At 47.6% G+C, this 72089-nt stretch overlaps 1 protein-coding gene across 1 annotated transcript; it reads left to right on the top strand.

Annotated features, from left to right (window-relative positions):
- Positions 1 to 24997: 24997 nt before the first annotated feature.
- LOC127319578 (uncharacterized) lies at positions 24998 to 56101 on the top strand. Its single transcript, XM_051349556.2, has 8 exons — positions 24998 to 25421; positions 26342 to 26503; positions 26597 to 26689; positions 26768 to 26883; positions 32822 to 32920; positions 33000 to 33305; positions 33401 to 33565; positions 55615 to 56101. Exons 1-8 carry the CDS (start codon positions 25032 to 25034, stop codon positions 55883 to 55885), a joined length of 1602 nt encoding a protein of 533 aa, XP_051205516.1. The 5' UTR covers positions 24998 to 25031; the 3' UTR covers positions 55886 to 56101.
- Positions 56102 to 72089: the final 15988 nt, after the last annotated feature.

Consider the following 72089-nt stretch of genomic DNA (forward strand, 5'->3'; position numbering starts at 1 on the left):
ACAAGTGAAGGGCTTGGGTCGTGGGTGCATAAGAGAGGGTCTTCTCCACTTTCTTCATCATACTCTTCCTCATTAGCAACGGCGGCTTGCACTAGGGCTTCATATTCGCCCTCACTTAGCATCTCTATGTCACCATTCTCCATAGTGATCATAACCTTGGTGTTCTTGCATTCAAAGGATTTGTGGCCTTGAGTGCCACACTTGAAGCAAGTGACATTGGAGGGTCCCGTAGAGGCCTTGGAGGAGGCGGTGGAGGACACCGTTTGCTTCATGCGACTTTGTATAGAAGGTTGCTTGGAAGGTGTAGAGGATGCGGTTGGCTTGACACTTGTTGTGGGAGTTGATGTAGCAAGTTTGGAGGCGAAGTATTGCTTGGACTTCGAGTACTTGATGTCCTCATTCACTTGACGCTCGGCCTTGGAAGCTTGGTGAACCAACTCAACCATGTTGGAGTATTGTTGGAACTCCACAATCCTCTTGATGGGGTAGTTGAGGCCATTGAAGAACCTAGCGATGGTTTGGTTCTCGGACTCTTGGATGTTTGCTCGCATCATGGTTAACTCCATTTCCTTGAAGAACTCCTCAACGGTCTTGGTGCCTTGCTTCAACTTTTGTAGCTTGTTGAAGAGATCGGTCTTGTAGTGTGTAGGGACAAAGCGAGCTTGCATCTCCTCCTTCATGTCTTCCCAAGTATCAATTGGAGGATCACCCTTTTCTTCCCTAAGAGTGACAACTTGTTCCCACCAAGTGTTGGCATAATCTTCAAACTCGAGGGAGGCCATGGCTACTTTCTTGGCACCTGAGTAGTTGTGGATGCGGAAGATCTTGTCAACCTTGAGTGCCCATGAGAGGTAGGCCTCGGCGTCGTCTTCACCCTTGAACTTGGGCATGTTGAACTTGAGTTTCCCATACATGTTCTCTTCATCTTCCAAGTTTCGGCGGCGAGGACGGATGCCTTCATCCCTTGCGGCTTGAGGTGGTAGAGGAGGTCTCCCACGGCCAACCATAGCATTGGGTTGGCGGTTGAGGTGAACACTAGCTTCACTTGGCTCACGTTGATGAAGTTGTTGCGGATCTTGACGAGGTTGTTGACGTTGTCCAATGTTGGCCCTCTCATCTTGGTCATGTTGTGGTTGTCCTTGGCCCCTTTGGTCATGACGAGGATGGTTCCGGAGGTCACGCCTTGGTGGATCATGATGACCTTGGTCTTGAGCATCCACATGGGCTTGACGATGAGGTGCCGGGTCCATGTTGTGGAGGACGTTGTCTTGGGGTTGGTCGTCATGCCCATGGTGGGCATGGCGAGCCGCTTGATGACGATCTTGGTGAAGAGCTTGGTCTTGTTGAGGACGCTCATGAGGACGAGCATGGCGATGGAACTCTCCGCGCCTTGAGTTTGAGCGAGAATCATCATGACGAGCGTGCGGTCGACGAGAGCGATGATGATCTCCATGCCTTGAGTCGGAGCTTGAGGACGAATGGTGATCATGGGAGTAGTCATCATGTGAGGAGGTCGATGATGATGAGGAAGTAGAGCGATGTCGATGTCGGCGTCCCAAGTTGTTGATGGCGCGCTCGAGGCTATCCATGCGCCGCTCCATGTTTGCATCATTGGCTGTCACTTGGTCATGCAAGTTGTCCGTAGCTTCGCGAAGAAGAATCATATCTTGGTTCACTTGGCCGAAGTTGTGAGCCACTTCTTCATATTGCTCGTCGATGCGTGTCTCGAACAAGTTGAGTTGGTCCTTGAACTCTTGGCGTTGCACCCATAGGTTGTGTTGGGTGGCCAACCTTTCGGAGGGGTGTAGGACCTCATCCTCTTTTTCTTGGTCTCCGTGCCTATCCATGATCACAAGACAAGAACTATGTTGTGGATGTTAGTGGAAGGAGACTACCTCGCACTCTTACCGTGGTAAGATAGTATTGAGGCAATCAACCAAGCCGAAAGTAAGACCAATTGTATCGGGACACACACAAAGGCACAGGCAAAAGCTAGCAAATATGGTGTTAGGAGTGGATGGTGGAAAGCCAAAAGACGAAATCCAAAATCGAGTATGTTGTTAAGAGTGGGTAAGGTCCAAAAATCAAGTGTCAAAGTGGAGATCACTATAAACACGGAAAAAATGTGGAACTCACACACGGGATGAGCGGGGTTAGTGCAACCAAGGAACGAGCGGAAAAAGGAAAAACCCCAAAGCAAGGGTGCTCAATGTCACACTTTGCACTTTGCTTTTTTTTTTACTAGCACACTATGCTCTTACTCTTTTGCGTGCCACTCACGAGCTCCACTTATGAGCTTTACTCACACAACGCACACCCTCACAGTCGGGACCTCGTGCGATGTTTCGCAACACTCGAAAAGCTTCGCTCGTGGGATAGATCGCAAAAAGAAGAGGGCTACAAGGGTTACTGCAAGTTATACCTGCGATGGTGGAGATGATGGTGGTGGTGGTGGTCGGCGGTGGTGTTAGTCGATGTCGAAGACGGAGCCCGATCGGCTGGTCCGGTTTGGCCGGAGCTGTCGCCGGCGTGTCGATACTGGCGGCAGTCGGACCGGTCTCTTGGCCGGCTGTCCGGTCGGGCGGCCGGTTGGCCGGGTGCTGCGCCGGATGGTCCGGTCTGGGGGCCGGTTGACCGGGTTCGAAACCGGGTTGCACGATTTGGAGCTTTCTCTCTCCTGTTCTTCCCCAAACCAAAACCAAATCGACCAAAACGAAGGGAAACGATGGAATTGGAGGCTCAAAGTTGGGGAAATAGTAGATCAAGCACAACAACACCAGATCCACGGAGCAAAACCACTCAAAACTCAACCAAATCACAGATCCGTCCAAAGGCAATTTGGGGCTATTTTTTGGAAAATTTTCTAGAAACGAAATCGGGTGGGTGGAGGGTCAAAATCGCGGTAACCAAAAGCTGTTGATACCATATGATGTGGTCTAAGACCCCGATTGTGGCCCGATCTCGCGAATGACCCAAGAATCAAAGGGGGAAAGAGGGGGAGAGGCGGAAGAACACGAAGAACACGAAGAACGCACGAAGATCCACGCACACCAACCCGATTGAATCGATGCTTACCCTCACGGCTCGATGGACCGTGCCAATAGAATCCGCCCGGAAGAGACTCGAGGTAGAATTCCGAGAGGAGAGACCGGTGGGGAGGACGAATCAAGGAGTGGGAGAGAGAGTGGATACACTAGAATCTCTCACTACCAAATTCATACATCCACAAGGGTGGCCTTGATTACAGAGGGATGATACCCAAGGGAGACTAAGCTCAAAGTTAGGTTTGAGTTCTAAACAAGTCTGAAAAGTAAAGGAGGGGTTCCAGCTACTTATATAGGGCCACACAGCCAGCAAGGGCGAACAGGTACGCGAATGGATAAGTTAAGGCAGTTTGGTGGGGTCTTCCCGTTGGATCCGGTTGTGCGTCCGGTCAGACCGGGCCAGTGACCGGGCTGTCCGGCCAGGGGTCCGGTTTGACCGGGCCTGTGACCGGGCTGCCCGGTCATGGGTCCGGTCGACCGGTCGCCAACCGGGAATCTGCGAAGAATCCGGTCCTGGGTCCGGTCGTCGTCCGGTACGAGGGAGCTGGCCCGGTTGCGCCCGGTGGACCGGGCCTGTGGCCGGGGCGTCCGGTCGTGGGTCCGGTCTGACCGGGTCCTGGACCGGCCAGCGTCCGTCTCTTCCTTGGAGCTCTTCGGGCGACGTCGGCTTCGGCTTCATGATCATCCTCAGGTTCCACTGCTCCTCTCCTTCCCTTGACCATGGCGTCTCATCCTCTCCGGGGTCTTGATGCTCCACGTACCTAATCACACAAAGTGTTTCGGCATGAGGTAGCATTCCATCCAATGGTGTACCGAGGTCGAGGGTAGTGATGGCGTGTAACTCACACGTTCGTTGGGAACCCCAAGAGGAAGGTATGATGCGCACAGTAGCAAGTTTTCCCTCAGAAAGAAACCAAGGTTTAATCGAACCAGTAGGAGCCAAGAAGCACGTTGAAGGTTGATGGTGGCGAAATGTGATGCGGCGCAACAACAGGGATTCCGGCGCCAACATGGAACCTGCACAACACAACCCAAGTACTTTGTCCCAACGAAACAGTGAGGTTGTCAATCTCACCGGCTTGCTGTAACAAAGGATTAAGCGTATCGAGTGGAAGATGTTTGCAAAGAAAACAGTAAAACACAATTGCAGTAGATTGTATGCTATGTAAAGAATAGGACCGGGGTCCACAGTTCACTAGAGGTGTCTCTCCCATAAGATAAAAGCATGTTGGGTGAACAAATTACAGTCGGGCAATTGACAAATAGAGAAAGGCATAACAATGCATATACATGATATGATAAATATAGTGAGATTTAATTGGGCACTACGACAAAGTACATAGACCGCCATCCAACTGCATCTATGCCTAAAAAGTCCACCTTCAGGTTATCATCCGAACCCCATTCAGTATTAAGTTGCTAAGCAACAGACAATTGCATTAAGTATGGTGCGTAATGTAATCGACAACTACATCCTTAGACATAGAATCAATGTTTTATCCCTAGTGGCAACAGCACATCACAACCTTAGAACTTTACATCCTTTGTTCCAGGTGTCAATGAAGGCATGAACCCACTATCGAGCATAAATACTCCCTCTTGGAGTTAAGAGTAAAAACTTGGCCAGAGCCTCTACTAATAACGGAGAGCATGCAAGATCATAAACAACACATAAACAATAGATTGATAATCACCATAATCATAGTATTCTCTATCCATCGGATCCCGACAAACACAACATATAGTATTACAGATAGATGATCTTGATCATGTTAGGCAGCTCACAAGATCCAACAATGAAGCACAACAAGGAGAAGACGACCATCTAGCTACTGCTATGGACCCATGGTCCAGGGGTGAACTACTCACTCATCACTCCGGAGGCGACCATGGCGGTGTAGAGTCCTCCGGGAGATGAATCCCCTCTCCGGCAGGGTGCCGGAGGCGATCTCCTGAATCCCCCGAGATGGGATTCGCGGTGGCGGCGTCTCTGGAAGGTTTTCCGTATCGTGGCTCTCGGTACTGGGGGTTTCGCGACGGGGGCTTTAAGTAGGCGGAAGGGCAGGTCAAGAGGCGGCGCGAGGGGCCCACACCACAGGCCGGCGCGGCCAGGGCCTGGGCCGCGCCGCCCTATGGTTTGGCCACCTCGTGGCCCCACTTCCTTCCCTCTTCGGTCTTCTGGAAGCTCCGTGCAAAAATAGGACCACAGGCGAAGATTTCGTCCAATTCGAGAATATTTCCTTACTAGGATTTACGAAACCAAAACAGCAACTTGACAACTGGCTCTTCGGCATCTTGTTAATAGGTTAGTTCCAGAAAATGCATAAATATGACATATAATGTGCATAAAACATGTAGGTATCATCAATAAAGTAGCATGGAACATAAGAAATTATCGATACGTCGGAGACGTATCAGCATCCCCAAGCTTAGTTCTGCTCGTCCCGAGCAGGTAAAACGATAACAAAGATAATTTCTGAAGTGACATGCCATCATAATCTTGATCATACTATTTGTAAACATATGTAATGAATGCAGCGATCAAAACAAAGGTAATGACATGAGTAAACAAGTGAATCATATGACAAAGACTTTTCATGAATATTACTTCAAGACAAGCATCAATAAGTCTTGCATAAGAGTTAACTCATAAAGCAATAAATCAAAGTAAAGGTGTTGAAGCAACACATAGGAAGATTAAGTTTCAGCGGTTGCTTTCAACTTATAACATGTATATCTCATGGATATTGTCAACATAAAGTAATATAACAAGTGCAATATGCAAGTATGTAGGAATCAATGCACAGTTCACACAAGTGTTTGCTTCTTAAGGTGGAAGGAGATAGGTAAACTGACTCAACAATAAAAGTAAAAGAATGGTCCTTCAAGAGGAAAGCATCGATTGCTGTATTTGTGCTAGAGCTTTTATTTTGAAAACATGAAACAATTTTGTCAACGGTAGTAATAAAGCATATGAGTTATGTAAATTATATCTTACAAGTTGCAAGCCTCATGCATAGTATACTAATAGTGTCCGCACCTCGTCCTACTTAGCTTGGACTACCGGATCTTTGCATGCCATGTTTCAACCAAGTGTCACAAAGGGGTACCTCCATGCCGCTTTGTACAAAGGTCTAAGGAGAATGCTCGCATTTTGGATTTCTCGCTTTTGATTATTCTCAACTTAGACATCCATACCGGGACAACATGGACAACAGATAATGGACTCCTCTTAAATGCATAAGCATGTAGCAATGATTATTATTCTCATATGAGATTGAGGATATATGTCCAAAACTGAAACTTCAACCATGATTCATGGCTTTAGTTAGCGGCCCAATGTTCTTCTCTAACAATTTTGCATGCTCCAACCACTAAAATGATAGATCCTTCAGACAAGACGGACATGCATAGCAACTCACATGATATTCAACAATAGTTGATGGCGTTCCCCAGAAGCATGGTTATCGCACAACAAGCAACTTAATAAAAGATAAAGTGCATAAGTACATATTCAATACTACGATAGTTTTTAAGGCTATTTTGTCCCATGAGCTATATATTGCAAAGGTGGATGATGGAATTTTAAAGGTAGCACTCAAGCAATTTACTTTGGAATGGCGGAGAAATACCATGTAGTAGGTAGGTATGGTGGACACAAATGGCATAGTAGTTGGCTCAAGGATTTTGGATGCATGAGAAGTATTCCCTCTCGATACAAGGTTTAGGCTAGCAAGGTTATTTGAAGCAAACTCAAGGATGAACAGGTGCAGCAAAACTCACATAAAAGACATATTGTAAACATTATAAGACTCTACACCGTCTTCCTTGTTGTTCAAAACTCAATACTAGATATTATCTAGACCTTAGAGAGACCAAATATGCAAATCAAATTTTAGCAAGCTCTATGTATTTCTTCATTAATGGGTGCAAAGCATATGATGCAAGAGCTTAAACATGAGCACAACAATTGCCAAGTATCACATTATCCAAGACATTTTAGAATTACTACATGTAGCATTTTCCAATTCCAACCATATAACAATTTAACGAAGAAGAAACTTCGCCTTGAACATTATGAGTAAAGCCTAAGGACATATGTGTCCATATGCAACAGCGGAGCGTGTCTCTCTCCCACAAAGTGAATGCTAGGATCCATTTTATTCAAACAGAAACAAAAACGAAAACAAACCGACGCTCCAAGTAAAGAACACAAGATGTGATTGAATAAAAATATAGTTTCAGGGGAGGAACCTGATGATGTTGTCGATGAAGAAGGGGATGCCTTGGGCATCCCCAAGCTTAGACGCTTGAGTCTTCTTAAAATATGCAGGGGTGAACCACGGGGGCATCCCCAAGCTTAGAGCTTTCACTCCTCTTGATCATAGCATATCATACTCCTCTCTTGACCCTTGAAAACTTCCTTCACACCAAACTTCAAGCAAACTCATTAGAGGGTTAGTGCACAATTAATAATTCACATGTTCAGAGGTGGCACAATCATTCTTTACACTTCTGGACATTGCATAAAGCTACTGGACATTAATAGATCAAAGAAATAAATCCAACATAGCAAAAGAGGCAATGCGAAATAAAAGGCAGAATCTGTCAAAAACAGAACAGTCCGTAAAGACGAATTTAAAGCTGGCACCAGACTTGCTCAAATGGAAAAACTCAAAACTAATGAAAGTTGCGTACATATCTGAGGATCACGCTCGTAAATTGGCAGATTTTTTAGAATTTTCTACAGAGAACTGTGCCCAGATTCGTGACAGACAGCAATGCTGTTTCTGCGCAGCGATCCCAAATATAACATCAACTTTGACATAGAAACTTTACTTGGCACAAAAACATGATAAGGAGAGGTTGCTACAGTAGTAAACAACTTCCAAGACTCAAGAAAACAAAAAATTGCTGTAGTAAAAACATGGGTTGTCTCCCATAAGCGCTTTTCTTTAACGCCTTTCAGCTAGGCGCAGAAAGTGCAAATGAAGTATTATCAAGAGACGGTGTGTCAACCTTACCTTGGGCTTTATCCTTACCTTTCTTATTGTTTTTCTTTCCCTTTGGTTTAGGAAATATATGATTTCCCCCTGGTATAGAGGTGAATTTCAGAGTGCCTTCTCCCACATCAATGACTGCTCCCAATAGTTTCAGCAAGGATCTTCCGAGTATGATTTTTCCTGTTTCAATAACAAGATAATCAATGGATATTGTTCTTCCAAGAATGGTTGTATGCACACCTGCAGCTATTCCCTTAGGAATTATAATAGAGTTATCAATGAGAGTTATTTCTTCTCCTCCTTCATCGACTCCCCAAAGTTTCAAAGATTTATAAATGCTTTCAGGCATAAGGCAAAATTCATACATGATATCACAGTAGGCATGAAGAGTTCGATCACCGATAACAATTTTAACAGCAGGATCCCATAATGAAGGTTTAGAATTCTCTAAGACTTGTTCAAGACGATTACGAACACAGTGATAATTGTTATTCAAGCGAGATGTACTTATCTCGAGATTGTTCAATCTATTATAAATGCTAATAAGGGCTGAATCAAAGTTATTAGCTGAATCATGTGATGCAACCAATTTCTTTATGGCATTAAAAGCTTGATCCCCATTACAATGAAGGAAATCTCCTCCTACTAAATTGTCCAAAGCATATCTATAGCGAACCATAAGACCAAAATAAAAATTACTAAGGAGCAAACTTAGAGTCATTTGAGGTTCAGTTTTACGATAAGAAGTAAAAATTCTAGACCAAGCATCCTTAAAACTCTCCTCATCCCCTTGTTTAAAAGTAAAAACTAATTCCTCAGGTGAAGAAGTAACAGGTTCAGAGCTAGACATGGTAACAAAAGTAAAAAAAAAATTTGTATTTTTAATAGAGTGCGAGACAATAAATAAAGCAAAACTAGCAACTAATTTTTTTTGTATTTTGATTTAGTGCAGCAAACAAAGTAGTAAATAAAATAAAGCAAGACAAAAACAAAGTAAAGAGATTGAGAAGTGGAGACTCCCCTTGCAGCGTGTCTTGATCTCCCCGGCAACGGCGCCAGAAAAAGAGCTTGATGGCGTGTAACTCACACGTTCGTTGGGAACCCCAAGAGGAAGGTATGATGCGCACAGTAGCAAGTTTTCCCTCAGAAAGAAACCAAGGTTTAATCAAACCAGTAGGAGCCAAGAAGCACGTTGAAGGTTGATGGTGGCGAAATGTGATGCGGCGCAACAACAGGGATTCCGGCGCCAACGTGGAACCTGCACAACACAACCCAAGTACTTTGTCCCAACGAAACAGTGAGGTTGTCAATCTCACCGGCTTGCTGTAACAAAGGATTAAGCGTATCGAGTGGAAGATGTTTGCAAAGAAAACAGTAAAACACAATTGCAGTAGATTGTATGCTATGTAAAGAATAGGACCGGGGTCCACAGTTCACTAGAGGTGTCTCTCCCATAAGATAAAAGCATGTTGGGTGAACAAATTACAGTCGGGCAATTGACAAATAGAGAAAGGCATAACAATGCATATACATGATATGATAAATATAGTGAGATTTAATTGGGCATTACGACAAAGTACATAGACCGCCATCCAACTGCATCTATGCCTAAAAAGTCCACCTTCAGGTTATCATCCGAACCCCATTCAGTATTAAGTTGCTAAGCAACAGACAATTGCATTAAGTATGGTGCGTAATGTAATCGACAACTACATCCTTAGACATAGAATCAATGTTTTATCCCTAGTGGCAACAACACATCACAACCTTAGAACTTTCATCACACTGTCCTGTGTCAATGAAGGCATGAACCCACTATCGAGCATAAATACTCCCTCTTGGAGTTAAGAGTAAAAACTTGGCCAGAGCCTCTACTAATAACGGAGAGCATGCAAGATCATAAACAACACATAAACAATAGATTGATAATCACCATAATCATAGTATTCTCTATCCATCGGATCCCGACAAACACAACATATAGTATTACAGATAGATGATCTTGATCATGTTAGGCAGCTCACAAGATCCAACAATGAAGCACAACAAGGAGAAGACGACCATCTAGCTACTGCTATGGACCCATGGTCCAGGGGTGAACTACTCACTCATCACTCCGGAGGCGACCATGGCGGTGTAGAGTCCTCCGGGAGATGAATCCCCTCTCCGGCAGGGTGCCGGAGGCGATCTCCTGAATCCCCCGAGATGGGATTCGCGGCGGCGGCGTCTCTGGAAGGTTTTCCGTATCGTGGCTCTCGGTACTGGGGTTTTCGCGACGGGGGCTTTAAGTAGGCGGAAGGGCAGGTCAAGAGGCGGCGCGAGGGGCCCACACCACAGGCCGGCGCGGCCAGGGCCTGGGCCGCGCCGCCCTCTGGTTTGGCCACCTCGTGGCCCCACTTCCTTCCCTCTTCGGTCTTCTGGAAGCTCCGTGCAAAAATAGGACCCTGGGCGAAGATTTCGTCCAATTCCGAGAATATTTCCTTACTAGGATTTCTGAAACCAAAAACAGCAGAAACAAGAATCGGCTCTTCGGCATCTTGTTAATAGGTTAGTTCCAGAAAATGCATAAATATGACATATAATGTGCATAAAACATGTAGGTATCATCAATAAAGTAGCATGGAACATAAGAAATTATCGATACGTCGGAGACGTATCAGGTAGTGAGGAGCGAGTTCACCTTGTCATGTATTGCTTTAGCTCGAGCCCGTGTCATTGGTCCACTTGGGGGACTTGTTGGCCTTGATGTAGTGTCGTTGGCGAGCGGGGCTACATCACTCTCAATTGCGCGTTTCGTGAGCTCATGCTCCGTAGCGGTGGAAGTGGTCGTCCGTGTACCTACACATGAAAGAAACAAGACAAAAAGCGTGTGTGCATGGTAGATGAATACATCATCCATCATGATGTTCCATGTCTTGTGCACATCACCATTAGTGTCAAGCAAGATAGTATGAAATGTATGGTGATAGTGCATATGGCATGAAGGTGCATTCGTGGCATGTGGTAACGCATGATCATCAAAATTTGAAAAGGCTATGGGGGCCTTCTCATGAACAATAAAATAAGCATTCTTGCAAGAAAGAGCAATTGTTCACAATCTTGGATGCAAGGATCATGGAATGGTGTAAACATTTTGGGCAAAGCATGTGAAAACTAATGTCATCATTGTTGTCGACAACCCTATGAAAAGAGCAAGTGTTCATCAAGGGTATCACAACACAAGCATGATCATAAGCATTATCATTGCAAGCAATCGGAGCAAATATGAAACTCTCATAGCATGGCATGTTCATGGTATCACAATCAATCAACTCCACATGATCAACAATGTTAGCAAGCAAAGCATCACATGGGAATATGAAAGAATTAAGTGACGTAGCAAATGTATCATCAAGATCATGCATGCGCTCATAAGTCATCATGTCCACTAGTGGGATCATGGCATCATCAACACCTATATTGTTACCTTTGTAGGCCGACTCATGTGAAGTAGGTGTTGTGGAAGTAGGAGGATCCATGTGGTCGACATGTCCATCTTGGAGCAAGCATGGTGAGATATCATCATCTTCATGCACCATGTACATCTTCTCCATGAATGGGAACTCATCCTCCGTGGAACCTAGTGCAACATAAGAAGACACAAACGAGGGAGAGGTTAATGTGTTAGCAAATGCGATGTCCTCCATGGACCTATCATCTACCTCTCGCAACTCACTTTGTGTATCACTCATGTCCTCCAAATGGAAGCACTCAAACTCACATATGGGGTGGAAGTCACTCAACTCACTATCACTCTCGCTCAAGTGGGCTAAGTGGCTCTCATGCTCACATGGGATTGGTACCAACTCATCAATCAAGCATATAGGAGTAGGTTCGACTTTCTCATCTCCATGCGCCTCCTTGGTTGAAGGGAACTTCCCATGCTCAACCATCTCAACTCCATGCGCCTCCATAGGTGAAGGGAGAATCCCATGCTCACCATGCTCAACTCCATCGCCTCCTAAGTCGTCCTCAAGTGGTGGCATCTTGGAGACTTGTGCATTGAGCTCATCGAAGTAGAGCTTCTTGGCGCTTGGCGTTGTGCATTGCCATGCCACGTGACCCTTGGCCTTGCACACCTCACATAGGAGATTGGGACATTCCCGTGGAAGGTGGCCTTGTTGCTTGCATTTGTAGCATCGGAGTCCATAGGCATATGACGAGGTAGGGGCCATTGTGGTGGTGGCGCAAGAGGTAGAAGTCGCCTTATGAGGAAGGTCTTCACGTCGAGGCTCTCGTCTTCTTGCCTCAGCACCATGTTTTGAGTGGTGTCGTCGAAGATCATGTGTGGAAGGATGTCGATGTAGACCATGAGGTGGTGGTGGTCGACGACGATCATGAGATGGTGTGAGTCGATGACGGTCCTTGCCTTGCCTAGGTGATGGCTCATGTTGGGGGCGCTCTTGATGCTCCATATGATGTCCGTGATGTCGATGATCTTGTGCATAGGCACTCTCATGATGGCGCCTTGTGGAGCTCGGAGAAGTGTGTCGATGCCGAATATGTTGGGGACGCTCTTGATGATCCACATGATGATGCCATCGTGGAGGTCCTCGATCTTCATATGTAGCTCCATTGGCCAAGTAGGGGTATGTGGGAGCATCGGCGGTATGCATGGTGGGGTCGATGTCGTCCTCGTCGTGGTGCTCCACCATGTCGTCCATGCTTGTTGAGCAAGTGTCGATGTAGAGCTCGTCGATGTCGTCCATGTTGGCGATGCTCGCGGAGCCATAGTCGGTGTAGAGCTCCTCGATGTCGGTCATGTTGGCGATGCTTGCGGAGCCATAGTCCGTGTAGAGCTCCACATGTTCCTCCACATCCGCGGTGCTTGAAGAGGTATCCTCCTCGAAGTGCTCCGTGTACTCCTCTGTATCTTCTTCGTCGCTATACATGTTAGCAAGACGGTATCTATATGGTGTATGTTAGTGGAAGAACACTACCTCGCAATCTTACCGTGGTATGACAAGATTGGGGTGATCCAACAAACCGAGAGTTAGAACAATTGTATCGGGCACTCACACAAAGACACACGCAAAAGCTAGCCAATATGGTGTTAGGTGAGTATGGTGGAAAGCCAAAAGATGAAATCCGAAATCAAGTTTGTTGTTAAGGGTGGGTGAAATCCAAAAATTCAAATGTCAAAGCGATGATCACTATAAACACGGAAAAGATATGGAACTCGCACACGGGATAAGCGGGGTTAGTGCGACCAAGGAATGAGCGGAAAAGTGTAAAGCAAGGTTGCTCGGTGTCACACTAACACAAGGAGAGGCAAAGCTTTGGTTGCAACATGAGAGACAACAAGATTCACACGCGGCCTCTCTTCTCTTTTCTCTCTTTTGCTTAAAAGCTTTTTCCTCTTTTTGTATTTGGTGGCACTTACACTCTTTTGTGTATTTGTATGTATGATGGCACTCGCACACTTTTGCTCTATGGTGCACTTGCACTCTTTTTGTGTTTTGGCGGCTTTTTCTCGCACTATGTTAGCGTTAGCTCGCTTTTGCTATCTTGCCACACGAGTTTTGCTTAGAAGCTTGACTCCACACTACACACACACCTCACAATCGGGGCCACGTGCAATGTCTCGCAACACTCGATAAGCAATGCTCGATAGGATAGATCGCAAAAGAAGAGGGGTTACAAGGGTAATGCAAGTTATACCTAAGATGTTAGGCGGTGATGAACACACAACTTGCAATGATGGCGGTCATGTCAAGAGTACGGTTGCAAGTCCGGGGTGCCGAGGATGTCGCGCTTGCTTCGGAGCTGCAGGTTAGTTTCACAAACAAGGCACTCAAACCGGAACAAGCAAACACAAGTTAGCGGAAGAAAAGGGTCAAAGTAGCTTGGCGGCGGTGGCGGTGGTATGCCGGTGGTGGGTGGTGTCGATGCTCATGCGGATGCGGTGGTGGTGGTGGTGCCGCGGTGGTGTTTACCGGTGGTCTGCGGTGGTGACGGAGCTTGCCGGCGGATGAGAGGGGTGGTGGTGGTCGGCGGTGGTGGTGGAAGTGGTGGCGCCCGGTCTGGCGCCCGGTCTGACCGGCTCCTGGACCGGCCTGCCCGGTTGGCGGCCGGTTGACCGGATTCTGGGCCGGCCTGCCCGGTCTGCCGCCCGGTCGACCGGATTTCTCAACCGGCCTGTCGTGTTCTTGAGCCAAATCGTCCAAATCGACCCAAATCAAAGGAAAACGATGGGATTGGGGGCTGGAAAGTGGGGGAAATAGTAGATCAAGCACCTCAACACCAAATCCATGGACCAAAACCACTCAAAACGCAACCAAATCGCAGATCCATCCAAAGGCAATTTAGGGCTATTTTTTGGGGAATTTTTTGGAAAAATTTTAGAGACAAAATTGGGTGGGTGGGGGGTCAAATTCGCGGAAACCAAAGGCTGCTGATACCATATGATGTGGTCTAAGACCCCGTGTGTGGCCCGATCTCGCGAATGACCCAAGAATCAAGGGGGAAAGAGAGGGAGAGGCGGAAGAACACGAAGAACGCGAAGAACACAACGCACACCAACCCGATACAATCGATACTTACCCGTGTGGCTCGATGGACCACGCCAATAGAATCACCACGGGAGAGACTCAAGGTAGAATCCCGGAGTGAGAGATCGGTGTTGGGGACGGAGGTAGGTGAGGGAGAGAGAGTGGGCTACACTAGAATCTCACTCACATAGATCCAATCATCCAACATGGGGTGCCTTGATACAAAGGGGATGAAACCCTAGGGAGACAAAGCTCAAAGTCATGTTTAAGCCTAAATCTTGTCTAACCAGCTATGGGGGCGAGCTGGGGTCTTATATAGGCATACAAGGCAACATAGGTCGAAAAGGCACAAGTTGGTGGGCCAAACCCGACGGATCCGGTCATGGGGCCGGTCTGACCGGGCCTGGGACCGGCGGGTCCGGTCGTGGGGCCGGTCGACCGGTCGCCAACCGGAAATGTCGCAGATCTCCGTCCGGTTGGCTTCCGGTACGACGCCCGGTTGTCGACTAGGTGCGCCGATCGTGGCCCGGTCGGCGACCGGCCTCTGCGCCCGGCTTTGTCCGGTCTGTGGCCCGGTCTGACCGGCCTCTGGGCTGGCCGGCCTGTTCCTCCCTCCTCTTCTTCCTCTTCCTTCTCCTCTTCTTCCCTTCTTCTTCTTCCTTCTTCCAAGCACCATGGGGGTTCCTTCTCTCTTGGTCCTTGTCGACGTCGGGACCTATAGACATCAAGATGATAGGCATTAGGTAGCATACCATTCAAGTTGGTGTTGAGATCGACCATAGAGAGGAAGGAGTTCACCTTGACATATATGGCGGGGTTTCGTGTTGTTGGTCCACTTGGGGGACTCCTTGGCCATGGTGTAGCGTCGATGATAGGCGGGGCTACATCAGATCCTTTCTTTGTCCCTCGACTCCCCCTTATATAGAGGACGGAGCCGAGGGTTTCGTAATACACAAATTACAGAGTCCGGGAGGGTTTCGTACCCAACCCGTAAGATTACAAATCTCTATCTTTCCTAATACAAACTATCTTTCCTTAACACTAAATGGGCTTCCAAGTCTTCTTATTCTTCGAGTCCTGGGCCTTTAGTAAACCCCGGGTACTATCTTTAGCAGGCCCATTGGGGATGCCTATGTCAGTTAGTATTGCCTTTTGGTTTAACTAATGCACCTAGTACTTTCATGAGACTGATGAACGAAGTTTTACGTGCTTTTATTGGACGTTTTGTGGTGGTATACTTTGATGATATTCTGATTTATAGCAAATCTTTGGAGGAACATTTGGATCATTTACGTGTTGTTTTTAATGCTTTACGTGATGCACGTTTGTATGGTAATCTTGAGAAGTGCACCTTTTGCACCAATCGAGTTGCGTTTCTTGGCTATGTTTTTACTGCGCAGGGAATTGAAGTTGATCCAGCCAAGATTGAGGCAATTGAGAGTTGGCCGCAGCCAAAGACGGTCACACAAGTGAGGAGTTTTCTTGGTCTCGCTGGTTTCTATAGGCGCTTTGTGAAAGATTTTGGATCCATTGCTGCGCCGCTGAATGAGCTTACAAAGAAGGATGTGCCCTTTGTGTGGGGCGATGCACAACAAGACGCCTTCATGATACTGAAAGATAAGTTAACACATGCTCCATTACTCCAACTTCCTGATTTCAATAAGACTTTTGAGGTTGAATGTGATGCTAGTGGAATTGGTTTGGGAGGAGTGTTATTACAAGAGGGCAAACCTGTTGCATATTTTAGTGAGAAATTGAGTGGGCCTAGTCTGAACTATTCTACTTATGATAAAGAATTATATGCGATGGTTCGGACATTAGAAACTTGGCAACATTATTTATGGCCTAACGAATTTGTTATACATTCTGATCATGAATCTTTGAAGCATATTCGTAGTCAAGCTAAGTTGAATCGCCGCCATGCAAAGTGGATTGAGTTTATTGAGTCTTTTCCTTATGTTATCAAACACAAAAAGGGTAAAGATAATGTTATTGCTGATGTTTTGTCGCGCCGTTATACTATGCTATCTCAACTTGACTTCAAGATTTTTGGATTAGAAACCATAAAGGAACAATACTTGCATGATGCTGCAAAACAACAATTTATGTAACGCGCGATCCATATAGTATGCTCTTAGTAAAATCAGAAGATAAAAAAGAGAAAGAAGTCTATATAACGCCTATATAACCCCCACAAGTTTCATGAAACGGACGCAACACCCCCTCAAGTTTAAAATCGGATATATAACCCCCACAAGTTTACAAAACCAGGCAAAACACCCCCTTGTCCAATTCTAAGTGGCTTCTATGAATGGTATTGTCTACGTGGCAGCAGAGTGGCAGCAGAGTAGTCAGTGAAAACCGCCCAACGATCACAGTAGAAGAGAAATCGCTCTACCTCATCGCCACCTCCAACTACCGCCCCAGAATCCCCGCCCCAACGCTATCCCCGACCTGGCCCGCTCCATAGCCTTTGCCGCCGCGGGAGGCACTCTTCCGGCGGCCTCGACGCATACGCACCATGGTCGTCGTCTTCCTGGGTGCGGTCCCTTCGCCGAGATCGATCTCGTCTAGCGCCGCCGCCTCCCTCCTGGAGCGGCGCGTTGCCGTTGTTGCAGGCCATCCGCCACCACCAAAGGGTCCCCCTGAGCCGCCGGATGTCAAGGCCGACCATGCTTCGCGTGTCCCCTACGGCGGCCTTCGAGGGGTTGGAGCCTGGAGCACTCACACTAATGACCATGTGCGCCGCCTCCGTTCTGATTTGTTGTCGGGCAACAATTCCGCGTCCCCAATATCTCCAACCCCACATTCTTCTCCGGCTCCGCTGGAGTTCATGGTCTTTAGGCAATCAAAGAGAATCAGAATGTTAGGGCAGACATGTCTCTTTGCATCAACAGCTACAGATGTTCTCCAAGCAGGATGAGTCCGGGCAGGAAGCAGGATGAGTCCGGGCAGGGCGCAGGACGTCGGGCCCGTAGCCTCATATCTCAGCTTCTACAGGTCCATGAGGTTGTCCACGATGTCACCGCCAACCACTGTTGCGCCCTTTATTTCTCCGGGGAAGCTGTCATCGTATTTCTCACCCACGACGTCCTCGCAGCCGATCTTCCCATCGCATGTATTTCGCACCCAAGGCGTCCTCGCGGCTCCGTCCTCGCTCGCCTTCACACCTGGTGGTGGACGGCCTGCCGAATGCAGAAGCGGCAACACCAGGAGAGGGGCTGGAGTGGCACCAGGCGGGCGCTAGACCAGGCAAAGGATGAAGAAATTTAGTCTTACTCTTTCCAAGTATGACGTGGCAATTTTCCGGTGTTTCTTTGAGTACAACACAGCCATGTCCACAATACCAGATGAAGATACCGATTAAAATTGGACGAGGGGCAGGTTTTTCCAAACTTGAGGGGGTTATGTATCCGGTATTAAACTTGAGGACGTTTCTACACGGTGCGCGGTTACTGGTTTGCTTTACACGATGCCCCACCCTGATTAGGAAACAAAAACTTTGGACCACCAGTGACATGCCATATTAGGAAACAACGTGGGCCCCATGTGCAAGGATCCCGCTCTGTCCTACACCCACCCTGTATTATTTTATTCCTCTCCATGTCTATTATTTTATTCCTCTTCATGTCTTTTTTTCCCTCTCCGTCTCCAATAGCTGCGACATGTATTCGTTCTCACAACAGCAACCTACTTTGCCGGGACTTCCAGAGAAGGGATCCCAAGGCGGCTCAAAAAACCCATCTAGGGTTCCGTCCCCTCGCCGACGACGCTGCTGGTCCGCTCCGCCTCCGGTGGCCTTAGGGCCTTGGAGGTGTGGCGCACCACGGCCTCTCGTCGGCGGGAGGGTTTTCGTTCTTTGTTAGGTTATTTTCAGTGTCTTCTTCGGGATGGTGAGGCGGCGGCTCGATCTTGATGTCAGAATAAGGTCCTCCCCGCTCTATCCTCGCTCTGGTGGTGCGTCTAGCATCGGCAGAGGGCTGCTGGTACGAACGCGCCATTGTTCCCACCGTACTACGCACTGGCGCAGCTGGTCATGGTCTTTGACGTTGGAGGCGAGTATCAGGTCGGCCACCGGCGTCGAGGTCGTTGTGGTCCAGGCCATACGGAGAACGCGTGGCCGGGCGAGCTGCATCTTGCAGCGGCCAGCGTCGAGGTCTCCGCACGGCCAGGAAGCGAGCAGCGGCCGCGCCCAGGTCGTCGCGCAGCCGGGACGCGAGCTGCATCTCGCAGCCGCCGGCACCGAGGGCGTCGCGCGGCCAGGACGCGAGCAGCTACCGGCGCCGAGGTCGTCGCACGGCTGGGACGCGAGCAGCCGACGATCCCGAGGTCGTCGCGCGGCCTGGACGGGAGCTGGATCTCGCAGTCGCCGGCGTCGAGTTCTTCGAGATCCAGGCCATCTGGAGAACCGGTGCTGCTCGTTCAGCCCTCCCCCGCAGGACACAGCAGCACCAACTGATACGGGGCGACCTTCGGTCTTCACCGCATCATGTGCTTCATCGCCAAGACGGCACGCAAAGGTGAATCTTATCCTTTACGCGTGCCTCGAATCACCTATTTGGGACGATATACTACTTCATACTCCGTCACATCTCGATGATAGGAACTCGACGACAAGTACGGAGGGAAGGGAGGATGCCATGGAGACCCGAGGACGCAAGGCCGATATCACGGAGGCATGGAAGAGAAGACGGAAGAAGGAGATGCGTCTAGGAAGGCCGGCACTACCGCCACGGAATGGCCAGCACTGCCACCCTGCTCGACGCCGGAGGAAGACGACACTGTCGCCATGCCTACGCCGACACCGCCGTCCCCACTACGAAGCTCATAATATAAACCATCCCACTATGCTCTTTGTATGCCTAAACTACCCCTCCTTAGTGGCTCCCTATATATAGGCTCCCACCTCCCCCTTCATTAGGTAAGACATAACTTGAGTGAGAACTTGGCTTATGCCTCCACCATCCCTTTGGGATTAGGGAAACCCCCTCCTCTCTTAGACACAAATCTATGAGTTGTATCAAGGCACTCCTTATATGATTTATCTTTCGCACTTGTGATTCTACCGCGGTCTCTCACTCGTGTGACTCCATAGATCGTATATCGGTCTTTCTCTCGGGGATTCTACCTAGGGTCTCTCCTTGAGGGATTCTATCGGGATAGTGGTTCGGGCTATCGGGAGTAAACCGAATTGTATCGGGTTGTGTTGCGTGCGTTCGCGTGTGTTCATCGTGTTCTTCGCCGTGTTCTTCCTCTCCCCCGCCTTTCCCTCGGTCAATTCGTGAGATCGGGCAACACACGTGGCCTTAGGCCTCATCATATGGTACCAGAGCAAAGGTTGCCACGAATTTGACCCTCCAATTTCACCAATTTCGTCCAAAAAATTTCCCAAAAAAATTTGCCCCAAAAAATAGCTCGAATTTGGATCTCTGGATTTGTTGAGTTTTTTGTGGTTTTGGTCCACAGATCTGTTGTCCCTTGTGGTGATCTACGGGTTCCTCAATTTTCTCAGCCCAATTCCATCTATTTCGCGTCGAATTTGAGTTTTTCTGTGCTGGTTTTGAACGAGTTCATCGTGAAGAACAGCTCTCCTCCTGCGGTCAACGCATCCTTGCCTAGCTCCCACCCGCGCCCTGGCCACGCGCCCGTTCCGCGCCGTCGGCTGCTCCTCAAGCACAGCTGCGTAGCTCGCCACCAGCACGCCCACGCCACCTTGCTGCTCCCGCGCGCACAGCATCTCAGCCGTCTGGTCCATCTCGCGTGCCTTTGCTTGCCCCAGCCGAGCCACCACAGCTCTCGCTCGACCCCAGCACCTCACCACAGTCGCTCGCCCGCCCACGCGCAACGCCAATCCCACCAAGCCGCCAACCATCTCATCGCGTGCCGGCCCGCCCGCCTAGCCCCTGGCACCTGCCTTCCTTCGATTGCCGGCCAACTGCACAACATCGCTGCTCTCGGGCACCAGCCACAGGCCACATCCCCACCAAAGCTGCTCGCGCTGCGCATCTCCACCTGGCTCCCGCCCTGGACTCGACCACGCCCCGGCAAACTGCTCGGCAGAGCCCACCACCGCCGCGCCCATCGCCCCACGCGCTGCAGCAGCCCGCGCTCATCCTGCTTTGCCCGCACAGCATCTGGCCCCGCGCACCCAGGGACTCCATTTCATCTACTGCCTTGGCCGCACTAGCAAGGATTTCCTCCATTCACCCTCGATTCAGCGCAAAAATTTTCTTTGACCGGAACTACCGGCCGTATCTCACCGGTACTACCGGCTAGCTCCGAGCGGTACTACCGGGCTCACTACCGCTAATTCACGTTTGGCTTACAGTATACCCTTCTTTATTTAGCGGTACCTCTTCCGGTACCATCACCGGTACTACCGGTCTGTACAGTTTTGATAGCATATCCGATCCAAATTTCACACACCTTTGGCACCTCTTTTTGCTCTAAATCTTGACAACTTTTCAGAGCCCGTTTGACTCCAAATTTTCACAATAAACTTGAAGTACTCCACATAGCCCACCTCTAATTTTTGACGATTTTTGGACTCCAACTTTTGACCGTTCGTTTTGACCTAACTTTTCGGGCATTGAATTAATTTGCTCGGTTTCCGTTTTGGAGTTCAAGGATTGTCTACCAAGCTTCCGTGTCTACATCAACACTGCGGCGACACCTTCGGCACCTCGGATTCCGGCGCAACTTCGACACCGCCATCGTCGACACCATCGCAAGTTCGTGTGCTTGACACCGCCTAACCTTTCACTAGGTATAACTTGCCCCCTTACCCCTTGTAGCCAAACTTTCTTTCTTTGTGTACCTATCCCATTGAGAGTGGCTTTTCGAGTGTTGCGAAGCATTGCACAAGTGTCACGACCGTGAGAGGGTGTGTGTGCGTTGTGTTGAGCAAAGCTCCGAAGCAAGCTCGGTGAGAAAGATACACAAAAGAAGAAAAGTGTGACATATACATAGAGAAAAATAAAGCTTATAAGCATAGAAAAAAAAGTGAAAAAAAAGAAAAAAAATAGAGAAGAGTGTGTGTCCACCGATACCGAGAAGTGCAAAGTTTGTGAGCACTAAGAGAGAAAAGAGAAGAGTGGCATCTTGTGCAAATCTTGTTGCTTCTCTCATATGCAACCGAGCTACCGTCTCTCTTGTGTTGGCGTGACACCGAGCATATAGTCTTCGTTAGGACCATCTTTACCGCTTGCTCACTTCCTTGGTCGCGCTAACCCCATTGTTCTCCATTGTGTGTGTTTCCGTGTTTCCTTGACATAGATCACCACTTTTGACATTTGACTTTGGATCTTACCCACATTTGACAATAGACTTTTCCGTTGATCTTTTTCGTTTGCTATCCACCCCTCACCCACCACATATAGAGTTCTTAGCCTTTTGCGTGTGCTTTGAGTGTGTGTGTGAGTAACCCCGATACATTTTGGCTTTGCTCTTGACTTGAACCATTTTTCCGATACTTTCTTGATTGGTGAGATACTTGTGTAGGTTTCCTTCCACCACATACACATACACCTTACCTAGTGAGAGATATATATGATGACCCCACAAGAGCAAGCCGAGATGAGAGCATACTTCGCCGAGCTAGATGCTCGAGAAGCCCATATGACACCCAAAGATAAAGCCGAGTGCCACGCATACTTCAAACACCTTGAGAGCAAGAGTGACATACCCCATGAGTCGAGTGAGGATGTTTCGATTTCTAACAACTTAACCTCTACTCCTCTTGTGTTGTCTTCCTCTTTGCTAGGTTGCTCGGAAATCGGCGACGCCATTGCCATGGAGATGAGGGACTCCACTATATGTGAGATGAGCGACTCCACTATATGTGAGATGAGTGACTCCACTATATGTGAGCTTGATGAGTGCCTCCACTTCGAGAGCATGAGTGATACACCAAGTGAGATGAGAGTGGTAGTTGATAGGTCATGTGAGGCCATTTTCAATTCTAACATCTTACCCTCTACCTCTAGTGTGTCTCCTTGTGTCTCATTAGGTTCCATGGATGACGAGACGCCGATCATGGAGAAGATGTACATGGTGCATGAAGACGATGATATCACACCATGCTTGCTTGAAGATGAACATGGAGGCCACATGGAGCCTACCACTCCCACAACACCTACCTCATATGAGCGGGACTACAAAGGTACCTATATGGGTGTTGATGATGCCATGATCCCACTAGTGGACATGATGATTTGTGAGTGCTTGCATGAGTTGGATGATCCTATTGCTATGTCATATGCTTCTTTCACTTTCCCTTGTGATACTTGTGATGCCACCATTCTTGATCATGTGGAAGTAGTTGCTTGTGACACATTGACTATGCCATGCTATGAGTGTTTCGATTTCTATCCTATTGCTTGCAATATGTCGAACAATTTCTCTTTCCCATGTGTTGCTTGCAATGATGATGATAATGCTTGTGTTGTGACAACCTTGCCGAACAATTTCTCTTTCCCTAGGTTTGTCGATAACAATGATCAAATGTTGAACATGTTTTGTGCTACATGCTTGCAATATTCTCCCATTAATGCAACCAAAATGATGAACAATTTCTCTTTCCAATGCTTGGCTTGCAATAATGTTAATATGCTTGTAAATGAGATTGCCCCCATAGCTCTCTCAAATTTTGGAGACTTTGCATATATCCATGTTGAGCACGTTCCGAAGTTTTCCTCGCATATTCACCATGTGTACTATAATATCTTGCTTACCGCTAATGGTGATGTGCAAAAGAAATGGCGCATCATGATGGATGATGTGTACATATACCATGCACACACGTTGTTCTTGTTGTCTAACATGTGTGTAGGTACCCAAACTCCAATGTCAACCTCGATTGAGCACGAGTTGACAAAAAGAGCTCTTGAGAGCATGATACAAGTGAGTTCCAATGAGTGGTTTTGCCCGCACACTTCCACTACACAAGATCTCTCAATGAGAGCACACCGACACTTTGATAAGGTGACCTCCTTCTACTTGCGCCCTCTTCCTAAATACATTGAACATTGGCTACGCTTTGAGTGTTCTCTTGCTTCTCTTGTGCTATTGATAGGGTACATGAATTTCAAGTGGAGATTCAAGCGTTGGTGTCATCTACCTCCTCTACACATTCATGAAGATTTATCGTCGAGGACGACTCTTTTTCAAGTGGGGGGAGATGATACGGGGCGACCTTCGGTCTTCACCGCATCATGTGCTTCATCGCCAAGACGGCACGCAAAGGTGAATCTTCTCCTTTACGCGTGCCTCGAATCACCTATTTGGGACGATATACTACTTCATACTCCGTCACATCTCGATGATAGGAACTCGACGACACGTACGGAGGGAAGGGAGGATGCCATGGAGACCCGAGGACGCAAGGCCGATATCACGGAGGCATGGAAGTGAAGACGGAAGAAGGAGATGCGTCTAGGAAGGCCGGCACTACCGCCACGGAATGGCCAGCACTGCCACCCTGCTCGACGCCGGAGGAAGGCAGCCTTTGTCGCCATGCCTACGCCGACACCGCCGTCCCCACTACGAAGCTCATAATATAAACCATCCCACTATGCTCTTTGTATGCCTAAACTACCCCTCCTTAGTGGCTCCCTATATATAGGCTCCCACCTCCCCCTTCATTAGGTAAGACATAACTTGAGTGAGAACTTGGCTTATGCCTCCACCATCCCTTTGGGATTAGGGAAACCCCCTCCTCTCTTAGACACAAATCTATGAGTTGTATCAAGGCACTCCTTATATGATTTATCTTTCGTACTTGTGATTCTACCGCGGTCTCTCACTCGTGTGACTCCATAGATCGTATATCGGTCTTTCTCTCGGGGATTCTACCTAGGGTCTCTCCTTGAGGGATTCTATCGGGATAGTGGTTCGGGCTATCGGGAGTAAACCGAATTGTATCGGGTTGTGTTGCGTGCGTTCGCGTGTGTTCATCGTGTTCTTCGCCGTGTTCTTCCTCTCCCCCGCCTTTCCCTCGGTCAATTCGTGAGATCGGGCAACACACGTGGCCTTAGGCCTCATCACCAACGCCATGGCCGCCGCCCCTCCCTCAGGATCGCCGGATCCATCGCCTCTTCCGCCGCTCTGGTTCGAGTTGGTGGGGAATTTTTCCTGTGCGGGTGGGGATGGAGACTTGTTTGGACGAGAGGAGAGTGGTATCTAGGTCGGCATGTGCTTGTGATCCTCGCTGAAAAGTCTTTACACCGCGTGATATTGATCCGACGGACGCAACGAGGGGGCACTGTGTAAGACAAAAACGAGCCCAGGCAACAATTAGATTTTGGGTAAACTTGAGGGGTGCTGTGTTTGTTTCATGAAACTTGCGGGGTTATGTGGATTTCTTTCGAAGATAGCTTAGCCCCCTCTTTTCCATAAAGCCCCGCGACCGCGACGGCACGACGTTCGGAGGGCGAGCGTCGACCGCTACCTCTCCGATGGCGTCCCTCGCCGCCTTACACCCTACCCTCCCCCACGCCCACCGCCACCCTTCCCATCCCAACCCCACCACCGGCCTCCTCCGTCTCTTTCCTACACGCCGACCCCATCGTCGACCCCGCCGGAGGGGGTTCGGCCTCGCCGTCTCCACCTGCGCCTCCTCCACAGCGTCATCCTCAGCCGCCGGGCGAGGCGACCGCTCCGAAGCAGCCTCTTCGCTCGAGCGATGCATCGCGGCGTCCGCCCCCAGCCCCGTGGCACCCGCCGCTGCGCCTCCGCGTGCCCCACCGGCGATGAAGGGTGGGAAACAGTATGGCGCGTTCGGCGCCATCACGCTCGAGAAGGCCAAGCTTGACATATCCCAGCGCAAGAAGAAAATTATTCCCGAGGTAACTAACGCTGTTATTTGCATAGTCGATTTAAACTGCAAAAGGAAATGAATATCGTTGATAGGTTTAGGCAATTGGAGACATAATCCTATATTGGTTCTCCCCCCTCCTTATTGAGTAACGTGATATTGCATATAAATGATCCATAAATCAACTACGAAACCAATTTCTATTCCAGTGGACGGAGATGCCAAAATAATCTATAAGGCATGTTGGGGAGAAGAACCCTGTGCATTTGTGTCTAGTATTATTTGTGATGGTAGTATAAGTTCTATGCAATAGTAAGGGAACATGGGACATGATTTATGTAACCACTAATGATCGCTGCCCCTTTTGTTACCTTACCGTGCATAATTTTAGGTTACAGCTCACTACTTACCGTGGATTCTGTGCGCCATATTTTCCTATTGGTATGTTCCAAATAGAAGTAGATCCTATGCATTTGGCCTTTGAAGGGTATGTAACTTGATACCTTAAAAATGAGGAGAACGTAGTTGTTGTCTTGTCGTTGAAACTAGGGTAAGCGTCAAGTACTTGGGGATTAACATTTCTGCCTGATTGCAGCACATGATGTTATCTGTTCTTTGTTGCTCCCATGGTAAGTAGTGATTATAAGGAATACCACTCTTTATTTAATTCATATTTACCAAAGGAATATACACAATTTTCCATAGCAGCAGACTTTGTTCTTACTTGATTAGCTTGTATAGGATATATCCCTCAGAGACATAAAGTAAAACAATTGCCAAGATATTTATAATTCCTTTTCCACCCCCTGTAAGTTAGACCCATGAGTAATACAAAATTACAACTCCATAGTTTGGTTTTATGGGATTATACACACTGATTTTCCATATGGGATTATTATAGAAGTTTCCTCAACTGCTACCATCCATCATGCTGATTTTTGAACATGGCAGCTGGCGACGGGTGGTGGTGGTGGAGATATTGGGAAGAGGATTGGCCATGGTGGTGGTGATGGTGGGGATGATGATGGAGACGATGATGATTACTTCGATGATTCTGATGATGGAGAGGAAGAAAACGGTGGACTTTTCAGGAGGCGAATTGTTATACAGGAGGTGAAATTCATAATATTTTGAATTAAGAGAAGCTGCATCTAAATCGTGAGAAATATTGGGCTTGTGTGTTGATTACTGCTCGGTCTGTTGCAGCTATTTAATAGAGAGTTCATAGATGCTGTAATGCAAGAGTGGTGCAAAACAATGAGTAATTTACCTGCTGGTCTCCGGCAGGCCTATGAGATGGTAGATGTTTGTCTTGTTCTCTCTCATTGTGTTCTTTGGTATAGTTTTAATAATAGACTAAACATGATATCAATCTAGGGTTTCGTAAGTTCTGCTCAGATGGTGCGGTTCTTGTCAATGTTTTCAAGGCCTACACATACAAGGTCCTTTTCACGAGCCCTACCTGGATGGCTAGCTAGAGGTCTTGTTGGAAGGTAACACCCAAATCATTTGCTCACATTTTTCAAACATGTGTAAGTTATTTGAAATCTGGATGGTAGACATTTATGTTCCTTATCAGGCAGCTTTGCACCCTAGGTACTGCTTTGTGTTCACATTTTCTCTATGAGTATGTTAATAGTTACATTTTATTTATCTCAATAAGTTAAATCTTTGTACAATTTTGAGCAGAAGTAAATAAGAAAGAAACAATAAACATGCTAAGAGAAAAAAAAGATTGAAACAATAGTTAGCACAGTTGCGATGAAGGTAGAGCTGCATGCAGAGATATGTGTCATAATTCATGCTTATCATATACTCCCTCCGTTCACAAATATAAGATGTTTTAGACACTTCAAAGTAAACTAGATACACACTATAGTGAGTGAATCTACACATTAAAATTAGACTAGATACATACCACAATAGATGAATCTACTAAAAGCTAAAACATCTTATATTAGTGAACGGAGGGAGTACTATTTCTTCTTCAGTAGATATGGCTGCGCTTGGCAATTCATGATTTGGTCAACCTTTGCTCATTTTTCTTGGGGAGCACTAGCCCGATTCCTAGGCTTCCATTGGACCAGTTCTTTACTGTATGATGCGTCTTGCTTCCTCTGTCCGATTGGACAAGAAAAATAGCCTGGCAGGATTAGGCCTCCAGTCGTTATTACTACTAGCTGTTGGACCATAAAGTGCTCCATGCAATACAGATCCATTTTAATTAGCCTTTGGCCCACCCGCTGATGATGGATTTTCGAATGCAATTAGTTTTCATGCCTTGCGATCAGCTTCATTATGGAGCAATCTTTGTATCTGACACTATTTGAGTTTGCTTCCGGTAAAATTGAATTTTGCTTCCATCTAAAAGACATCTCTAATGGAACGATTGGTTCCCCAAACAATGTATCTCTACTAATAAGTTACGGGTCGGTGGTGTTGGTAGGTCAAAAAAACCGGAATAAATTTTTGTCCGTAAAAAAAAACCGATTTTTTCTTTGTACGTCAAACAAACCAGATCGGGAGGCCTTGGTAGTTCGTACGACTTGGTCCCGTAATCTCTCACGAGCAAGAAAAACCTCCCAAAGTTCATATCATATATACGTCGTCCGCGCCTAAATCGGTGTCCAACAGAAAAACGATTGAAACGGCAACACAGAATATTCCTATCAAATCTGTCCTCGCTCCCGAAGTTCGTGTTGTATACGTTGTCCGCGCCTAAATAGGTGTCTTTTTTTTTGTGGAAATAGGTGTCCAACAGAAAATCGATTGAAACGGCCCACACGAAAAATTCTCGCGTGCTAATAGGCAGACTAGACGCAGCACGGCGCGAGCAGAGTTCGGCTCCAACGCGATTGATACCTGACCTCATATAAGTAACCATTATATCGGGTAGTTTATGTCCTTATATTTACTAAACCTTACCGCCACGCTAGATCGATCAAACACTCGGCCAGCTGCCGTTGGCAGCGACAACGAGTGCTACGATGAGTTCGAGCAAGAACTGGAACCGGACGGGGACGATGTTGGGCTGCTCAAGAAGGCCCGCGCATAGGCCATCGCCGGCTCGCCATGGCAAGCAACAACGACTCCTAAGACGTGGACGAGTAGGAAACTAGGTATATTGGAGCCGGCCGGACATGAGGACGATGATGGGCATCTCGACAAGCACACAAAGCCGGCGGCTTGCCATCGCAAGCGACAACGAGTGCTATGACTAGGAGCCTGCGACTACTACACAGTAAGTTAAGGCGAGGACACAGGGAGGAGGAAGGATTGGAGCAGGATTGGAGCAGGACCGTACGACGCCGGGCCGTTCTAGGAGGCCACGCCGCTGGCAAGCAACGAGTGCTACGGCGAAGATAACAACGAGTGCTACGTCGGGCTGCTCGCTCGATGAGGCGATGCTGCCTGCGTTGCCTGCATCGGGCTGCTCGATGAGACGTTGCTGCTGGAAAGTACTCCCATGCATGATGGCCAGGAAGCAGTCCTGTCACGTTCAATCGTAGAGGCAGCTTGCAGACGTAGTATTTCTAAGTTGATGATAACGAGGTAACCATAACATTGATTTTTTTCTTAAACTCATCTTAGCTTTGTGTAGTTTGAGTTTTAGTTCAAACTGTAATAAGAAAGAGTCCGCATCTAATGGAGTAAAATATGCACCAGTGGAATCAATTCTTTTTTCTACTATCTTTGCATTACAAATAGAGAAAAATATGTATTGTAATGATAGTTGGGCTGTCACGGAAAGAAACAGCAAGCAAAAAAACACCAAAATTGCTGTAAAAGAATAGAGCCGGTTGCATCAACTATTCTAGCCTAATATTTCTATCTATTTACTCCATAAACTTAGCATATTCAAGCTTCATGGACAAGTATTCTTTTATAAGCACAGTTCGTTCAATGTTGTCGTATATAGCTACCCTAATTAGGTATTCTTCTTTTCCAGTATGGTTGCATTGACTAATGCTGAATTTGTCGTAAAGCAGGTCAAATTTCCCGTGTTATTTTTTTGTTTCTACATGCTTTTCCACTTATGCATATTGTGAGAATATTGCGGATAATAGATCTTTAATCATCGCTCAAGCTCTTAGTGTGTTGTCACTCATTGCAATTACACAACAAACAAAAAGATTGCAATAGAGAGGACATGGATCTCAGTGTGTAAGGGGATGGAGGGTTCCCGAGTCTTGCCTTGTTGGGCTAGATCATTGTGTGATATTTTTTCTCCCGTTGCAACGCACGGATATTTTTCCTAGTATTTCCATCTACAGGGAAATTTGCTTTGTTACAAATAAACTTTGCATTGTTCCAAAACCGGTAATCCTATACCTACGGAATACTACTTACGGACTAAACTTACGGACGAACGTGGCCTCGTGCAGTTGGTGAGATCCGGTGGTTGCTCCGAAAAATGCTCATGCTGATGGATCAATTGGTTGCCACATCAGTCCGTAAATTTGTTTTGTAAGTAAATTGCCCGTAAGTGTAGCATTACTGATCCAAAACTGTATACACCGTAATGCATATTTTGAGTTACAAGGTTTTTTTTTTTCCATCGACTACAAAATTGCTTGCAATAAATTTGGAGTATGTTTCCGTGTAACCAAAAATACAACTTGTAGAGATCACATACTTTCTCCGTTCTGATTTAGTCTACATTCTAGAGAAAATGAGACAAAATAGCGTTGCATTTATCAATACTACCTAGATATGTGAACAACCAATCCAGGCTACATTGAAATAACACCGTCCAATAAAGAGAGCAAAATCACTTTGTTTTCAGTGTTGTTGTTGACTAAAAGCTAGAATGTAGAGTATTCTACAACAAATTTTGGGGCTAGAATTGTAGACTATTTTAGAATTGTAGACTGTACACTAACAAGGCTAATTATATCAACATGCTAACCATGCAAAAATAAAGAATTCACGGATGCAATACTAAGCATCCTTATTTGCAACACAAATGAAATTATAGGAAGCATGTGATGGCTCTAAAACTAAGTCTCTTAACAGATGGAAACATATATACAAACCAATGAAGAAGTAAGAAGCATGGAAGCATATGTCTGAGATGTAAGAAGCGTTGATACGAACTTAAGAAGCATGGTTGTATTGCCCATATTCTAAACATTGGAGGCACATATTGGATATATATGAAGCATGTAATCTCCGTAGCAAAATGCAATCATAAGACAGGCAAGACCCACTAGAAGCATATAAATTTATAAACTGAATTAGCATGCTTGCAAGTAACCATGTAGCCAAGTAGTTTCTAAAATACGTGAACAATCCATAAGTGGGATTTTGCGAGCCTAAGTCAACTTCAAATGGAATAAACCATGACATAAACAAACATCGATTTGAGTAAAATTATGTTCATAGCAGTATTAACATTGTAATCTATTAAAACAACCTAGTATTGAAATCCAGTATTAGAGGATCAAGTGCTAAGTATGTACTTTTGTACTCACTAGTATAGCTTGAAGCAAAATGCCTATATGATAAAACAAGCACACACTGGAATGGTTGAAGCATAAATCCACTATGAAACATACATAATAAACGAAGTTAGGAAACATTTTGATTTTTTTTATGGAAACATCTGGGAGAAACAATTAAGCACACACCTTTAGTTGTTGAAACAAAACATTACACAAAGAAAAATGCATGTACTGTAATTTTGATAAAAGGAAGCAACATTTGCTGTGTGTTGAAGCAGCAAATTGGCTATACACTAAATAAGAACACACAGGAAATGGTTGAAGCAGATATTCACTACCATAGTAGTGACAATTACAACAACAAAAGTAAACAAAAAAGGAAGCTGCATGTCTCCATTGCTGCAAATTTCATAGGCTGAGGAAACACAAGGTATACTTAGGAAGCATGGATACTCTGAAGCATGGTATAAGTATCATCTGAAGATAATACATCCACCGGAGAAGCGTACACAATTGAAATTTGGAGTAAACAATTCTTGCCTCACTATGTATGTAGATGCCTAATTTTGGGATCTAGAACAACAATTCCATCAAAACTAATTTTGCAAATAAGACATTGAATTTGAAAACTAGACGGTGAATTTATACCAATTTGCAGATTTGGATTAAGCAATCGACAAAAGAAAAAACACATGAAAATTAACCTAGAGGAAGGCACACTCCAGATCCTATCCGTAACGCCGAAGATGCAAGAAGGTCCAGCAGCTGGTGCAACGCCAGTGACCTTCTGCAGTCTGGTGAGTGTGAGTCAATCGCTTGCTGGCGATGGGCACCACGACTGCGTACTGGAGCGGCGACGTCCTGGCGTGGTGGATCAGGGGTGCATCGATGGGGGGGGGGGGGGGGGGGGGGGGTTGGAGAAATATACGGGGAGGTATGCAAGAAGAGCTAGGTGACGTGGCGGAACGGGAACCAGGCGGCGCGGCTGAACGGGAGCCAGGTGGCGCCGTGAATCACCGTCGTGAAACCTGCCGCTTGAAAACGATGGGGAACAATCACCATCGTGAAACCAAGATTTCACAGGTACCGGACTCCGGTATAGAGTGTTTACCTTTTTTTTTGCGATGAAAAAGGGCTGCATTACTCAGAACTTACATGAATGTCCTGAGCGGCCGCAGCAAGCGCAGAGCTTAGCCCAGAACCAAGCCTGACTTTGGTCCTATGTCTGCCCTTGCACAATTTGCCAGGCAATGACTAAATCTATTCTGTGTACGGTCCCCTTTTACAAACTTACAATCTCTTATCTCAACTAGCTAGGTGTTTGATCTTCATGACCAGATGCATGAGAGGCAGGGCCGATTCCTTAAGAGAGCCTAGTCGAAAGCGCCCCTAGTAAGTGCCTGGGCCAGCTGCAGGCGTTTGTCCTGGCCGACATTGGTGATGGCTGCAACCAGTTGGACACAGTCGGACTCATTGAGCACTGGGAGGGAACTCCATTGAAGCGCTAGTGCCAGGCCCTCCATACAAACACTAAATTCTGCTTTGAGGGGGTTATTACAGTGGAGGAGTTGCGGCATGCTGAGAAGATGATCTGTCCATCCGTAGTGTGTAACTCTATTCCACTCCCTGCTGATCCATACTCCTCCTTGTAGGACCCATCAACATTTAACATCAGCCAACCAGGAGAGGGCTTGTCCCATTTCTTCACCGGCTGCACATTAGCACTCACATTTGGAGTACTAGGCCTGGGTCAGCAGGTTGTTCACCCTTGCTCATTTTTTAGTTGTTGATAATTTTTACGCTCATATATCTTGGTTTCCATTTGAACTCCACATCTACCGATTAACTAATTTATCCTTGTGTTGCTGAACAGAACAATAACTGCGTTAAGTAGATATGATGGGTGATTTGGTTATGTAAATATTCCTTCACTGCATCAGTGCTGGTATCATCAGTTTCAATTATTATTATTTTCTCTGTAATGCAGAACACTTGCAGATCCATCATTCCCACATAAGATGGCTTTTGAGTTCATAGCTACTTTTGCCTCGTCTGTTTGGTGGGAGATGAACATTCGTAAGGAGAGGTATGTTGTACCTTATATGGTATTGAACAAGTCAACTCTTACTACTTATCTAAACCATGTTACACCTTCAAGCAACCAGGTTTGAGCAAGAATGGGATTTGGCAGTTGTTAATGCTTTGACTGCATCATGTTGCAACCTTGTGGTTCTGGGGCTTCTGGCACCATGCCGCTCATATGGGAGTACATCCCGATTTGACATCCAAAATGCAATTGAGAAACTTCCTAACAACATATTTGAGAAGAGTTATCCTCTGAGAGAGTTTGATCTACATAAAAGAATTAATGCATTCCTTTACAAAGCTGCTGAGCTTAGCCTGGTTGGGGTCATTGCTGGATCTGTTCAGAGTGGTCTGTCGAAAGCCCTGTCTGCAAGGAAGGAGGGCAGGTAGGTTTAGTCATTATTTATTTGTGTGTCCGTAAAATCTTTCTGCTATGGTTCTCTAATCCATTCATAATTTCTTTTTGCTAATCACATCTCAGATTATCAGTGACCCTTCCTTCTGTCAGTACCAATGCCCTTGGTTACGGAGCTTTTCTAGGACTATATGCAAACTTGCGATATCAATTATTGTGTGGTCTAGATCAATATGCGGTCAAGCGTTTTGATGTTCTTGGTGTGGCGATCTTCTTTGGTACAGCACTAAGGTAAATCTCTACTGGTCTTTTCTCTTAGAGCATTAGTTTTACATGGAATATCTCTTAGGTGAATGACTTCCTGTTGTTCATTATTATACATAATGACAAAAGCCAGTTATATTCCTTATGTTTCACTAGGAAAATATGCCCGTGCGTTGCTACGGGTCGTATTTTAACATTGCGTGTGATATCATCTAACAATTGCGACGTGAAATACTTATGCAAAAATTTGATTGACCCGTATAACCCTAGCCTCAATGCGCCCATAAAACATTTAAAAAGACACTACTCCATTTCTCGTAATCATCTTCAAGTAACTAAGTTGAAACAGAAGAAGTTGAAACCGGGAGTGTTTCCTTTCAACAGTAATAACAAGGGCAATCTCCGAGTGGAATTTTTACATACTCGTATAGACGTGGGTGTGTTCTGAACAGTTGATTTATTCCTCGAGATTCCCACTCGCCTTGTACATGGGAAGATTTCTTTCTCTCTTCTTATTTTATTCAAATCTCAAATCAAAACGGACGGTGGCCGAAACACCCACACTCATGCGTATAAGTACAAAAGTATTTCCTGGCAATCTTCAATGTATTGCAAAGAGACTCATCAACAGTTTCATACTTGATGCTACATAGAACTCATACAGAAATCTAGGAATCTCAAAATAATCGATTCAAGAACTTCATACATCATAATAAAATAAGGGGATGCACAGTACGTGAGAATCACTTTCAGCTTTCTTCACTTGCGTGAAAGACAAAACCACTGTTTGCTCCATGAACACCGGGTACACTTACAGACCATGCAGTAACCTATCAAGCAGGGAGGAGTGCGGAGAATTAATGCTAAGCACAAAAACGGACGGCTGATCCCGTAAATTACTTCCCTACAGAGCTGCGACAGTAAGACAATGTCATGTTCGATTATCTTAGTAGATTACTCTAGCACAGTAAGATCTCGATTTTACAAGATTCTGAGGCATAGGACAATGAAGTTTTCAAAATACAACAACCCTTGGATCTGCAGTGTCACGTTAATGTTAAAAATCAGCTCTAGATGCCTCTCCACGAACTGAGCTAGAGCGCGCCGCCCAACAACTCCTGCTGAAGTGAGCGACAGCGGCGGCGCCGTTGAGGATAAACCAAATTCTCAATGCAGCTTTGCTGCACCACCCCATTGTCTTGTCCTCAACGAAATAATCTGAGCCCGATTGCCAAAACTATTTGACCAGGTCCCAAATCACGGAGAAGCAGGGAGAGAAATCAAGAGCAATAATATACGTTCAGATGCAGCTCCGCACAGTTTTGCACAAAATCCATCGTCATGGTGTAGAGGTGCTAGGCGGCAAAAGCAAGCGGCGCCAAACCCAGCTCCGTGTACAAATCGGCGGATTCCGCATCTCCTCCTCGTACTATGTCTAGAACTCTAGATGCGCCGCTTCCCCATATACTCCAATGGTGCAGGGCGTCAACCAACTCTTCACATATGCATCAGAGCATCAGACCTGTTTGCTTCAGATTTTATCTTGCATAGGACGGGAGGACAATTCAAAAAGAGGCCTGCATGTAGTAGATCGAGATCCTTTTGCCGTATGGTTGCGGCCGTTCCAGCACGTCCATGCCCCCTCTCCAGCATCCTCAGCACCACCGGCTGGTGGGGCGGCATCTGCAAGACATGAACGTACCGCCTTGAAGAGGAAGGGTTAAGTAGTCCGGAGACGCCAGCCCTGGACGTTTTCCGATGAGACACCTCCCGCCGCTTTGATCGGGCAAGCCGCCGGCCAGAAAAAAACGCTGATCCCCCATCTCAAACCGTACATTGATTCCACGACGCTCCTCCAGCCCGCAGTTGGGCGGCGCGCGGGGATTATTCGCGAAAGGCGCCGACGGCGCCGCGACGGGAGGCCAACCGAATCCACGGCGTTCCTGACTGCCGGTTCAGGGCTGTGGATCTAGCTGCTGCCCACGTCACAGCCACTGAAGGACTTGAGAAGCGTGCCCTGGCTGCATCGTGGAGTTCGCTCTCGCCGGGACATTGGCGTTGCGCAGGCACGCGTGGAGCCGGGTGCCGTCCTCCACGGCCGCCATATACCGCAATAGAGATCGTGGGGAGCTACGCCTGGAAGCTCTAGCCAGCGTCTCAGGTGGTGCTTGCAATATATACAGGAAATCGGATTGATCGGTTTCCTTTACAAAGTACTCCGTATAAACAGGAAGAGATAGCAAACAAACGCTTCCTATACGAACACAAAGCTGCGAGCGAAAGTGGGGCGGGCGAGGTAGGAAAGCGCATTACACAACGGAAAGATTCAGATCGGTTTATTTGACGGACGAAAAATTAACCGGTTTTTTGACCTACCAACACCATCTATCCGTAACTTATTAGTAGAGATAATAGCTTCTCGGTTTGAGTACCATCTTGTGGAATTGGACGTTACTTCAGTTCTGTGCTGTTTGCTGACTGCTCATATTAATCTATTATTACCAATGGTTGCCATATTATATTATTATATTACCCTTGTACAACTATTTTGTTGTTTTAGCCATGGTGAGAGTTTCTAGCTAGGTCCTGCGTTGTTTTGCTTTCTGTTTCCCTCTCTGTAGATTGTCTCTTGGCTTCCATTCTTTCATCTCCAAGGTTTTTATGGTGCTAAAAATAAATACGAGAAATCCTACAAAATGGCAAAATATACCTAAAACTCTAAAAGTATCAAGTCGGAAAATTTCCACCTAGATACTTGGGGGCTACTGGATATGAGAATACCTTGCGGGTTTGAAGATGCGCATGAAGGAACCCAATGGATTTTTTCTTGTAAGCTGCCAACGCTTCATATTCCTTGTCAGGAGTTTTCCATACATCCTGCAGCATGCTGTTGAGCAGATCTTGCTGGAGCTCTCATTTCTCCGCTTCCGACAACTTCACAAATAATTTGACCATATAGGCCTTAGGCTTGGAGGAGGGACCCGGAGCATCAGTATTTTTGGTGACTACCAGGGCTGATAAGGGGTTGTCCGATCTTCTCAGTAAGCGAGGTGGATGGTGATGCACACGTGATGAACACAACGGAGATACACGGTGATAAGTGGATGATAACTTGTATGACGCTGACGATTCTCTCGATTGATTCCTGTCGCCAATGCAACAACTCTCAACCCTACAAGATATTCGCAACTCCACACACTTGCGCACGTAGCCGCCAACCATGAAGCGGTAAATTGCAATCTTCTAATCCCCAATGGAACAACAGATCACACAAACTTTCACTAGCAAAACACCGGATCGTTGCGAATTGGTGTGTAGGATTCAATAGTATTGCGTATCAATCAACTATGAACTAGGGTTTATCTTAAACATGGTCTAAACCTAATTTGGGGGCGTCCCAGGACGACCAGGGTACGAAAATAGCTGATACAAACCGACCCAGATCGGGTTCGGCCCAAGTTGTTTCGGACTCGGCCGGTGTACGGTCCGGTGGGACCGAGCCTAGGACCGGGCGAGCCGGCAACGACCGGCCGAGTTGCCGGGCGGCCACCGGGCGGGCGCGCTATGTTCCCTGGACCGGGTCCGGTGTGCACCAGTGTGGGAGCCGGTGTGTGCCGGGCCACCCGGTGTGGCGCGGCCGTCGGGCACAGTGCTGCTGTCCGGCATGACGGCCGGCGCTGCCGGGCTGGGTGCCGGGCTCTCCTTTCCCTGCGCATGCCTCCCTCTGCTCCCTCACGCGTCCGTGGATTGTCTTCACGTCCGGCACCATGTCCAGCTGCTTCTCTTCTCCTCGTGCGACGCTTACTCAATCTTCGTACCTGATCATACACAAGTCAAAGGACTTAGGCATATAAAGTTCTCATCGATCAAAGTATCACTCAGGAGTAAATTCACCTGTTGTTTAAGTAGCTTCGCACGAGCCCTTGTAATGGGTCCAATCCTAATTTCATTGGACTTGAGCTTCACAGCAACATCTTCATCTTGCAATGACGGAGGTAGTAATTCGGTAGGGATGTCCACATCATCGCCCCCCTCCCTTCAAAAGGCGTCGACCTCGACGCTCCAAGGTCTTCTCCGTCATATGGTGTCAAATCAACAACATTGAAAGAATTACTGACACCAAACTCATCAGGTGGAAGATCTATAGCATATGCATTGTCATTGATCTTGCCAAGCGCTTTGTAAGGACCAGCACCAGGAGGATGCAACTTGGACTTCCATAACTTGGAAATTTGTCCTTGCAAAAATGAACCTAGACCATATGACCAGGCTTGAACAACATCTCCTTGCGCTTCTTGTTGACTCTTGCAGCATTGTTCTTGCCTTTCTTCTCAATTAGCTCTTTAGTCTTCTCATGTATCTTCCGTACAAAATCTGCCCTCTTTGATGCCTCCATATTGAATCTCTCATGCATGGGTAGAGGCAACAAGTCAAGTGGAGTAATGGGTTTGAAACTGATGCGGCCTAAGGCCACTTGTGTTGCCCGATCTCACGAATTGACCGAGGGAAAGACGGGGGAGAGGAAGAACACGAAGAACACGGCGAAGAACACGATGAACACACGCGAACGCACGCAACACAACCCGATACAATTCGGTTTACTCCCGATAGCCCGAACCACTATACCGATAGAATCCCTCAAGGAGAGACACGAGGTAGAATCCCCGAGAGAAAGACCGATATACGATCTATGGAGTCACACGAGTGAGAGACCGCGGTAGAATCACAAGTGCGAAAGATAAATCATATAAGGAGTGCCTTGATACAACTCATAGATTTGTGTCTAAGAGAGGAGGGGGTTTCCCTAATCCCAAAGGGATGGTGGAGGCATAAGCCAAGTTCTTACTCAAGTTATGTCTAACCTAATGAAGGGGGAGGTGGGAGCCTATATATAGGGAGCCACTAAAGGAGGGGTAGTTTAGGCATACAAAGGGATAAAGGGTTCAGATTTGATGCTCTTTGCAGTGGGGCATCAGGGCCAGCACAGGTAGGGCGATAAGGCCGGCGCAGGTAGGGCGGCAGTGCCGTCGTCCTCAGGCGTAGTGGCGGTGCGGCAGTGCCGGTCTTCCTGGCGCGTCTCCTTATCCTCGACGTTCTCTTCCATGCTTCCGCGACCTCGGCCTTGAGTCCTCGAGCCTCCATGGTGTCGTCCACTTCCTCCGTACTTGTCGATGTGTTCCTATCATGGTCATATGAAGAAGGATGAAGTAGCATACCATTCATGAGAGACAATTGTAGGCACGCATAAAGGAGAAGATTCACCTTTGCGTGACGTGTCGGCGTTGACGCACATGATGCGGTGGAGACCGAAGGTCGCCCCGTATCATCTCCCCCCACTTGAAAAAGAGTCGTCCTCGACGATGCGTCTTCGTGAACGTGTAGAGGAGGTAGATGACACCAACGCTTGGATGTCTCTTCACTTGTCAAGAGCCCTATCAATAGCACAAGAAAAGCAAAGGAGCAATCAAAGCGTAGCCAAAGTTCAATGTATTTAGGAAGAGGGCGCAAGTAGAAGGAGGTCACCTTATCAAAGTGTCGGTGTGCTCTCATTGAGAGATCTTGTGTAGTGGAAGTGTGCGGGCAAAACCACTCATTGGAGCTCACTTGTATCATGCTCTCAAGAGCTCTTTTTGTCAACTCGTGCTCAATCGAGGTTGACATTGGAATTTGGAAACCTACACACATGTTAGACAACAAGAACAACGTGTGTGCATGGTATATGAATACATCATCCATCATGATGCACCATTTCTTTTGCACATCACCATTAGCGGGAAGCAAGATATTATAGTAAACATGGTGAATATGCGGGGAAAACTTAGGAACATGCTCAACATGGATATATGCAAAGTCTCCAAAAGGTGAGAGAGCTATGGGGGCAATCTCATTCACAAGCATATTAACATCATTGCAAACCAAGCATTGGAAAGAGCAATTATTCAACATTTTGGTTGCACTAATGGGAGAATATTGCAAGCATGTAGCACAAAACATGTTCAAAATTTCATCATTGTTGTCGACAAACCTAGGGAAAGAGCAATTGTTCGGCAAGGTTGTCACAACACAAGCATCATTATCAACATTGCAAGCAATACATGGGAAAGAGAAATTGTTCGACATATTGCAAGCAATAGGATAGAAATCGAAACACTCATAGCATGGCATGGTCAAAGTGTCACAAGCAACTACTTCCACATGATCAAGAATGGTGGCATCACAAGTATCACAAGGGAAAGTGAAAGAAGCATATGACATAGCAATAGGATCATCCAACTCATGCAAGCACTCACAAATCATCATGTCCACTAGTGGGATCATGGCATCATCAACACCCATGAATGTACCTTTGTAGTCCCGCTCATATGAGGTAGGTGTTGTGGAAGTGGTAGGCTCGATGTGGCCTCCATGTTCATCTTCAAGCAACAAGCATGGTGTGATATCATCATCTTCATGCACCATGTACATCTTCTTCATGATCGGCGTCTCGTCATCCATGGAACCTAATGAGACACAAGGAAACACACTAGAGGTAGAGGGTAAGATGTTAGAATTGAAAATGGCCTCACATGACCTATCAACTACCACTCTCATCTCACTTGGTGTATCACTCATGCTCTCGAAGTGGAGGCACTCATCAAGCTCACATATAGTGGAGTCACTCATCTCACATATAGTGGATTCGCTCATCTCACATATAGTGGAGTCCCTCATCTCCATGGCAATGGCGTCGTCGATGTCCGAGTAACCTAGCAAAGAGGAAGACAACACAAGAGGAGTAGAGGTTAAGTTGTTAGAAATCGAAACATCCTCACTCGACTCATGGTGTGTATCTCTCTTGCTCTCAATGTGTTTGAAGTATGCGTTGCACTCGGCTTTATCTTTGTGTGTCATTTGGGCTTCTCGAGCATCTAGCTCGGCGAAGTATGCTCTCATCTCGGCTTGCTCTTGTGGGCTCATCATGTATATATCTCACTAGGATGGTGTATATGTATGTGGTGGAAGGAAAGCTACACAAGTATCTCACCTATCAAGAAGGTATCGGAAAATGGTTCAAGTCAAGAGCAAAGTCGAAATGTATCGGGTTACTCATACACACACTCAAAGAACACGCAAAAGGCTAAGAACTCTATGTGTGGTGGGTAAGGGGTGGATAACAAACGAAAAAGATCAACGGAAAAGTCTATTATCAAATGTGGGTAAGATCCAAAGTCTAATGTCAAAAGTGGTGATCTATGTCAAGGAAACATGGAAACACACACAAGGAGAACAATGGGGTTAGCGCGACCAAGGAAGTGAGCTAAGTAACAAGATGGTCCTAACGAAGACTATAAGCTCGGTGTCACGCCAACACAAGAGAGACCGTAGCTTGGTTGCACAAGATAGAAGCAACAAGATTTGCACAAGGGCCACTCTTCTCTTATCTCTCTTAGTGCTCACAAACTTTGCACTTCTCGATATCGGTGGACACACTCTTTTTCTATTTTTTTTTCTTTTTTTTTTCTATGCTTAGAAGCTTTATTTTTCTCTATGTATATGTCACACTTTTCTTCTTTTGTGTATCTTTCTCACCGAGCTTGCTTCAGAGCTTTGCTCAACACAACGCACATACACACCCTCTCACGGTCGTGACACTTGTGTAATGCTTCGCAACACTCGGAAAGCCACTCTCAATGGGATAGGTACACAAAGAAAGAAACGGGGCTACAAGGGGTGAGGGGTGCAAGTTATACCTATTGACGTTAGGCGGTGTCAAGCACACGAACTTGCGATGGCGAAGTGGTGGTGACGATGGTGTCGAAGATGCGCCGGAATCCGGGGTGCCGATACCGTTGTCGCGGTGTTGATGTAGGCGCGGAAGCGGTTCTCACGGTCCAAGGGCACTCCAAAACGGAAACCGGGCAAATTAAGTCAATGCCCGAAAAGTAGGGTCAAAACGAGCGGTCAAAAGTTGGTGTCCAAAAATCGTCAAAAATTAGAGGTGGTCTATATAGAATATTTGGAGGATGTAGTTAAAATTTGGAGTCAAACGGGCGCCGGAAAGTTGTCAAAATTTGGGGCAAAAAAATGAGTTAGAATTGGCCAAAACTGGGTCAAACCGGTCCAGAACCCGGTCAAACCGGATCTGGGACTGGCACGCCCGGTTCCAGACCGGACCCTGGGCCGGATGAAGCCCCTGGATTGCGCCGGATGGCACCGGTCTGTGCTCCGGTTTTCAACCGGGCCGTTCGGCGTTTCGTCCGGTCGAACGGGCGTGCGGCCGGCTTGGTTGCTGAGCGGGAGCTGGAGCTGCTTGGCGCGGGCCAGCGAAGGAGCGGCGCGTGGGATGGAGCCAGGGGATGAGCGCGAGCTGCTGCTGCGTGGCTAGGAGGAGGAGCCGGGCGGGCTGCGCTTGGGGCGAGCAGGCGCTGATCGAGGCGAGTGCAGTGGCGTGAGCGAGCGCGCGTGGAAGCTGCAGAGCGTACGATGCTGGCCAGGGAGAAAATCGGGGCGGGTGCTGCTGCTTGCTGCTGAGTGAATGCCCGCGCGTGTAGCTGAGCCAGCGATCGATGGATGTGCGCGCGGCAGTGGATGCTGAGGCGGTTGGCGCTGGTTGGTGAGCGGAAGTGGAGCGGCGGCGGCGGCGAGCGGGCTGAGCGCGGCGGAGCGCTGGGCTGAGCGGCGGCGGAGCGGGCTGGGCGCGCGGCGACAATGGTGGTGGCCCGGGTCGAGGCGAGCGGCGGCCGGCTGGAGCGGCGTGCTGGTGCTAGCGTTGACCCGCTTGGGGCTGATGAACTCGTGACCTGTTCTTGCGCTGTTCTTCACGGAAACGGGCAGAATATTCTCAGATTTGAGCGAAATTGATGGAATTGGTCAAAGAAAATATGGGGGAATGATAGATCAGCACAAATAACACCAAATCTATGGATCAAAACCACGAAAAACTCAACAAATTCGGAGATCAAATTTCGAGCTATTTTTTGGGGCAATTTTTGGGGAAAATTTTTGGGCGAAAATTGGAGAGATTTGGGGGTCAAATTCGTGGCAACCTTTGCTCTGGTACCATATGATGGGGCCTAAGGCCACGTGTGTTGCCCGATCTCACGAATTGACCGAGGGAAAGACGGGGGAGAGGAAGAACACGAAGAACACGGCGAAGAACACGATGAACACACGCGAACGCACGCAACACAACCCGATACAATTCGGTTTACTCCCGATAGCCCGAACCACTATCCCGATAGAATCCCTCAAGGAGAGACACGAGGTAGAATCCCCGAGAGAAAGACCGATATACGATCTATGAAGTCACACGAGTGAGAGACCGCGGTAGAATCACAAGTGCGAAAGATAAATCATATAAGGAGTGCCTTGATACAACTCATAGATTTGTGTCTAAGAGAGGAGGGGGTTTCCCTAATCCCAAAGGGATGGTGGAGGCATAAGCCAAGTTCTTACTCAAGTTATGTCTAACCTAATGAAGGGGGAGGTGGGAGCCTATATATAGGGAGCCACTAAAGGAGGGGTAGTTTAGGCATACAAAGGGATAAAGTGTTCAGATTTGATGCTCTTTGCAGTGGGCGTCAGGGCCAGCACAGGTAGGGAGATAGGGCCGGCGCAGGTAGGGCGGCAGTGCCGTCGTCCTCAGGCGTAGTGGCGGTGCGGCAGTGCCGGTCTTCCTGGCGCGTCTCCTTATCCTCGACGTTCTCTTCCATGCTTCCGCGACCTCGGCCTTGAGTCCTCGAGCCTCCATGGTGTCGTCCACTTCCTCCGTACTTGTCGATGTGTTCCTATCATGGTCATATGAAGAAGGATGAAGTAGCATATCATTCATGAGAGACAATTGTAGGCACGCATAAAGGAGAAGATTCACCTTTGCGTGACGTGTCGGCGTTGACGCACATGATGCGGTGGAGACCGAAGGTCGCCCCGTATCAGAAACCATACACCACCTCAAACGGACATAGCTGTGTGGTAGAATGTACCGCCCGGTTGTAAACAAACTCCAGATGCGGCAAACACTCTTCCCACTCTCGCAAGTTCTTCTTGATCATGGATCTCAACAGTTGTGACAATGTTCTATTCACCACCTTAGTTTGACCATCAGTTTGGGGATGACAAGTAGTGCTGAAAAGTAGCTTCGTCCCCAGCTTTCCCCAAAGTGTCTTCCAGAAGTAGCTAATGAACTTGACGTCACGATCAGAAACAATAGTCTTCGGGACTTCATGTAAACGTACAATCTCCCTAAAAACAGGTTAGCAATATGCGACGCATCGTCGCTGTTGTGGCAGGCAATAAAGTGTGACATCTTAAAAACTCTATCCACTACCACAAATATAGAATCATGGCCTCTCTTAGTACGCGTCAAACCCAACACAAAATCCATACTAATATCTTCCCATGGTGTAGAGATGCCGGTAAAGGAGTATACAAACCGTGAGGCTTCAGCTTGGTCTTAGACTTTTTGCAAGTAATGCATCTCTTCACATATCTATCCACGTCCCGCCTCATCTTTGGCCATAAAAGTGATCATCTAGCATGAGTAGCGTCTTCTCACGTCCAACGTGACCCATCAAACCTCCAGCATGTGATTCGTGCAATAAGAGCAAACACACAGACGATTTTGGAACACATAGTTTGTTAGCTCTAAACAAGAACTCATCATGTATGTGATATTTGTCCCATGCTTTACCAATAGCACACAAGTGATATTGTTTAGCAAAATCATGATCAGTAGCATATAAATCACATAAACCTCTAATCTAGGAATTTTAACATCAAGTTGAGTTAACAACATATTATTCTTAGATAGAGCATGAGCAGCAACTTTATCTTTTCCCTTCTTATGCTTAATAATGTATGGAAAAGACTCAATGAACTCTACCCACTTAGCAAGACGCCTATGCAAGTTAGATTGAGTTTTCATATATTTCAAAGCTTCATGATCAGAATGTATGATAAATTCTTTATAGCACAAATAATGTTGCCAAACCTCAAGAACTCTAATTAAAGCATGCAATTCTTTATCATATATAGGTAGTTCAACTTAGCACCAGAAAGTTTCTCAGAAAAATATGTAATTGGGCGACCCTCTTGTATCAACACACCACCAATTCCAATACCACTAGCATCACATTCAATCTCAAATTGCTTATTGAAATCTGGAAGTGCAAACAAGGGTGCAGAAGTTAACAATTGTTTCAGTTCATCAAAAGCATGATCTTGGGCTGCGCCCCACTCAAATGCAACACCCTTTTTAGTCAATTCATTCAAAGGTGCACCAATGGTACCAAAGTTTGGCACAAAACGCTTATAGAAACCAGCAAGACCATAAAAACTTCTTACTTGACTCACATTCATGGGAGTAGGCCAATTTTGAATTGCTTCAATTTTAGATGAATCACCTTGCGATTAGGACAATCTCTCTTGAAGTGACTCTTGCCACCACATGTATGACAAACCATATCGTGGTTGCGCGCCGTAGACATGCTAGAACCACTTCCACTTGCAGCAGGTGCAGGCTTATTTGTGTTGGACACATTGGAGACCGGCTTGCTAGACGAAGTAGAAAAATCTGCGGGGGCGCGAAGATGGCACCGGCGCCGTAGAGGGTGGCGCCCGAAACGTGTAACGCCTAGCACCAGTAGCATGGCCCTTGATTTGCGCCTCTTCAGCCAACTATGATTTAGCTTCTCTTGCATGATGTAGTAGCTCATTCATAGTATCATAGCGGTGATGACAAACAATACCCTTGATGGTATATTCAGACCATGAAGAAAACGCTGCATTGTCATCTCAAGGGACTCACGGACATGGGCATGCTGCATAAGCATCTCCATCTCCATGTAATAAGCATCAACCGTCATAACACCTTGTCTCAATAGGGTCAACTTATCATAAGCATCTCCATCTCCATGTAATAAGCATCAACCGTCATAACACCTTGTCTCAATAGGGTCAACTTATCATATATTGATCGCAAATAATTAGTGGAAACAAAACGAGCTCGCATAACCTCCTTCATGGTGCGCCATGTAATAATGGGCAGCTCTCTATCTTCTTCGCGGTCACGAGTAATTCCATCCCACCAACGCAATGCATAGCCATCAAATTCTGAGGAAGCAAGCTTGATCTTCCTACCTTCAGTATAATCATGTAGTCGCCATAACTTCTCATTTTGACCTCCTTCAAATTGGGGTATTGAGAATTTTGGCTTACCCAAACCATCGTTTTGCGGTTGTGGAGGAACACGGTGGGCTCCGACGGGGACAAAACCACGACCACAAATACCATGTCCAAGACCACGCCCACCACCATGCTCATGAGCAGCGGGTACAACCTCGAAATCACCATGCACATTGTCCTCATCTTCATGTTGTGACCGTTGTTATTGTTGAGTCAGGTTATCAATAGCTAGATTCAACGCTTGAAGAGTACGCTGAATATCCGTCACTTGTACTTGGATAGTATTGACGGTCTCATTAGTAGTGTCAAGCTTCTTGGTGACGGTCTGAATGTCCTCATTAAGTTCTTCGCCCTGCTTACGAAACTTACGCCGCACATCGTCACGAAGAGCTTCATACTCCCGCCAAGAAACAAGATCAGCTCCAACCTTTTTATGTGAAACAACATCAGCATCACTAGAAGACATGATTAGTAGGTTAGTGCACTAAAGCAAAAATCTGTGGTGGTACTCTCACAACTCACTCAAAACTAGGGATGTAAATGGTACGGATAATTTTCGCTCCGAATCCGCATCCATATCCGTTTTTGAGGATATGGTATGCATTTTTAGAAATCCGCCGGATATGGATACGGATGTGGATAGTGATCAAGCGGATATCCGACAGATATGGTAGAGGATATGGTATTGATACTATCCGACGGATACGGATTATCCGCCATTTTTTTGCGGATTATCCGAGTTCTACAAAGAGGATAATCCGAGAAAATTAGCCCAACCCTAAATATTTAGACAATATAGTTAGTTCATCGGCCAAAATATGTATGCTATCAGTACACAAATTGCTTTGTTGTACGAAATAGAGTGTACATTTTGCTATATTCTATAATTATAAGCATATTTTACATAGAAAGCATACTTCTATTTTTTATGTGTATATTTTCTTAATAATCCGTTTCCGATCCGAGTTCGGTCCGAATCCGCTCCATATCCGTAATCCGATATAATCCGCATCCGAATCCGTATCCGACCATTATCCGCTTCGATCCGAATCCGTTACAAAAATATGGTAAAGGATATGATAAGAGCAATATCCGATCCGATCCGATCCGTTTACATCCCTACTCAAAACTGATAAGAAAGATAAAGCTTACTGCTCCAAAGTGAATTAGTTTTGCTTACCACTTGGATTGACGAACTAGTGCACGGATGTACCGAAGCGAATATCAAGGGTATAAGAACAATCATACGACAAATCATGATATATGTGGGGCTGTAGGTTGGCTACCTGTATGCACCAATAACAAGCTCTAGCGCTGACCGTATAAAACACCCTAAGAAGCTCACACAAGGCGATAAATGTGGCAATGCAACTATATGGATGAATAATGTTGCAATGCACTCGAGAGACACTAGCAAAGCTCAACGAAACGGGCACAAGATTGCTCAACTACGGGTGCAGAAAAGTAAAACTAGGCCTTCACTTGATCTTACTAGCATTTCACTTTTTCTTTTCACTTTTATTTTTATTTTTATCACACGCAACAATGTAGCTCTTTTTGCTTCTTTTCAAATTTCTCTATTTATTTTTATTTTTATGACTACTCCTTGTAACACGGCCAACAGAAACTGCAAAGCACTGAAAACCTAATGAGCAGCTTGTCGAGCGGTAAAACGAGTCTCTTTTGTGGAAGTTCCTAGTCACGTATATCGAAAGGCTGTGTCTACGGTTCAGAGATGAGGCAAACGGTACGCTATGTTGACTTGGAGTAACAAAAGTATGAAAAACTAATCATGACTGAAAACTGTGCCACGACAGAAACTGACCAAAACGAAAGCAAACACGAGATTGGATAAAGAAGTAAGCACGAACAACAACTAAAACTCGAAATTGATGCAATGTAAGGCTATGATAAACCCTAACCCTAATATTTTTGGCTTAACGGATGGCTTACCGAGGAAACGCTGAAATCTGATACCAATATGATAAGGGGTTGCCCGATCTTCTCAGTAAACGAGGTGGATGGAGATGAACACAGCGGAGATACACGGTGATAATGATAAGGGGTGGCCCGATCTTCTCAGTAAGCAACGGTGGTGATGATGATCACGGGATGAACACAGCGGAGATAACACGATGATGAAGTGGATGATAACTTGTATGACGCGACAAAGTCTCTTGATTGGTCCCTGTCGCCAATGCAACAGCTCTCAACCCTGCAAGATATTCGCAACTCCACACACTTGTGCACGTAGCCGCCGACCATGAAGCGGTAAGTTGCAACCGTCTAATTCCCAATGGAACAACAGATCACATAAACTTTCAGGGGTAACACCAAATCAATGCAATATGGTGTAGAGATTCAATAGAGTTGCAAAGCAATCAACTATGAACTATGGTTTATCTTAAACGTGGTCTAAACCTAATTTGGGGGCGTCCTGGGCACTTATATAGGGGTTCAGGACGACCAGGAGTCGAAAGTACACATAGAAAACCGACCCAGATCGGATCTGGTCGAGACAGACTCGGAGTCGGCCGGTCATACGGCCGGTTGACCGGGCCTGGGACCGGGCCATCCGGTTTCAACCGGGTCTGGCACCGGGTGGTGACCGGGCTAGGGGTCCAGGCATACTGGATAGTGCCCGGTTGGCACCAGCTGGGGATCCGGTCGGCGCCGGGATATCCCGGCGTGGCGCCCGATCGGACCGGGCCTGGGACCGGGTGCGCCGGCGTGGCGGCCGGTCAGACCGGGCCTGGCCTGGACTTCGTCTTCTTCCCTCGCGCATGCCTCCCGCTCGTCCCTCGCGCGTCCATGGGATGTCTTCGTGTCCAGCTCCATGGCCAGCTCCATGTCCAGCTTCACGTCCAGCTTCTTGTCCAGCTGCTCCTCTCCTCCTCGTGCGATGCTTGCTCCTTCTTCATACCTGATCATACATAAGTAAAATGACTTAGGCAGTATAAAGTTCTCATCGATCAAAGTATCACTTAGGAACAAGTTCACCTGTTGTTTAAGTAGCTTCGCACGAGCTCTTGTCATAGGTCCAATCCTAACTTCATTGGACTTGAGCTTCACAGCAGCATTGTCTTCATCTTGCAATGACGGAGGTAGTAGTGTAGTAGGGATGTCCTCATCAGATAAGTGGATGATAACTTGTATGATGTTGACGATTCTTTTGATTGATTCCTGTCGCCAATGCAACAGCTCTCAACCCTGCAAGATATTCGCAACTCCACACACTTTCGCACGTAGCCACCGACCACGAAGCTGTAAATTGCAATGTTCTAATCCCCAATGGAACAACAAATCACACAAACTTTCAGTAGCAAAACACTAATCGATGCGAATTGGTGTGTAGGATTCAATAGTACTGCGTAGCAGTCAACTATGAACTAGGGTTTATCTTATACGTTGTCTAAACCTAATTTGGGGGCGTCCCTGGCACTTATGTAGGGGTCTAGGACGACCAGAGGTACCACGGTCCACCTGCTGCAGGGCCCATGCAGCGGCCCATCTACAAGATACAACAAGGCACGAAGGAGTTGCAAAGGATCACCTCTCCATGAGGACTGCACCCCTCCACAAGGTATGATAGCTTGGAGAGGTATGAAGCCCCTTCGCCAGGTACCCCTCACGGAGGTCCAGGACTTAGCCGTTTCGGAGTACGTGAAGCCCTCCCGGAGGTATTCCCCCGCGAGAAAGGCGCACCAGGCGTCAGGAGATGTCATCCAGATGTCGCCTCACAAGGCACATTGTGTGAAGATAAAGCTAAGGAGGATGACGAAAGCAATGACACACCCAAGAAGACAAGAGACGCTCTGCCATAGCCTGCATAAAGTGGAATGGCCGTTGCCTCCTTTACTAAAAGGCCGGCCAAGGACGGTGCAATACTGCAGGGATGTCGACATTGTCCACAACCACTCTCGTGGACTAGAGCATCTGCCCAGGGCATGGACCGAGTCCATGCGTGTAGCTAGGGACAACTGTCCTCGTCCTTGCGCACGCCTGTGTGGGAAGGAGGGCCAGTGCCTTAATATAAGGAGAGGGTAGCTGCCCAAGAGAAGGAATCAAATCGAGGAGAGGAGAGGAGACACCCCCTTGTAAACACCTTACTGTCTCCGAGAGGCATCAATACCACTCCAAGGCAGGACATAGGGGTTTTGCTGCACCACGAGGGCCTTAAACCTGGGTAACACCGTGTCACCTCTTTGCCGTGCTACCGCTGCTTCCCTCCGTCGTCACCATGACTATGATTAGCCTGTTGCGTTGCTGCTAGGCCGTAGCGGTTCGATAACCACAAGGGTCTTGTTGAGGTTCCCGTGTTCCTTTGCGATACCAAACCCCGCGACATTTGGCGTGCTAGGTAGGGGGCTAAAAGCGCGCCTCAGGTTCATCATCGACATGGCTGACGCCTGAATTGACATAGGCTGGCCCCGCCTATCGCTGGCCTATCGCTGGCCCCACCTCTTCGTTCGGGACTTCCGGCCTGCCCAGCCGTCCCTCGCTCAGGCTTGGGTGCTCGGGAGGCCGTGCACGAAAGATGGCCCTCCATGCGGTCATCGAACTGCTCTGCAACGGGCTGGCTGATACCAACCGCGACGATTGGTTCGTGCGCGTCAACAAGCTCATCGCCCTCGTCAACTCGCGCCCGACTGCATCTCAGTGCGCGCCCCGCTCGCCCGCAAGAGGCACGCATCTAGGGGCACCTGGCTTCAGGATTGCTTCGTCCCCACCTCAGGTGCTCCCCACCGATCGGGAAATCGGCCGACGGGAGGTCGCTCGGCCCCGGGAGGACGCTCGCGTGATCCTGGAGCGTGGACGAAAGTGCCTGGGTCGCGCCATCAAGGAGATCACGACGGCCGACCGCGGCGTCCATGTCAAAGGTAGGCGGGTCAACAACGTCACCTGGCCGTTCCTTCGGAAGAGGATGCGCTACGTCACCTGGCTCGACAAGTTCAACCCAAGACCCCCCACCCCCGCTTTACAACGGCTTCACCAACTTGTTGGATTTCCCGCAACTATACGCCAGAGCCGTCCTCGCCGCTCACGGAGACCACAGTGTCATGACCCACTATTTCCCCATGGACCTTGGGGAATCGACCCGCGCCTGGTTGACAAACCTCCCCGCGGTGTCTGTTTCTTCGTGGGGAGATCTTTGTGAGCGCTTCATCGTTGGTTTCGCCGAGACATACTAGCACCCGCCTCCAAAGGCAATCTTGCGGCCCTGACCCAACGACCCGGTGAGACTCTTCGCGAATAAGCCCAACGATTCTGCCAAGTCTGGGGCAGGATCCCCAAGATCTCCAACAAGGAGGTTGTCACCGCCTTTTCCTCCAGCGTTGCTCACTTAGGGGTGAAGGAGGCGCTTGCTCTCCGCAAGCTCACCACTACCGTGAAGCTCTCTCGGGTCGTTAACAAGTATGCCAAGGCCAAGGATGAAGATCTCCGCCTCCGCATCGGGGATCTCTCCTCCACGACTAGGGGACGCCCACGGGATGAGCTCTCTGCGTCGGAGCCAAGGTCAAAGCGTCGCGACAAGGCTACTGGGCGAACTCTTGGTGGCCTCTCCCAGCCTCTCTCTCGGAAGGAGTCCTCATCGAGTGTCGCGAGGGGGAGCCCGTTCGTCGCCAGGGCTTGGGCAGGAGGTGTCTTAAGGATGCGCCGACGCCTGGAACATTCGGCCCGACGCTCGGGGGTTGCCCCGCGAAATGCGCCCTAATAGGTACTTGGTTTGTGTTGTCCAAGTCCACTATAAGGAAGATCCTCTACCACGAGCTCGACAACGTAATGGTCACTCTGTCTGCCCCAGCGGCCGGCGCAGAGATGCTCGGAGTCTAGCAGTATTCGACATTTGTGAGCATTGCTTCGGCTATCTTGTCTCCGTTGTTTTATATCCAGGGAACATGGTAAGGACTCTCTCCACGAACTTATGTGCTGCTTGAGGGGAACCACTTCGGGGTTTTCTTTCCCACCAAGAGCCCGTCCACGATGAAGGGATGATCGCCATAAATTCCCTCTCCACGAGGAAGTCTCCAAGCGAGGACTACGCCGTAGGCAAGCCTCTTTGAGGTGGCGCCGTAGGTATTCCCTCTCCACGAGGAAGTCTCCAAGCAAGGACTACGCCATAGGCAAGCCTCTTTGAGGTGGCCCCGCAGGTATTCTACGCCGTAGGCAAGTCTCTCCGAGGTGGCGCCGTAGGTATTCCCTCCCGAGGATGATCACCCCTGAGGAAGTCTCCAAGTGAGAACTACGCCGTAGGCTAGCCTCTTTGAGGTGGCGCCGTAGGTATTCTACGCCGTAGGCAAGCCTCTTTTAGGTGGCGCCGTAGGTATTCTACGCTGTAGGCAAGCCTCTTCGAGGTGGAGCTGCAGGTATTCTACGTCGTAGGCAACCTTTTTGAGGTTTCGCCGCAGGTATCCCTCTCTCTTTGAGGAAATCTCCTCTCAGGAACTAAATTATCTCTCTCTCTACGAGGAAGTCCCCTCTCGGGAACTAAATTCCCTCTCTCTACGAGGAAGTCCCCTCTCGGCAACTAAACTCCCTCTCTCTACGAGGAAGTCCCCTCTCGGAAACAGAATTCCCTCTCCCTACGAGGAAGTCCCCTCTCGAGAACTGAATTCCCTCTCTCTGCGAGAAAGTCCCCTCTCGGGAAGTAAATTTCCCCTCTCTATGAGGAGGCCCCCTCGAGGTGAAACAGTCAATGGTGTTCGACCTACCCTCGTCGAGGCTTGAGTGGTCGTCTCGCCGAGGCCTCGCCCAGTTCGGGGCGTCTCCCTGAGACATCCAGTCCGTGCCGCGAACCCGACGTCCCGCACATTCTTCATCGGCGACAACCGGCAATGCACGCAAGAGGAATGACAAAGGAAAGACACACTACAAGCGGAAGATTCATTACACGCGATTAATAGCTCAGGATGGGCAAGATCTTACAGGCTACATCGGAGATGCGGAAAGGTAAAGCACACCGGCACACAAAGGGAATTCGGCCGGAGAAGCAAAAGGTGGGCGTCAAGGTTGTCAACACCAAACCGCCAATCCTAGTCTTCTTACGCCTCTGAAGGTGCCTCCACGGGGTGGACGAAGGTGCGGCACTGGCTGCCGTCGAAGACCTTGATGACGAACTTGGCGGTGTCCTCGCGGTGGTGGAACATCAAAAGGGAGTTGGGCGGGAGTTTGTAGCAACAGGCGAACCTTGACCAGTCGCCCACCTTCCATGTCTCTTAGTCGTCGCTCCCCTCGCGGATGAGGGCCCATCCAGGCTCGTATTTGCGGAATACCTCCCTCCGCGAAACGGTCGTGGTGCTTTAGCTTCCGTAGCGTTGCCTCTAGCACGAAGACAAAGAACTCGTAAAGAGGTGCCTCCGAAGGCGCCTTCTTGAGCACGGAGCTAGGGGTGAGGGAGAACCCCGGCGGAGAAGACGGCCCGCCACTGCTGGGCCTGGCGTCCGACACGCTCCCCACAACGCCACTTGGACGCCCCCGAGTCCGCGCTACCGATGCATCGTCCCCGGGGCTGGGCAGCAAGGACCTCGTTTTGTTCTTGCTACATTTGGGGCGGCCGCATCCTCGCTTCACCGACACTGCCTTGGAAGCGGCCACGCCAGCGGTGGTGTCGACCTTCGGCTCCTTCCCCAACGCCCTCTTCGTTTCCATCGCTTGGCGAAGAAGGGAAGATAACAACGGAAGGGAAGTGAAGGATTGGGGATTTGCAATGGCGGAGGAGGCGAGGAAGCCACTCAGTGCATTCTGCAGCCTTTATGATGCGAGGGAACGGTTCCTGGGGTGCCGTGATGGGACACGACGGTTCCACTCTCGGGACGCGTTGAACGGTCAGTGGCATATGGCCGTTCGACCTCCATGCTCAAGATTGAAGATGCATGCAAGCAACTGCACGCTCCGCCACGTGCCACCGTGTGGGCTCGCAGCTTTTGGGTCCTTGACCCTCCGTTGCTGACCCCGAGCGGGCCAGGCCCCCGGGGGCTATTGTTAGTGTAGTGGTATAGGGGGTACCACAGTCCACCTGCTGCTGGGCTCGTGTTGTTGGGCCAGTGCGGCAGCCCATCTATAAGATACAACAAGGCGCGAAGGAGTTGCAAAGGATCACCTCTCCACGAGGACCACACCCCTCCACGAGGTATGGTAGCTCGGCGAGGTATGAAGCCCCTCCGCGAGGTACCCATCGAGGAGGTCCCAGGACTTTGCCGTTCCGGAGGTTCCGGAGGACGTGAAGCCCTCGCGGAGGTATTCCCCCGCGAGAAGGGTGCACCAGGCGCTAGGAGATGCCGTGCAGATGTCATCTCACAAGGCACACTGCGTGAAGATGAAGCTAAGGAGGATGACACAAGCAATGACTCACCCAAGAAGACAAGAGATGCTCTGCCATATCTTGCATAAAGTGGCATGGCCGTTGCCTCCTTTACTAAAAGGCCAGCCAAGGACGGTGCGGTACTGCAGGGATGTCGACATCGTCCACAACCAGTCTCTGTGGACTAGAGCATCTGCCCAGGGCATGGACCGAGTCCATGCGCGTAGCTAGGGACAACTGTCCTCGTCCTTGCGCACGTCTGTGGTAACCCCTTGCCCAAGTTTGCGTGGGGAGGAGGGCAAGTGCCTCTGTATAAGGAGAGGGTAGCTGCCCAAGAGAAGGAATCGAACAAGAGAAGAGAAGAGAAGGAGAGAAGAGAGAGAAAGTGGATATTCGAGGGAGATACCATCATCTTCCTCCTAGAGTAGATCAGATCCAGCTCTATGAAGAGCTCCAAGCCACCCCCTTGTAAACACCTTACTCTCTCCGAGAGGCATCAATACCACTCCAAGGCAGGATGTAGGGGTTTTACCTCACCACGAGGGTCCTGAACCTGGGTAACACCGTGTCACCTCTCGTGCTACCGTTGCTTCCCTCCGTCGTCTCCATGGCTGTGTTTATAGCCTGTTGCGTTGCTTCTAGCCCCCAGCGGTTCGGTAACCACAAGGGTCTTGCCGAGGTACCCGTGTTCCTTTGCGATACCGACAAACTGCTACACCTTTGTTGTCAGTTTTAGTTATCTGCAAGTGTGATTTCCCATTGTCAAATAGCTATAAGCTAATCAGGAGGTGACCGAACAGTCCACAGGTTAAAATACAGTGATCAGTTCACTGCCAGTAACCATGCTATATATTCTATCCGTTCCTAAATTTAAGATGTTTTGGCAAGCCAAATTGATGTGCCAAAACGTCTTATTATATGAGCTTATGTCTAAATAGCCATGTAAACATGGTCAGTATTTCATTTGTAAATAAGATAGAATCTAATAATTTTCCTTGATGATGAATAATTTGGTTGATGCACGACTTAATATGGGTTTCCCAGAATTTTCCACTGGTTTGCATAAATCTTGGACCCAACTGAAAACTGGTTTTTCTCAGTTATCAGTCAACATTGCTTTTTCTGTTAACTGTCCCCTATATTTGTTACATACATTCTTTCCTCTGAGGAGGTTTGTTTAATTGTTCGAGACGCTGGACATAGTTTTGAATTTGTTAGGTTTCAAATCTAATTAAAGCACACATTTTAGCTTCTGGTCGAGTACTATACTAGTTGGCTGTTGGTTGGAGTTCATATGCTGCTGTTTAGTAAACAGCGTATTGGTTATTTATGGACTTTTCAGTAAAACATGAAAAGCCTTGAGAGCACTTTACTGTTTGTTTCCAGATTGATGAGTAGCGGCCAGAACTTTGTTGCATTTTAGTACTGTAGCCTAGGTGCTTTGGTCTTCATTTGAACCAATCAACTGAATTTCTTGTATTCGCTTGAGTTCTGAATGCTCCATTTCTTATGCTTTGCTTGGCTACTCCATCCATTTACTCTATGCTTTGCTAGAGCAGTCTTTTATGGAGGCTTTGCTCTATCTTTAAACATGGTGCCATATGTACTGCAGATTGATGAATATTCAGATAGGTGAATCGGCGAGGCGCACATGGCTTGGAGAGGAAGCTGATCCACAATATTCTGATCGATTGCTGAGGTCATACACCAGTCCAGTGCAGGTTACCACTGATGCGGATCAACAAGAGTCAAGGTGGTTTATATCCAAGGATGCAGTTGTGTCTGGCCTTGGTCTTCTTGGCATCAAGCAGGGTGGACCTGAGGCACAGCTGTCCAAGCCCCGGCGAAAGAGAGTTGTCCGGAAAAAGGTTACCTCTGGTTGAAAGTAGTGGACCTGCTTGTGCTGGAACAATTTTGCCTTAGTTCCACTATGCTCTACCAAGTCATACCAAATGTGAGTAATGTGGAAAGCTATCATTGCGAATCGGCGGGCAGTTTATCCGCAAAGCCATCAAAGGGGTAGTTGAGAGACTTGTGTCCTTTGCCATTTTGTATCTTTCTTGATTTCTGAAAATAATTGAAATCTGAATTTCTTGCAATGCCCTAAGCCAAAACAGGCATGTAGTGCTAAGCTCGGGATGATAAAGACATTGTCGATAAGGATGACAATTTTACCCACGTGTGCGGGTACAATCATACCTGTATGGATAATGTATGGGCACACTTTTATATCAGTGGGTAGTACCAATGCCCTAAGTTAAGTCTTGAGTCGGGCACTGTATAGCCTTGTAGTATACCCACACCCTACCTACTTTTTAGTATCAGTTTTTCATGCTTTCTATATTTTGATAATTGGTATATACTCAATTACATGCTATTGAGTTTCGATAGTTCATTTTTTGTAATAAAATTAACCATTGACAAATATAAAATTATGAATAATTTGTGTACTATTTTATTTACCTGTCGGGTACCCAATGGGTATGGGTATCGATAGTGTTATAACTGTGGTTGAGTCAGGTGTAATGGAGGCCATACCAGGCCTTGGCCCATCCTTCTCTCTCACTTTTCTTCAGTAGTAATCGTGTAGGTGCAATACACGTTTTGACAAGTATACACTTAAAAAGAATTATTCTAACATTTACAAGCTTACTCTCTTATCGATTAATATTCTCATGTATATAATACAACCGATTGTGTTGGTCTTAAAGTCACATGAATTAGTAAGAAATGTATATTATTAATTTGGAATTTTACCTAAATTATAAAATATATTCATCTAATCAGAAGCCATTCTCGATAAATTGTGCTCTTCTTCATGGTCAGTTATTTCCTTCTTCTCCGTCCCATTTCATGGCAAATTCTGATAATTGTCATATCTTGACCAAACTCAATACAAGAGTCCGAACCAGAAAAAAAAGAGCCAGGAAACAGGACATAAATGATGTTGCATACCGTTGTGAGCTTCAGCTTCTTGACATCGTGGGACTCCATTGCACATGGACAGCATCCACACCTCTAAATTATGGCCTCATTGCAAATCACCTAATTCTTGCAAACTCTCCATCATTATCCGCTTTCATAAAGTAAATGAAAGCATACATGAAATCTAACCTGCTAGCCCTGCAGTATTCATTTTACCCATATCGTTGCTTAATGCAGGGAGTGAAAGATAAATTGTAGAACACAAATTGCTTTTTTTTTTATAGAATTAGAACAAAAATTGCTGCAGCTTAAGAGTCAGACACTTGCCTGCTACTGCGGAGGCATTTCTATAAACACGGCCCACGCAGTACCCCAACGACCGGGCCACTTTCTTTAATAATACGAATTTATTATTTATTTTTAGGAATAGCACATGTTTTCAAACCTTTTCACTTTTATGAGTCGGTCGGATATCAGGGGACTGATCGGTTAGCTGTGAGCCGATCGGCCAGCTACCGTCCGATTGCAGGTGGCTGGCGCAGATCGACCAACCGACACACCATGTTGTAGGTCTGTAAGTGAACACGGGCCATCCACGGCGCCGCCAGCCCAGTCCACCAAATTCGCTCAAGCGAACACCCACGGGAACACGCAGAAAACTGACGGACTGTTACAGGGCGCCCGCTACCGCCGCCGTGCCGCCACATCGAAACTCCATCCATGTCGATGGCGGCGGGCACCATAACGGGCGGAACTCCCTCGCCACTGCAGCTCTACCCCTCCGTTCCCCTTCTCTGGCCGCCTCCGTCCCGTCCGACGGGGTACATGGTGAGCCGCCCGTGGCCGGTGATGTGTCGAGCAGGTCGGCAGCCAGATCTCCGTCCTTCTCCCGCTCAGACAAACATGACGAGGATTCCGTTATCACCTTCACCGCCGCCCGCCTCTGACGCCACATGATAGGGCAAAGGTGGCCGATCTTTCGATGAGACGAGGATAACTTCGATTTGTTGGTGGAGTTCGTGCTTGACGATCCGACTACACGTGCAAAGCTCGTGCGCCAATGCAATCGCTAGGACAATCTCCGGGAGTTACTGATCTTGCGGATGCACGATCAGCCTGACCAGCGAGGGTCTTAATTCCTACCTGAAATCGAGAACAAGTAAGAACTAATATTGCAATCAGAATATTGCGGATATAGATGAAAGCTTTATTGAATAAGGTGGGATTCCGAATAGTCGGCCTTGTTCTGGGCGTTGGCCTCAAAAGAAGTACACGAGAGTTGCAGCAATGGCTAACTTTTAGTCTAATCAAAATCCAAGTTCTAATGACGGCTACAGAGGGATATATATGGGGGAAGTCAAGGGATTTTCGTCCAACCAGCTAGGGTTGGCCAAAAACACCCCTAAATGGGCCTTCCTCCACTTATATTGATGCAGCCCCACCCAAGGTCGACACTACATCAAGACCGACAAGCCCTCCTCGTGGTCCAATGACACGAGCTCGAGCCCAAGCACTACGCCAAGAGGTGAATTCGCTCCTCTCTACCTATGACTTTGACACCCCCTTGGATGGCTTGCTACTTCATGCAAATACCCTATGTTCAATCAGGTACATCGACCAAGACACAAGCCATGGAGACCAAGACGTTGGAGAGAGAGCTGGAAACGATGAAGATGGAGCTACGGCGCTGTGCCGGAACTTCCGCCCCCCAGGACCGGAACTTCCGGCCAGATTCCTCCAAGATGCCCCCAAGATGCCCTCCAGCGCGCAGGAAAAAGCATCGGACCGGAACTTCCGCCCCGCGGGACCGGAACTTCCGCCCGGTCGGAACTTCCGCCCAAGTTCCGCCCAAGTTCCGAAAGTCCGTCAAAACGCCCCTGGATGTTACTGCAAGGAAACGGGCTAATTTCGGAACTTGGCCAGAACTTGGCCGGAACTTCCGGCCTGGCCGGAACTTCCGGCCCCGAGGACCGGAACTTCCGCCCCTGACCGGAACTTCCGCCCAAGATGACCGGAACTTCCGCCACCGCGAACTTCAGCACAGCACTACTTTTCAGCGTGTAACTTAACTCTTCGCCCCCTACCTATAAATAGCCTAGTTGGCTCAGATCTGAGATTAGACTTGATTTGAAGAAGAAAACCTGAGCTTAGCTCACCCTTGTGGGAACCCTACCTAGATCTATGATCTTGTATCCCCACCCGGGCTCCTTATCAACTCGTGAAGATCTCTTTGGCGACTTCTACCGTTTGTTTGGTCTTTTGCTTGCACTTCTACCTATTTGGTCTTTTGCTTGCACTTCTATCAAACCTTCCGGTCTTTTCGCCCTTCTAGATCTCCCGAGCTTTGATTTGTCGATCTCTTTGCGGGACTTCTACCGGAAGGTCTTTTCCTGCAATCTCTATCGAGTTGGTGTTTCGAGCCAACGAGGGAAAACTCGAATTGTGTGCGTGTGTGTGTTGTATCCCCGCGATTCCCCCACGTGTTCATCGCGTTCATCCATCTACCCCCACGTATCCCTTCAAATCCGTGAAGATCGGGCACATCCCTGGGCTTAGCCCATATCATATGGTATCAAGAGCTCCTTGGTTGCCACGGATTTGACCCCCACACCCACCAATTCCACCAATTTCGCCCAAAAAAATTTCCAAAAATTTTTTTTTCCCAAAAAATAGCCCCAAATTGGCCTTGGTTGGATCTCGCGATTTGTTGAGTTTTTGGTGGTTTTGGTCCAATAGAAACTTCTCTTTGGTGTTGATCTGCAATTCCCCCACCTTCCCACCGCTCTTAGTGCCAAATTTTCCACGAATTCGAAGATTTTCGGCCCGGATTTCCGCCCAAATCGAAGAACAGCCCGCAGATCTGATTGCGACCGGAAGTTCCACCCCTGAGGACCGGAAGTTCCGCCCCCGGACCGGAAGTTCCGCCCCTCAGGACCGGAAGTTCCGCCTGGCCGAAATTTTGACAGCTTTCTTCGTTTTTCGTTTTGGCACTAACCCCTTGTGTTTGGACTTCGTTGTGTGTGCCATTTCAGCTACCACTAAGCTTCCGCAACATCAACTACGACGACGGCACCCCGAGGATCCAAGCGGTTCATTTGACACCTTCCACCATAGCAAGTTCAACATCGTCGGCCACCGTCATCAAGTGGTATAACTTGCCCCCTAACTTGTAGCCTTAGCTTCCTTTGCGTACCTTTCCTATCGAGAGTGGCTTTCTAGTGTTGCGAAGCATTGCGCAAGCGTCCCGACCGTGAGGGTGTGCGTGTGTTGAGCAAAGCTACGAAGCAAGCTCGTGTGAAAAGATAGGCAAAAGAAGTGTGACATACTTACATAGATAGTGAGAAAAAGAAAGCTTCTAAGCATACAAAAAAAAAGAGAAAAAGAAAAAGAAAAAGAGTGTGAGTGACACCTATACACAAAAGAGTCCAAAGCTTATAAGCAAAAGAGAGAAAAGAGAAGAGAGGCGTCTTGCGCAAATCTTGTTGCTTCTCAATTTTGCAACCAAGCCACGGTCTCTCTTGCGTTAGCGTGACACCGAGCTAGTAGTCTTCGTTAGGACCAATTTTGTTCGTGCTCATTTTCCGTCGCGCTAACCCCATTTTGTCCCACGTGTGTGTTCCACCTTGTGTATGCCTTTTGTGATCACCGCCTTTGACTTGCGACTTTTGGATCTTACCCACTTTTGACAATAGACTCTTCGTTTGGTTCTTCCATTTGGCTTTCCACATCCATACCTAACACCATATAGAGTTTTGTTTTGTGTGTGTGCATACATATCGGTTGTTCCTCGACTTGAAACACCTTTTCGATTTTGGTTTGCAAGTTTTGACACTTTTGGTAGTCTTTCCTAACCACCCACCACATAGTTCTTGTTTTAGTTGTAACCATGTCTAGTGGAGAAGGGAACCAACTACCGATGACGCGGCACCAACATTGGATAGCTACTCAAGCCGTCCACGCCAAGCTCAATCAATTTGAAGCCATGCTCAAGGATACCAACGTCCGCTATGAAGAAAGAGCTCAAGTGCAAAGGATTGACCTCAACAATCAAGTTCAAGAGCTCAATGAGAAGATTGAAACTCAAGGCAATGAGTTGAAGGCAACACTCGCCATACAAGGTCAAGAAACAAGAGAAATGAAGACGGCGTTGGACAACATCCTCCATACACTCAACCGTCAAGAAGATAGAAGACATCATTCAAGGTCTTCACGCTCTCATAGCTCAAGGTCACGAGCTCCTACATCGTCGCATCATGATTCCAATCACGACCCACGCCACCATAATGTGGATGCTCAAGTGCTTCACCAACAAGCTCAAGAAGCGGAGCAAGCACGACTTCGACTTGTCCAAGAACGTCTACGCCTTGAAGAAGAACGCCTTCAACAAGAACATCTCCATGCTCAATTCCAAGAGGAACAACAACGTCTTCGTCATGATCAAGATCTCCTTCATGCACGTGAGCAAGAAAGGCTCCGCCAAGAGCAAGAGGCACGTCAACATCAAGGGCAACCTCGCCCATCTCAAGTGGCCAATGCTCAAAGGCACCACCATAATGCCGAACAAGAAGTGAACCAAGACCGCCGCATCATCAATGTTGATCAACCTCCTCGTGATAGGGCACCACGCCGTCAAGGTCAAGACAACCGTCGTCACCATGATGATCGCCCTCATGGTAGAAGACCACCTCATCAAGCACGAGATGTTGAAATGGAGGAAGACTCAAATCATCACCAAGCATCAAGTGAAGAAAGTGTGAGGCCTCATCAACGCCACAACAATGATGATCAAGATGAAGGTCATGGAAGACCACCTCCTCCTCAACAACAAAGAAACAACAATGAAGATGCTCAAGGTCCACAACCTCAACCTCAACAACGTCAAGCTCATGGTGAAGAAAGACCACCTCCTAGACGCAATGACCGCAATGAGGAAGAAATCTTTGGGAAGCTCAAATTCACCATGCCCAAGTTCCAAGGAGAGGAAGATCCCGACGCATACTTGTCTTGGGTCCTCAAGGTTGATAAGATATTCCGCATCCACAACTTCTCCGAAGCAAAGAAAGTTGCCATGGCATCACTTGAGTTTGAAGGATATGCAAATGTTTGGTGGGAAGAGGTAAACAAGAAGCGTGAGAAGGAAGACTTAGCACCCATTGACACATGGGAAGAGATGCAAGAAGTCATGCACACCCGCTTTGTACCAACTCACCACAAGCGTGACCTCTTCAACAAGCTCACTCAACTCAAGCAAAGCTACAAGTCCGTTGAGGAATATTACAAGGAGATGCACATGACAATGATGAGTGCAAATGTGGATGAGCGAGAAGAGCAAACAATGGCAAGATTCTTGAATGGACTAAACATCCCCGTCAAGAGGATAGTGGAATTCTTGCCTTACAAAAACATGGTTGAGCTACTCCACCAAGCAACAAGGGCCGAACGCCAAGTGCGAGAAGACCTAGCAAGTGCAAAGACAAAGACCTTCTTCGCCGCAAGAAATGCCATGAATGCCTCCTCAAGCATCAAGAACACAAGTGCACTTGCCTCCAAGGATCCTCCAAAGCAAGCAAGAAGTGCCATCAAGACAACAAGCTTCAAGCCGGAGCAATCAACCATGTCCTCCAAAGCTTCCACCGGATCTAGTAACATCACTTGCTTCAAGTGTGGTGCTCAAGGACTTAAATCCTTTGAATGCAAGAACACAAGAGTTATGATCACTCGAGATGACGGAGATGTGGAGTACTTGAGTGAAGGTGAATATGAAGCCTTGGTACAAGCCGCAACCTCTCATGAAGAAGATGACTTGGAAGACTAAGAGCAAGTCCTATGTGTGCATGATGCAAGCCCTTCTCTTGTGGTGACCAAAGTGTTGACAACAAATGCACTTCCAAATGAAGACCAAAGGTGCAATATCTTCCAAACAAGAGCCGGAATCAATGGCAAGTCAATAAAGGTTATCATCGATGGAGGGAGTTGCCACAATCTTGCAAGCACCGAACTATGCACCAAGCTCAACCTCCCGCTCCGGAAACACCCCCATCCCTACCATGTGCAATGGCTAAGCGACAATGGAAATGTGAAGATCCAACACACCGTCACGATATCCTTCAAGATTGGCGCTTATGAAGACACCATTGATTGTGACGTCGTGCCTATGACGGTGTGCCACATGTTACTTGGTCGCCCTTGGCAATATGACAAGAAAGCCAACCATGATGGCTACACAAATGCCTATAGCTTCAAGGTCAACGACAAGACCTACATCCTACGCCCAATGACTCCTAGCCAAGTAATTGCGGACAATGCAAAGGCTTTAGCGAGGGCTAAGGAAGCCACTATCACTAGTGAGTTGAGAGGTGAGAGAGTGATCCACCAAAAAGAGAGTGAGCGCCACAAACCATATGTGAGTGAGATGAAGAGTGTCCTCCTAGCTACCAAGAGTGAGATGAGAGAAGTGCACCACAACCCATCCACCACCCTACACTACGTGCTCATTTGCAAGGGCCCCTCGGCGGAGACTAACGACTTAACCAACATTCCTTCGTCTTTGTTGTCTCTTTTGAAGGAATTCCAAGACGTCTTCCCCGACGAGCTACCTCATGGACTACCACCGCTTCGGGGCATCGAGCACCGCATCGACCTCATACCCGGCGCTCCCCTTCCAAACCGAGCCGCCTACCGCACCAACCCCGAAGACACGAAGGAGATTCAACGACAAATACAAGACCTCCTCGCCAAAGGGTACGTTCGAGAAAGCCTTAGCCCTTGCGCCGTTCCCGTGATTCTTGTGCCTAAACCGGATGAGACGCAACGGATGTGTATGGATTGTCGCCCCATCAATGCCATTACCGTCCGTTATCGCCATCCCATTCCGCGTTTAGACGACATGCTTGATGAATTGAGTGGTGCCACCATTTTCTCTAAGATTGATTTGCGTAGTGGCTACCACCAAATTCGCATGGCAATTGGTGATGAATGGAAGACGGCATTCAAGACCAAGCTTGGTCTATATGAATGGCTTGTCATGCCATTTGGTCTTTCTAATGCTCCCCTTCAACTTTCATGCGTCTTATGAATCACATTTTGAGACCACTCATTGGCAAGAGCGTGGTTGTTTACTTTGATGACATTCTCGTCTATAGCAAAAATCTCGAGGACCATGTTCAACATGTGAGAGAAGTCTTATGCATATTGCGCCACGAGAAGCTCTATGCCAACCTCCCAAAATGCACCTTTGCTCAAAACAAATTGGTTTTTCTTGGTTTTGTGGTTTCCGCCAACGGGATTGAAGTTGATTCTTCCAAAGTTGAGGCCATCCACAATTGGCCCACTCCCACAAACGTTGGTCAAGTTCGAAGCTTCCATGGACTCGCCGGATTTTACCGCCGCTTTGTGAAAGATTTTAGCACCATCGCTTGCCCTTTAAACGAGCTTACTAAAAAGAATGTTCCGTTTGTTTGGGGCAAAGCACAACAAAAAGCTTTTGATGAATTGAAAAAGAGACTCACCGAGGCACCACTACTTGTTCTTCCCGATTTTGCTAAAACATTTGAGATAGAATGTGACGCGAGTGGCCTTGGAATCGGTGGTGTCCTCATGCAAAATGGAAAACCCGTGGCATATTATAGTGAGAAGTTGGACGGCGCACGCCTCAACTATCCTATTTATGACAAGGAACTTTACGCTTTGGTTCGTGTTCTTGAAGTTTGGCAACATTATCTTTGGCCAAGAGAGTTCATTATTCACTCCGACCATGAATCTTTGAAGTATTTGAAAAGTCAACACACTTTGAACAAAAGACATGCAAAATGGGTTGAGTTCATTGAGTCCTTTCCATATGTAATCAAATACAAGAAGGGCAAGGACAATGTCGTTGCGGATGCCCTTTCCCGCAAGCTCACCCTTTTACTCACTCGTTTGGATTTCCATGTGTTGGGTCTTGATGAAATCAAAGAACAATATGCCTCCGATACCTTCTTTGGCCCAATTTTTGCAAAGTGTTCCATTGAAAAGGGCATCGATGATTTCTATTTGCACCAAGGATTCTTGTTTAAGGGCAACAAACTTTGTGTTCCAATGTCCTCGCTTCGCCTTTTGCTCTTACAAGAATCGCATGGTGGTGGTCTCATGGGTCACTTTGGACGTGACAAGACGCTCTCTATGCTCTCCACCCATTACTATTGGCCACGAATGAAGCGCGATGTGGAGCGCCTATGCAACCGTTGCACGACATGTTTACAAGCTAAGTCCACCTCCAATTCTTATGGTCTTTATACACCGTTGCCTATTCCTTATGCTCCTTGGTCCGATATAAGCATGGACTTTGTACTAGGATTACCTCGAACTAAATATGGTCATGATTCCATCTTTGTGGTAGTGGATAGATTCTCAAAAATGGCTCATTTTATACCATGTTCCCGAACGGATGATGCTTCACACATTGCCTCCTTGTTTTTTAGGGAAATTGTGAGACTCCACGGTGTACCAAGAAGCATTGTCTCCGACCGAGATGTCAAGTTCATGAGTTATCTTTGGAAGACACTAATGGCCAAGTTCAACGTCAAGCTTTTGTTCTCATCATCCTCGCACCCCCAAACCGATGGGCAAACCGAAGTGGTGAACCGAAGCCTCTCCACACTACTACGAGTCCTTGTCAAGAAGAATTTGAAAGCATGGGAAGATTGCATCCCACATGCGGAGTTTGCCTACAACCGCGCCAAGCACTCCACAACAATGAGAAGCCCATTCATGGTCGTCTACGGGTTTGAACCACCTACGGCGATTGACCTCCTACCTCTTCCGCTACACGAGCAAGTGAACATGGACATCGACAAGCGAGCACAATACATGAAGAAACTCCATGAAGACACAAGGGCAACGATCGAGCAACAAGTTCTCCGTCAAGCCACAAGACTAAACTTGAAGAAAAAAGCACGGATCTTCAATGAAGGCGACCTAGTGTGGATACACCTTCGCAAGGACCGCTTCCCTCAAGAAAGAGACTCCAAGCTCAAGCCCCGAGGTGATGGTCCCTTCAAGGTCCTCAAGCGCATCAAAGACAACGCCTACATCGTCGACATACCAACATCCAAGTACTTGGTGAGCAACACGTTCAATGTGTCCGACCTCTCACCATACCATGGAGATGAGGAGCACATCGAGTCGAGGACGACTCTTTCCCAAGGGGGGGGGGAGATGATGCAGCCCCACCCAAGGTCGACACTACATCAAGACCGACAAGCCCTCCTCGTGGTCCAATGACACGAGCTCGAGCCCAAGCACTACGCCAAGAGGTGAATTCGCTCCTCTCTACCTATGACTTTGACACCCCCTTGGATGGCTTGCTACTTCATGCAAATACCCTATGTTCAATCAGGTACATCGACCAAGACACAAGCCATGGAGACCAAGACGTTGGAGAGAGAGCTGGAAACGATGAAGATGGAGCTACAGCGCCCAGGCCGGAACTTCCGCCCCCCAGGACCGGAACTTCCGGCCAGATTCCTCCAAGATGCCCTCCAGCGCGCAGGAAAAAGCATCGGACCGGAACTTCCGCCCCGCGGGACCGGAACTTCCGCCCGTTCGGAACTTCCGCCCAAGTTCCGCCCAAGTTCCGAAAGTCCGTCAAAACGCCCCTGGATGTTACTGCAAGGAAACGGGCTAATTTCGGAACTTGGCCGGAACTTGGCCGGAACTTCCGGCCTGGCCGGAACTTCCGGCCCCGAGGACCGGAACTTCCGCCCCTGACCGGAACTTCCGCCCAAGATGACTGGAACTTCCGCCACCGCGAACTTCAGCACAGCACTACTTTTCAGCGTGTAACTTAACTCTTCGCCCCCTACCTATAAATAGCCTAGTTGGCTCAGATCTGAGATTAGACTTGATTTGAAGAAGAAAACCTGAGCTTAGCTCACCCTTGTGGGAACCCTACCTAGATCTATGATCTTGTATCCCCACCCGGGCTCCTTATCAACTCGTGAAGATCTCTTTGGCGACTTCTACCGTTTGTTTGGTCTTTTGCTTGCACTTCTACCTATTTGGTCTTTTGCTTGCACTTCTATCAAACCTTCCGGTCTTTTCGCCCTTCTAGATCTCCCGAGCTTTGATTTGTCGATCTCTTTGCGGGACTTCTACCGGAAGGTCTTTTCCTGCAATCTCTATCGAGTTGGTGTTTCGAGCCAACGAGGGAAAACTCGAATTGTGTGCGTGTGTGTGTTGTATCCCCGCGATTCCCCCACGTGTTCATCGCGTTCATCCATCTACCCCCACGTATCCCTTCAAATCCGTGAAGATCGGGCACATCCCTGGGCTTAGCCCATATCATATATGGCCTCTTAAAATCCCCTAAAATACCTAATCCGAAAATACATGGGCCTGGCCCATTAAATAAGGTGACGCAGCACCAATAATAACTCTTGGACGAATTTTATGATGGGGAAACTTGTAGAATTCGTCCAAGCATCGTTGCTCCATTATGGTAGCTTCAATGGTCTGAAATCTCCACTTGGGCGTCCTCTTGAATCCTCACATGTTTGCTGCCATCTCCTCCGTGTGTGATCATGCTCCAATGCTTGTCCTCCTCATCCATGCTAGGTCCATCATTCCTAAGAGTAACAAACATATCTGATTTAGGCAGCATCATATTCTCATGTATTTGAGGAATAGTTCCAAGAAACGAAAGTACCTGATAGTTAAGTTGTTTGGCACGAGCTCGAGTGATTGGTCCTTGTATTTGTGTGGCTGTAGGTACAGCGGTTGTATCAATAGATGGGATGTCCTCATCATGCCCCCCTTCTTGAATTGAAGTCGTCCTCGACGCAAGCTCATCTTCTTCACCAAAGTAAGGCTTCAAATCTGCAATGTTAAATGTAGGACTTACCGGACCCAATTCTGCAGGAAGCTCAAGTTTATATGCATTATCATTTATTTTCTCTAACACCTTAAAAGGACCAGCGGCACGGGGCATTAACTTAGACTTGCGCAATGCAGGAAAACGATCTTTGCGCAAATGCAACCAAACAAGATCACCAACATCCAACACAACATGCTTTCTTCCTCTATCCCCAGCAATTTTATACTTAGCATTTATGCGTTCTATGTTGTCTTTAGTAGTCTCATGCAATTTTAATATCAATTCAGCACGTTGTGTAGCATCCAAATCATTTTGCACCGAAGATGGTAAAGGCAATAAATCAATAGGTGCACGTGGAACAAAACCATACACAATCTCAAAAGGGCACATCTTAGTGGTAGAATGCAGCGAACGATTGTAGGCAAATTCAATATGAGGCAAACACTCTTCCCACAATTTTAAGTTCTTCTTAAAAACAGCCCGCAGCATAGTAGATAATGTTCTATTTACTACTTCAGTTTGTCCATCGGTTTGGGGATGACAAGTAGTACTAAACAGCAATTTAGTCCCCAACTTAGCCCATAAACATCTCCAAAAGTGGCTAAGAAATTTAGTATCACGATCAGAAACAATAGTATTTGGCACACCATGTAAACGCACAATTTCGCGAAAGAACAAATCAGCAACATGTGTAGCATCATCAGTTTTGTGACATGGAATAAAGTGTGCCATCTTAGAAAACCTATCCACAACAACAAAGATACTATCCCTCCCCTTCTGTGTACGAGGCAAACCCAAAACGAAATCCATAGAAATATCCTCCCAAGGTACACTAGGAACAGGAAGAGGCATATATAAACCATGTGGATTAAGTCGAGACTTAGCTTTTTGACATGTAGTGCAGCGTGCCACAAATCTCTCAACATCTCGACGCATACGTGGCCAAAAGAAGTTTGCAGCAAGTACATCCTCCGTCTTCTTCACACCAAAGTGACCCATCAATCCTCCTCCATGCGCCTCCTGCAACAACAAAAGACGAACGGAACTATCTGGGATGCATAGCTTGTTAGCATGGAACACAAATCCATCATTGAGGACGAATTTGTTCCATGTTCTACCATCTTTACAATTCAGAAACACATATTGAAAATCAGCATCATGCAAGTATTGTTCCTTTATGGTTTCTAATCCAAAAATCTTGAAGTCCAGTTGAGATAGCATAGTATAGCGGCGCGACAAAGCATTAGCAATAACATTATCTTTACCCTTTTTGTGTTTGATAACATAAGGAAAAGACTCAATAAACTCAACCCACTTTGCATGGCGGCGATTCAACTTAGCTTGACTACGAATATGCTTCAAAGATTCATGATCAGAATGTATAACAAATTCTTTAGGCCATAAATAATGTTGCCAAGTTTGTAATGTCCGAACCAACGCATATAATTCTTTATCATAAGTAGAATAGTTCAGACTAGGCCCACTCAATTTCTCACTAAAATATGCAACAGGTTTGCCCTCTTGTAATAACACACCTCCTAAACCAATTCCACTAGCATCACATTCAAGCTCAAAAGTCTTATTGAAATCAGGAAGTTGGAGTAATGGAGCATGTGTTAACTTATCTTTCAGTATCATGAAGGCGTCTTGTTGTACATCGCCCCACACAAAGGGCACATCCTTTGATACGGGGTGGCCTATGGACACCGCCGCCTCAAGACCGACAAGCCCTCCTCGTGGTCCAATGACACGAGCTCGAGCCCAAGCACTACGCCAAGAGGTGAATTCGCTCCTCTCTACCTATGACTTTGACACCCCCTTGGATGGCTTGCTACTTCATGCAAATACCCTATGTTCAATCAGGTACATCGACCAAGACACAAGCCATGGAGACCAAGGCGTTGGAGAGAGAGCTGGAAACGATGAAGACGGAGCTACAGCGCACAGGCCGGAACTTCCGCCCCCCAGGACCGGAACTTCCGGCCAGATTCCTCCAAGATGCCCCCAAGATGCCCTCCAGCGCGCAGGAAAAAGCATCGGACCGGAACTTCCGCCTCGAGGGACCGGAACTTCCGCCCGGTCGGAACTTCCGCCCAAGTTCCGCCCAAGCTCCGAAAGTCCACGAAAAGGCCCCTGGATGTTACTGTAAGGAAATGGACGACTTTCGGAACTTGGCCGGAACTTCCGGCCTGGCCGGAACTTCCGGCCCCCAGGACCGGAACTTCCGCCCCTGACCGGAACTTCCGCCCAAGATGGCCGGAACTTCCGCCACCGCGAACTTCAGCACAACAGCACTTTTCAGCATGTAACTTAACTCTTCGCCCCCACCTATAAATAGCCTAGTTGGCTCAGATCTGAGATTAGACTTGATTTGAAAGAAAACCTGAGCTTAGCTCACCCTTGTGGGAACCTTACCTGGATCTATGATCTTGTATCGCCACCCGGGCTCCTATCGACTCGTGAAGATCTCTTTGGTGACTTCTACCGTTTGTTTGATCTTTTGCTTGCACTTCTACCTATTTGGTCTTTTGCTTGCACTTCCATCAAACCTTCCGGTCTTTTCACCCTTCTAGATCTCCCGAGCTTCGTTTAGTCGATCTCTTTGCGGGACTTCTACCGGAAGGTCTTTTCCTGCAATCTCTATCGAGTTGGTGTTTCGAGCCAACGAGGGGAAACTCGAATTGTGTGCGTGTGTGTGTTGTATCCCCGCGTTTCCCCCCACGTGTTCATCGCGTTCATCCACCATCCCCCACGTATCCCTTCAAATCCGTGAAGATCGGGCACATCCCTGGGCTTAGCCCATATCATATGCTATCAAGAGCTCCTTGGTTGCCACGGATTTGACCCCCACACCCACCGATTCCACCAATTTCGCCCAAAAAAAAAATTTTCCAAAAAATTTTCCCAAAAAATAGCCCCAAATTGGCCTTGGTTGGATCTCGCGATTTGTTGAGTTTTTGGTGGTTTTGGTCCAATAGAAACTTGTTTTTGGTGTTGATCTGCAATTCCCCCACCTTCCCACCGCTCTTAGTGCCAAATTTTCCACGAATTCGAAGATTTTCGGCCCGGATTTCCGCCCAAATCGAAGAACAGCCCGCAGATCTGATTGCGACCGGAAGTTCCGCCCCGCAGGACCGGAAGTTCCGCCCAGTACCGGAAGTTCCGCCCGGAAGGACCGGAAGTTCCGCCCGGGGACCGGAAGTTCCGCCCCTCAGGACCGGAAGTTCCGCCTGGCCGAATTTTTGACAGCACACTTCGTTTTTCGTTTTGGCACTAACCCCTTGTGTTTGGACTTCGTTGTGTGTGCCATTTCAGCTACCACTAAGCTTCCGCAACATCAACTACGACGACGGCACCCCGAGGATCCAAGCGGTTCATTTGACACCTTCCACCATAGCAAGTTCAACATCGTCGGCCACCGTCATCAAGTGGTATAACTTGCCCCCTAACTTGTAGCCTTAGCTTCCTTTGCGTACCTTTCCTATCGAGAGTGGCTTTCTAGTGTTGCGAAGCATTGCGCAAGCGTCCCGACCGTGAGGGTGTGCGTGTGTTGAGCAAAGCTACGAAGCAAGCTCGTGTGCAAAGATAGGCAAAAGAAGTGTGACATACTTACATAGATAGTGAGAAAAAGAAAGCTTCTAAGCATACAAAAAAAAAGAGAAAAAGAAAAAGAAAAAGAGTGTGAGTGACACCTATACACAAAAGAGTCCAAAGCTTATAAGCAAAAGAGAGAAAAGAGAAGAGAGGCGTCTTGCGCAAATCTTGTTGCTTCTCAATTTTGCAACCAAGCCACGGTCTCTCTTGCGTTAGCGTGACACCGAGCTAGTAGTCTTCGTTAGGACCAATTTTGTTCGTGCTCATTTTCCGTCGCGCTAACCCCATTTTGTCCCACGTGTGTGTTCCACCTTGTGTATGCCTTTTGTGATCACCGCCTTTGACTTGTGACTTTTGGATCTTACCCACTTTTGACAATAGACTTTTCGTTTGGTTCTTCCATTTGGCTTTCCACATCCATACCTAACACCATATAGAGTTTTGTTTTGTGTGTGTGCATACATATCGGTTGTTCCTCGACTTGAAACACCTTTTCGATTTTGGTTTGCAAGTTTTGACACTTTTGGTAGTCTTTCCTAACCACCCACCACATAGTTCTTGTTTTAGTTATAACCATGTCTAGTGGAGAAGGGAACCAACTACCGATGACGCGGCACCAACATTGGATAACTACTCAAGCCGTCCACGCCAAGCTCAATCAATTTGAAGCCATGCTCAAGGATACCAACGTCCGCTATGAAGAAAGAGCTCAAGTG

The sequence above is a fragment of the Lolium perenne genome, chromosome 5, assembly GCF_019359855.2.
Source record: "Lolium perenne isolate Kyuss_39 chromosome 5, Kyuss_2.0, whole genome shotgun sequence".
Taxonomy (NCBI): Eukaryota; Viridiplantae; Streptophyta; class Magnoliopsida; order Poales; family Poaceae; genus Lolium; species Lolium perenne.

Coding starts and splice junctions, on each gene's coding strand:
- LOC127319578 (XM_051349556.2), top strand. CDS start 25,032: ATGGCGTCCCTCGCCGCCTTACACCCTACCCTCCCCCACGCCCACCGC. Junction 33,306..33,400: donor TCTGCAAGGAAGGAGGGCAG/GTAGGTTTAGTC, acceptor ATCACATCTCAG/ATTATCAGTGACCCTTCCTT. Junction 33,566..55,614: donor TTCTTTGGTACAGCACTAAG/GTAAATCTCTAC, acceptor TATGTACTGCAG/ATTGATGAATATTCAGATAG.